The sequence below is a fragment of the Somniosus microcephalus genome, chromosome 4 (genome assembly GCF_052327205.1).
Source record: "Somniosus microcephalus isolate GS21.2 chromosome 4, FLI_Smic_1.0, whole genome shotgun sequence".
Classification (NCBI taxonomy): domain Eukaryota; kingdom Metazoa; phylum Chordata; class Chondrichthyes; order Squaliformes; family Somniosidae; genus Somniosus; species Somniosus microcephalus.
The window spans coordinates 117,244,900-117,315,839 of record NC_140990.1 but is presented as its reverse complement, the minus strand read 5'-3'; the positions used below and the strand labels follow the sequence as shown (position 1 = coordinate 117,315,839).

The 70,940-nt window shown below is 48.2% G+C and overlaps 1 protein-coding gene across 1 annotated transcript; it reads left to right on the top strand.

The window, feature by feature from the left end:
- Nucleotides 1-47,635: 47,635 nt before the first annotated feature.
- LOC147119695 (targeting protein for Xklp2-like) lies at nucleotides 47,636-67,124 on the top strand. The gene is made up of 6 exons (XM_085983769.1): nucleotides 47,636-48,273; nucleotides 50,427-50,550; nucleotides 58,426-58,565; nucleotides 61,795-61,946; nucleotides 65,378-65,555; nucleotides 66,417-67,124. Exons 1-6 carry the CDS (start codon nucleotides 48,141-48,143, stop codon nucleotides 66,467-66,469), a joined length of 780 nt encoding a protein of 259 aa, XP_085839895.1. The 5' UTR covers nucleotides 47,636-48,140; the 3' UTR covers nucleotides 66,470-67,124.
- The last annotated feature ends 3,816 nt before the right edge of the window (nucleotides 67,125-70,940 follow it).

Genomic DNA, 70,940 nt, shown 5'->3' with positions numbered 1-70,940 from the left:
AATATTGAACGTACCAAATGAAGTACAAAGACTGTTTAAAATTAATATTGTTTAAAAGTAATATTGTATGTACCCAACAAATGTCAAATCGATTGACACCTACAGAATGTTGGAAAACTGTACCTTTTTGCTATGTAAGCTTTGGCAATATGGTTCTCTGTAAACTTTCATGCCAATAAAGCATTTTAATTGGAATTGGAAATTGGAATTGGAATTGGACTGAGATTGGGGGTGTGAGAGAGAGAGATTGGGAGTGTGAGAGAGAGAGATTGGGAGTGTGAGAGAGTGAGACTGGGAATGTGAGAGAGAGATTGGGAGTGTGAGAGAGAGAGAGATTGGGAGTGTGAGGGAGAGAGACTGGGAGTGAGAGAGAATGATTGGGAGTGTGGGTGAGAGAGAGATTGGGTGTGTGAGAGGGAGAGAGATTGGGAGTGTGAGAGAGAGAGTTTGGGAGTGTGAGAGAGAGAGATTGGGAGTGTGAGAGAGGGAGAGATTGGGGGTGGGAGAGAGAGAGAGATTGGGAGTGTGAGAGAAAGAGACTGGGAGTGAGAGAGAGAGAGTTTGGGAGTGTGAGAGAGAGAGATTGGGAGTCTAAGAGAGAGAGATTGGGAGTGTGAGAGAGAGAGACTTTGGGAGAGTGAGAGAGAGAGAGATTGGGAGTGTGAGAGAGAGAGATTGGGAGTGTGAGAGAGAGAGAGATTGGGAGTATCAGAGAGAGAGATTGGGAGTGTGAGAGAGAGAGAGATTGGGAGTGTGAGGGAGAGAGACTGGGAGTGAGAGAGAGAGATTTGGAGTGTGAGAGAGAGAGATTGGGAGTGAGGGAGAGAGATTGGGAGTGTGAGAGAGAGAGACTGGGAGTGTGAGAGAGAGAGATTGGGAGTGTGAGAGAGAGAGATTGGGAGTGTGAGAGAGAGAGATTGGGAGTGTGAGAGAGAGAGAGTGATTGGGAGTGTCAGAGAGAGAGATTGGGAGTGTGACAGGGAGAACGATTGGGAGTGTCAGAGAGAGAGATTGGGAGTGTGAGAGAGAGAGAGATTGGGAGCGTGAGAGAGAGAGACTGGGCGTGTGAGAGAGAGATTGGGAGTGTGAGAGAGAGAGAGATTGGGAGTGTGAGGGAGAGAGACCTGGGAGTGAGAGAGAGAGATTGGGAGTGTGAGAGAGAGAGAGATTGGGTGGTGTGAGAGAGAGAGAGATTGTGAGTGTGAGAGAGAGAGACTGGGAGTGTGACAGAGAGATTGGGGAGTGTGAGAGAGAGAGAGATTGGGAGTGAGAGAGAGAGACTGGGAGTGATAGAGAGAGAGATTGGGGGTGTGAGAGAAAGAGATTGGGGAGTGTGAGAGAGAGTCAGACTGGGAGTGCGAGAGAGAGAGAGAGAATGGGAGTGTGAGTGAGTGAGATTGGGAGGGTGAGAGAGAGATATTGGGAGTGTGAGAGAGAGAGAGATTGGGAGTGTGAGAGAGAGAGAGAATAGTAGTGTGAGAGAGAGATTGGGAGTGTGAGAGAGAGAGTGGGAGTGTGAGAGAGAGAGAGAGATTGAGACTGTGAGAGAGAGAGAGATTGGGAGTGAGAGAGAGAGAGATTGGGAGAGTGGAGAGAAAGAGAGAGACTGGGAGTGAGAGGGAGAGGTTGGGAGTGTGAGAGAGACAGAGACTGGCAGTGTGAGAGAGAGAGAGATTGGGAGTGAGAGAGAGAGAGAAATTGGGAGTGTGAGAGAGAGAGAGATTGGGAGTGTGAGAGAGAGAGAGATTGGGAGTGTAAGAGAGAGAGATTGGGAGTGTGAGAGAGAGAGAGATTGGGAGTGTGAGAGAGAGAGATTGGGAGTGTGAGAGAGAGAGACATTGGGAGTGTGAGAGAGAGAGAGATTGCAATTGAGAGAGAGAGACTGAGATTGGGGGTGTGAGAGAGAGAGATTGGGAGTGTGAGAGAGAGAGATTGGGAGTGTGAGAGAGTGAGACTGGGAATGTGAGAGAGAGATTGGGAGTGTGAGAGAGAGAGAGATTGGGAGTGTGAGGGAGAGAGACTGGGAGTGAGAGAGAGTGATTGGGAGTGTGGGTGAGAGAGAGATTGGGTGTGTGAGAGGGAGAGAGATTGGGAGTGTGAGAGAGAGAGATTGGGAGTGTGAGAGAGAGAGATTGGGAGTGTGAGAGAGGGAGAGATTGGGAGTGTGAGAGAGAGAGAGATTGGGAGTGTGAGATAAAGAGACTGGGAGTGAGAGAGAGAGAGTTTGGGAGTGTGAGAGAGAGAGATTGGGAGTCTAAGAGAGAGAGATTGGGAGTGTGAGAGAGAGAGACTTTGGGAGTGTGAGAGAGAGAGAGATTGGGAGTGTGAGAGAGAGAGATTGGGAGTGTGAGAGAGAGAGAGATTGGGAGTATCAGAGAGAGAGATTGGGAGTGTGAGAGAGAGAGAGAACGGGATTGAGTGAGAGAGAGTGAGATTGGGGGTGTGAGATAGAGAGATTGGGAGTGTGAGAGAGAGAGATTGGGAGTGTGAAAGAGAGAGACTGGGAATGTGAGAGAGAGATTGGGAGTGTGAGAGAGAGAGAGATTGGGAGTGAGAGAGAGAGAGAGAGATTGGGGGTGTGAGAGAGAGAGATTGGGAGTGTGAGAGAGAGAGATTGGGAGTGTGAGAGAGAGAGATTGGGAGTGTGAGAGAGAGAGACTGGGCGTGTGAGAGAGAGATTGGGAGTGTGAGAGAGAGAGAGATTGGGAGTGTGAGGGAGAGAGACTGGGAGTGAGAGAGAGAGATTGGGAGTGTGAGAGAGAGAGAGGTTGGGTGTGTGAGAGAGAGAGAGATTGGGAGTGTGAGAGAGAAAGATTGGGAGTGTGAGAGAGAGAGATTGGGAGTGTGAGAGAGAGAGAGAGACTGGGAGTGTGAGAGAGAGAGAGAATACTAGTGTGAGAGAGAGAGAGTTTGGGAGTGTGAGAGAGAGAGCAGGAGTGTGAGAGAGAGAGAGATTGGGAGAGAGAGAGAGAGATTGGGAGTGAGAGAGAGAGAGATTGGGAGTGTCAGAGAGAGAGATTGGGAGTGTGAGAGAGAGATATTGGGAGTGAGAGAGAGAGAGAGATTGGGGGTGTGAGAGAGAGATTGGGAGTGTGAGAGAGAGAGATTGGGAGTGTGAGAGAGAGAGACTGGGCGTGTGAGAGAGAGATTGGGAGTGTGAGAGAGAGAGAGATTGGGACTGTGAGGGAGAGAGACTGGGAGTGAGAGAGAGAGATTGGGAGTGTGAGAGAGAGAGAGATTGGGTGTGTGAGAGAGAGAGAGATTGGGAGTGTGAGAGAGAGAGACTGGGAGTGTGACAGAGAGATTGGGGGTGTGAGAGAGAGAGAGGTTGGGTGTGTGAGAGAGAGAGAGATTGGGAGTGTGAGAGAGAAAGATTGGGAGTGTGAGAGAGAGAGATTGGGAGTGTGACAGAGAGATTGGGAGTGTGAGAGAGAGAGAGATTGGGAGTGAGAGAGAGAGACTGGGAGTGATAGTGAGAGAGATTGGGGGTGTGAGACAGAGGGATTGGGAGTGTGAGAGACATACTGGGAGTGTGAGACAGCGAGAGACTGGGAGTGAGAGCGAGAGAGATTGGGAGTGTGAGAGAGAGAGAGAGAATGGGAGTGTGAGAGAGAGAGATTGGGAGTGTGAGAGAGAGACATTGGGAGTGTGAGAGAGAGAGAGAGACTGGGAGTGTGAGAGAGAGAGAGAATACTAGTGTGAGAGAGAGAGAGATTGGGAGTGTGAGGGAGAGAGCAGGAGTGTGAGAGAGAGAGAGATTGGGAGAGAGAGAGAGAGATTGGGAGTGAGAGAGAGAGAGATTGGGAGTGTCAGAGAGAGAGATTGGGAGTGTGAGAGAGAGAGAGATTGGGAGTGAGAGAGAGAGAGAGATTGGGGGTGTGAGAGAGAGATTGGGAGTGTGAGAGAGAGAGATTGGGAGTGTGAGAGAGAGAGACTGGGCGTGTGAGAGAGAGATTGGGTGTGTGAGAGAGAGAGAGATTGGGAGTGTGAGGGAGAGAGACTGGGAGTGAGAGAGAGAGATTGGGAGTGTGAGAGAGAGAGAGATTGGGTGTGTGAGAGAGAGAGAGATTGGGAGTGTGAGAGAGAGAGACTGGGAGTGTGACAGAGAGATTGGGGGTGTGAGAGAGAGAGAGATTGGGAGTGAGAGAGAGAGAGACTGGGAGTGATAGAGAGAGAGATTGTGGGTGTGAGAGAAAGAGATTGGGAGTTTGAGAGAAAGAGAGAGATTGGGAGTGCGAGAGAGAGAGAGAATGGGAGTGTGAGAGAGAGAGATTGGGAGTGTGAGAGAGAGACATTGGGAGTGTGAGAGAGAGAGAGACTGGGAGTGAGAGAGAGAGAGAGAGACTGGGAGTGTGAGAGAGAGAAAGATTGGGAGTGTGAGAGAGAGAGTGGGAGTGTGAGAGAGAGAGAGTTTGGGAGTGTGAGAGAGAGAGAGATTGGGAGTGTGAGAGAGAGAGAGATTGGGAGTGAGAGAGAGAGATTGGGAGTGTGAGAGAGAGATTGGGAGTGTGAGAGAGAGAGAGGTTGGGAGTGTGAGAGAGAGAGAGATTGGGAGTCTGAGAGAGAGAGAGATTGGGAGTGAGAGAGAGAGAGTGATTGGGAGTGTGAGAGAGAGAGATTGGGAGTGTGAGAGAGAAAGAGTGATTGGGAGTGTCAGAGAGAGAGATTGGGAGTGTGAGAGGGAGAGAGATTCGGAGTGTCAGAGAGAGAGATTGGGAGTGTGAGAGTGAGAGAGATTGGGAATGAGAGAGAGAGAGAGAGATTGGGGGTGTGAGAGAGAGAAAGGGAATGTGAGAGAGAGAGATTGGGATTGTGAGAGAGAGAGGCTGGGCGTGTGAGAGAGAGATTAAGAGTGTGAGAGAGAGACATTGGGAGTGTGAGAGAGAGAGATACTGGGAGTGTGAGACAGAGAGAGACTGGGAGTGAGAGCGAGAGAGATTGGGAGTGTGAGAGAGAGAGAGAGATTGGGAGTCGAGAGAGAGAGAGAGAGAATGGGAGTGTGAGAGAGAGAGATTGGGAGTGTGAGAGAGAGACATTGGGAGTGTGAGAGTGAGAGAGAGACTGGGAGTGTGAGAGAGAGAGAGAATAGTAGTGTGAGAGAGAGAGATGTTCTGTCTTCCCCAACGTCTACCTGGCCCATCATCCAAACATCAACACAAGGGACCTCTATGACGAAATACATCTACTCAAACAGCGGATGTGGGTCTTTGCAAAAAACCTCATAAACACTGCCAAAAGACGCAGCCCTCCCACCCCCTCTACCATTGGGAGCCGTAACCCAAACAGGACCACCAATGTCCCCCACCCCCCTTTACAAAACCAACAACAGAACCGTGCTTTTATACCTGACCCAAGACCCCCCTCTAGACCACAGACTGTAGACCAAGAACTGAGAAAGATCATGACGATGCTGAACAGCCTGATAGAAAGCCGGAGAAATTATTAATATTGTTATTTATCATTATCATTATTGTTATCTTATCAGTATTATTACTACTATTAGATAGATATATGTGCATGCCTCATGAAATTTATACTAATTCATCATTTAGCATTATAGAAAATAGTGTTTCCACACTCATCCCACAAAATAGGTCCATTTTATTTCGTTTTATTGAACTATATAAATGCGTTCTTTCCACATAAGCTGCTGGAATATCCAGGGCCTCCGCTCCTCAACTTTTGGGATGAAGAGTACAGACCCTGAATTCCTAAAAGCTATAAAAGACATTGATATAATTGTGTTAACAGAAACATGGTGCCAAAAGGACATGCCGACCCACTGTCCCCCAATGTACCATGAAATTATTGTGCCTTCAGTAAAGAACATTAAGACACGCAAGGGCAGAACCTCCGGGGGAATCCTGGTGTGGTATAAAGGAGAACTGAACAAACACATCTCACCGATAAAACAGGGAAAATCACACGTATGGCTAAAATTAGATAAAAATATAGGAATAGCAAAAAACGATGTTTACTTATGTGCGATCTACATACCTCCAATAGAATCGCCATATTTTGAAGAGGAGATATTTGACACTCTCCACATGGAAATCAGCCATTTCCAGGCCCAAGGAAAGGTGCTACTATGTGGGGACCTAAATGCAAGGACAGGATGTGAACCTGACTTCATAGACCCACAGGGCAACAACCATGTGTTTGGCCAGACCCCTCTATATGTCACACCAGCCATCGCAAACCGAAACAACCTCGATTGTGAAATAAATAAAAGCGGTAGGGAGGTAGTGCAACTCTGCCGAGCCTTAGGCCTGTACATAGTTAACGGTAGGTTCAGAGGGGACTCCTTAGGGAGACTCACATATTCCTCAACTCTTGGGTCTAGTGTGGTGGATTATACAATCACTGACCTGGACCCCTGCGATATCAACGCATTCACTGTCAGGCAGCAATCCCCCCTCTCAGACCATAACCAAATAAATGTGTACCTTAAACTTTCTGCCCAAACTACAGACACAAAAAAGGAACCCAGTAAGCTACATAAAATAAACCAGACATACAGATGGGCCCCAGACAGTGGAGATAAATTCATCACAGCACTAAATTCACCTGATCTCACAAGTAAAATTTCAAAATTTAAAGAAAATCTATATGAGATCACCAGAGATGGGGTAAACATGGCCATAGAGGATATAAATATGATCTTTCATGAGGCAGCTGTAAAAGCCGACCTCGTGAAACAGAAGAGGAAGAGTCACAAAAGACAAAATAAAAATAAGAAATGGTTTGACCACGAATGCAAAAATGCCAGAAAAGACCTGAGAAAAATATCAAACCAAAAGCATCGCCAACCAAACAATCCGGACCTACGTACTAGATACAATGAAACCCTCAAAAGATATAAACACACCATTAGGAACAAAACACAAAACTATACCCACAAAATACTAGAAGAAATTGAAAACTCCACCAACCCAAAACAATTCTGGGAAATGTGGAATAACCTGAGTACAACACAATTGCAAGCATTACCAATCTAAGATGGCGACATCTGGAGAACACATTTTGAAAACCTCTACAAAGACATCCCAATAAACGAAACAAACCCAAGTCAACATCAGGTCACAGAAAAACTCCACACATTAGAAGCAACAATCAAAGACAACCAAAACCCTCTAGACTCCCCAATCACATGGAAAGAAATGGCCACAAAAACAAAATCTCTCCACCTAAAGAAAGCCTGTGGCCCAGACAACATCAAAAATGAAATGCTCAAGTTCAGCAATATGGAGATGCAGGGTGCGGTACTCAAATTATTCAACATCATATTACGTTCAGGCTGTTTTCCCGATATCTGGTGCCAAGGACTAATCTCCCCCATATATAAAAGCGGAAACAAATCAGACCCAAATAATTACCGCGGCATCTGTGTCAACAGTTGTCTAGGGAAGTTATTCTGCAGTATTCTAAATAGTAGATTACTTGATTTTCTTAACAAACATAATATCCTCAGAAAAAACCAAATAGGCTTTCTTCCAAAACACCGCACCGCCGACCATATCTATACCCTTCACACCCTCATTGAAAAACATATACACCAAACAAAAAATGGGAAAATATTCGCCTGTTTCATCGACTTCAAGAAAGCCTTTGACTCTATATGGCACGAAGGGCTCTATTATAAACTTCTTCAATGTGGAATAGGGGGCAAAGTCTATGACCTTATTAAATCAATGTATCTGAAAAACAAATGCGGGGTCAAAATTGGAGACAAACGCACCGATTTCTTCACCCAGAGAAGAGGCGTCCGGCAGGGCTGCAATTTGAGCCCGACCCTGTTCAACATATACATAAATGAATTAGCAGACATGCTGGAGCAAAGCGAGTCACCAGGTCTCCGTCTCCTGGATGGAGAAGTGAAATCCCTGTTCTATGCGGACGACCTGGTTCTGCTGTCTCCCACAGAACAGGGATTACAGCAACAACTAGACCTACTCGACAAATACTGCCAAAATTGGGCTCTAACAGTAAATCTAAAGAAAACCAACATCATGATTTTTCAAAAAAGGCCCAGATGTCAGGAAAACAAATACCAGTTTACCCTCAGTGATATCACTATAGGACACACTATGAGCTACACCTACCTTGGTCTAACTATTACAGCATCAGGGAGCTTCAGCATAGCAGTGAATGCACTAAAAGAAAAAGCCCGAAGAGCCCTATATGCAATAAAAAGAAAATTCTACAACATCCAAATCCCAATCAAAATCTGGCTCAAAATATTTGACAGCATAATCCTGCCCATTGCACTGTACGGTAGTGAAGTATGGGGCCCGCTAAATCACCAAAGCTACACTAAATGGGAAAAACATACAATAGAAGCCCTACATGCAGAATTCTGCCGAAGCATCCTTCGCACCCAAAGAAAAACGCCAACAAATGCATGCAGAGCCGAACTAGGCAGATACCCACTGATAATAAACATCCAAAAACGAGCACTAAACTTCCTAAATCACCTCAAATCTAGCTCCCCAGACACCCTTCATTTCAAAGCCTTTCAGACCCAAGAGCTAAACCCAGAAAAGAGTCCCCTGAGTCAGCTGCTACGGAAACTAAGTACTCAGCCGGACCCTGACCAGCCCCAGACCAACACAGCCGTCCAAACACCAATCCGAGTGAACCAAATCATTAAAAAATGCAAAGAAACCTACCTGGAACATTGGAACAAAATAACCGAAAGCCAAAGCAGATTAGAATGTTACCGGGCCCTAAAAAGAGAATATAAACTGGCAGACTACCTCACGACCATCAGAGACACAAAACAGAGACAGACCCTCACCAGGTACAGACTAAGCGACCACCAACTGGAAATTGAAAAAGGCAGATACAAGAAATCCTGGCAGCCTAGAGAGAATAGAATATGCGATCAATGTCTGGCTGGCGAGGTTGAAACAGAAATGCATTTCCTCCTAAAATGCGAAAAATTCAACACATCAAGAAACATATTATTCAACAAGCTAAGCCAAACAACCCCAGATTTCAAGGAATTGGATGATCTGTCAAAATTGAGATTAGTCCTAGGAGAAGGAGACAGACCATACCTTGGGGCCAAATATGTAACAACATGTCACAACCTGAGGACTGTTTAAAATTAAGACTGTTTAAAATTAAAATTGAACGTACCAAATGAAGTACAAAGACTGTTTAAAATTAATATTGTTTAAAAGTAATATTGTATGTACCCAACAAATGTCAAATCGATTGACACCTACAGAATGTTGGAAAACTGTACCTTTTTGCTATGTAAGCTTTGGCAATATGGTTCTCTGTAAACTTTCATGCCAATAAAGCATTTTAATTGGAATTGGAATTGGAATTGGATTGGGAGTGTGAGAGAGAGAGTGGGAGTGTGAGAGAGAGAGAGATTGGGAGTGAGAGAGAGAGAGATTGGTTGTGAGAGAGAGAGAGATTGGGAGTGTGAGAGAGAGAGATTGGGAGTGTGAGAGAGAGACTGGGAGTGAGAGAGAGAGAGATTGGTAGTGTAAGAGAGAGTGTTTGGGAGTGAGAGAGAGAGATTGGGAGTGTGAGAGAGAGATTGGGAGTGTGAGAGAGAGCGAGGTTGGGAATGTGAGAGAGAGAGAGATTGGGAGTGTGAGAGAGAGAGAGATTGGGAGTGAGAGAGAGAGAGATATTGGGAGTGTGAGAGAGAGAGACTGGGAGTGTGAGAGAGAGATTAGGAGTGTGAGAGAGAGAGAGATTGGGAGTGTGAGTGAGAGAGACTGGGAGTGAGAGAGAGAGATTGGGAGTGTGAGAGAGAGAGAGATTGGGAGTGAGAGAGAGAGATTGGGAATGTGAGAGAGAGAGACTGGGAGTGTGAGAGAGAGAGATTGGGAGTGTGAGAGAGAGAGATTGGGAGTGTGAGAGAGAGAGATTGGGAGTGTGAGAGAGAGAGAGTGATGGGAGTGTCAGAGAGAGAGATTGGGAGTGTGAGAGAGAGAGAGATTGGGAGTGTGAGAGAGAGATTGGGAGTGTGAGAGAGAGAGAGATTGGGAGTGTGAGGGAGAGAGACTGGGAGTGAGAGAGAGAGATTGGGAGTGTGAGAGAGAGAGATTGGGTGTGTGAGAGAGAGAGAGATTGGGTGTGTGAGAGAGAGAGAGATTGTGAGTGTGAGAGAGAGAGACTGGGAGTGTGACAGAGAAATTGGGAGTGTGAGAGAGAGAGAGATTGGGAGTGAGAGAGAGAGACTGGGAGTGATAGAGAGAGAGATTGGGGGTGTGAGAGAAAGAGATTGGGAGTGTGAGAGAGAGAGAGAGACTGGGAGTGCGAGAGAGAGAGAGAGAATGGGAGTGTGAGTGAGAGAGATTGGGAGTGTGAGAGAGAGACATTGGGAGTGTGAGAGAGAGAGAGACTGGGGGTGTGAGAGAGAGAGAGAATAGTAGTGTGAGAGAGAGAGAGATTGGGAGTGTGAGAGAGAGAGTGGGAGTGTGAGAGAGAGAGAGATTGGGACTGTGAGAGAGAGAGAGATTGGGAGTGAGAGAGAGAGAGATTGGGAGAGTGGAGAGAAAGAGAGAGACTGGGAGTGAGAGGGAGAGATTGGGAGTGTGAGAGAGACAGAGACTGGGAGTGTGAGAGAGAGAGAGATTGGGAGTGAGAGAGAGAGAGAAATTGGGAGTGTGAGAGAGAGAGAGATTGGGAGTGTGGAAAGAGAGAGAGATTGGGAGTGTAAGAGCGAGAGGTTGGGAGTGTGAGAGAGAGAGAGATTGGGAGTGTGAGAGAGAGAGATTGGGAGTGAGAGAGAGAGAGATTGGGAGTGAGAGAGAGAGATTGGGACACAAAACAGAGACAGACCCTCACCAGGTACAGACTAAGCGACCACCAACTGGAAATTGAAAAAGGCAGATACAAGAAATCCTGGCAGCCTAGAGAGAATAGAATATGCGATCAATGTCTGGCCGGCGAGGTTGAAACAGAGATGCATTTCCTCCTAAAATGCGAAAAATTCAACACATCAAGAAACATATTATTCAACAAGCTAAGCCAAACAACCCCAGATTTCAAGGAATTGGATGACCTGTCAAAATTGTGATTAGTCCGAGGAGAAGGAGACAGACCATACCTTGGGGCCAAATATGTAACAACATGTCACAACCTGAGGACTGTTTAAAATTAAGACTGTTTAAAATTAATATTGAACGTACCAAATGAAGTACAAAGACTGTTTAAAATTAATATTGTTTAAAAGTAATATTGTATGTACCCAACAAATGTCAAATCGATTGACACCTACAGAATGTTGGAAAACTGTACCTTTTTGCGATGCAAGCTTTGGCAATATGGTTCTCTGTAACCTTTCATGCCAATAAAGCATTTGAATTGGAATTGGAATTGGAATTGGAATTGGAGAGATTGGGAGTGTGAGAGAGAGAGATTGGGAGTGTGAGAGAGAGAGATTGGGAGTGAGAGAGAGAGATTGGGAGTGTGAGAGAGAGAGACTGGGAGTGAGAGAGAGAGAGAGATTGGGAGTATGAGAGAGAGAGAGATTGGGAGTGTGAGAGAGAGAGATTAGGAGTGAGAGAGAGAGAGTGATTGGGAGTGTGAGAGAGAGAGAGATTGGGAGTGAGAGAGAGAGATTGGGAGTGTGAGAGAAAGCGACTGGGAGTGAGAGAGAGAGAGAGATTGGGAGTGTGAGAGAGAGAGATTGGGAGTGTAAGAGAGTTAGAGATTGGGAGTGTGAGAGAGAGAGAGATTGGGAGTGTGAGAGAGAGAGATCGGGAGTGTGAGAGAGAGAGCAGGAGTGTGAGAGAGAGAGAGATTGGGAGAGAGAGAGAGATTGGGAGTGAGAGAGAGAGAGATTGGGAGTGTCAGAGAGAGAGATTGGGAGTGTGAGAGAGAGATATTGGGAGTGAGAGAGAGAGAGATTGGGGGTGTGAGAGAGAGATTGGGAGTGTGAGAGAGAGAGATTGGGAGTGTGAGAGAGAGAGACTGGGCGTGTGAGAGAGAGATTGTAAGTGTGAGAGAGAGAGAGATTGGGAGTGTGAGGGAGAGAGACTGGGAGTGAGAGAGAGAGATTGGGAGTGTGAGAGAGAGAGAGATTGGGTGTGTGAGAGAGAGAGAGATTGGGAGTGTGAGAGAGAGAGACTGGGAGTGTGACAGAGAGATTGGGGGTGTGAGAGAGAGAGAGGTTGGGTTTGTGAGAGAGAGAGAGATTGGGAGTGTGAGAGAGAAAGATTGGGAGTGTGAGAGAGAGAGATTGGGAGTGTGACAGAGAGATTGGGAGTGTGAGAGAGAGAGAGATTGGGAGTGAGATAGAGAGACTGGGAGTGATAGTGAGAGAGATTGGGGGTGTGAGAGAGAGGGATTGGGAGTGTGAGAGAGATACTGGGAGTGTGAGACAGCGAGAGACTGGGAGTGAGAGCGAGAGAGATTGGGAGAGTGAGAGAGAGAGAGAGAATGGGAGTGTGAGAGAGAGAGATTGGGAGTGTGAGAGAGAGAGCAGGAGTGTGAGAGAGAGAGAGATTGGGAGAGAGAGAGAGAGATTGGGAGTGAGAGAGAGAGAGATTGGGAGTGTCAGAGAGAGAGATTGGGAGTGTGAGAGAGAGAGAGATTGGGAGTGAGAGAGAGAGAGAGATTGGGGGTGTGAGAGAGAGATTGGGAGTGTGAGAGAGAGAGATTGGGAGTGTGAGAGAGAGAGACTGGGCGTGTGAGAGAGAGATTGGGAGTGTGAGAGAGAGAGAGATTGGGAGTGTGAGGGAGAGAGACTGGGAGTGAGAGAGAGAGATTGGGAGTGTGAGAGAGAGAGAGATTGGGTGTGTGAGAGAGAGAGAGATTGGGAGTGTGAGAGAGAGAGACTGGGAGTGTGACAGAGAGATTGGGGGTGTGAGAGAGAGAGAGATTGGGAGTGAGAGAGAGAGAGACTGGGAGTGATAGAGAGAGAGATTGTGGGTGTGAGAGAAAGAGATTGGGAGTTTGAGAGAAAGAGAGAGATTGGGAATGTGAGAGAGAGAGACTGGGAGTGTGAGAGAGAGAGATTGGGAGTGTGAGAGAGAGACATTGGGAGTGTGAGAGAGAGAGATTGGGAGTGTGAGAGAGAGAGAGTGATGGAAGTGTCAGAGAGAGAGATTGGGAGTGTGAGAGAGAGAGAGATTGGGAGTGTGAGAGAGAGATTGGGAGTGTGAGAGAGAGAGAGATTGGGAGTGTGAGGGAGAGAGACTGGGAGTGAGAGAGAGAGATTGGGAGTGTGAGAGAGAGAGATTGGGTGTGTGAGAGAGAGAGAGATTGGGTGTGTGAGAGAGAGAGAGATTGTGAGTGTGAGAGAGAGAGACTGGGAGTGTGACAGAGAAATTGGGAGTGTGAGAGAGAGAGAGATTGGGAGTGAGAGAGAGAGACTGGGAGTGATAGAGAGAGAGATTGGGGGTGTGAGAGAAAGAGATTGGGAGTGTGAGAGAGAGAGAGAGACTGGGAGTGCGAGAGAGAGAGAGAGAATGGGAGTGTGAGTGAGAGAGATTGGGAGTGTGAGAGAGAGATATTGGGAGTGTGAGAGAGAGAGAGACTGGGGGTGTGAGAGAGAGAGAGAATAGTAGTGTGAGAGAGAGAGAGATTGGGAGTGTGAGAGAGAGAGTGGGAGTGTGAGAGAGAGAGAGATTGGGACTGTGAGAGAGAGAGAGATTGGGAGTGAGAGAGAGAGAGATTGGGAGAGTGGAGAGAAAGAGAGAGACTGGGAGTGAGAGGGAGAGATTGGGAGTGTGAGAGAGACAGAGACTGGGAGTGTGAGAGAGAGAGAGATTGGGAGTGAGAGAGAGAGAGAAATTGGGAGTGTGAGAGAGAGAGAGATTGGGAGTGTGAAAGAGAGAGAGATTGGGAGTGTAAGAGCGAGAGGTTGGGAGTGTGAGAGAGAGAGAGATTGGGAGTGTGAGAGAGAGAGATTGGGAGTGAGAGAGAGAGAGATTGGGAGTGAGAGAGAGAGATTGGGACACAAAACAGAGACAGACCCTCACCAGGTACAGACTAAGCGACCACCAACTGGAAATTGAAAAAGGCAGATACAAGAAATCCTGGCAGCCTAGAGAGAATAGAATATGCGATCAATGTCTGGCCGGCGAGGTTGAAACAGAGATGCATTTCCTCCTAAAATGCGAAAAATTCAACACATCAAGAAACATATTATTCAACAAGCTAAGCCAAACAACCCCAGATTTCAAGGAATTGGATGACCTGTCAAAATTGTGATTAGTCCGAGGAGAAGGAGACAGACCATACCTTGGGGCCAAATATGTAACAACATGTCACAACCTGAGGACTGTTTAAAATTAAGACTGTTTAAAATTAATATTGAACGTACCAAATGAAGTACAAAGACTGTTTAAAATTAATATTGTTTAAAAGTAATATTGTATGTACCCAACAAATGTCAAATCGATTGACACCTACAGAATGTTGGAAAACTGTACCTTTTTGCGATGCAAGCTTTGGCAATATGGTTCTCTGTAACCTTTCATGCCAATAAAGCATTTGAATTGGAATTGGAATTGGAATTGGAATTGGAGAGATTGGGAGTGTGAGAGAGAGAGATTGGGAGTGTGAGAGAGAGAGATTGGGAGTGAGAGAGAGAGATTGGGAGTGTGAGAGAGAGAGACTGGGAGTGAGAGAGAGAGAGAGATTGGGAGTATGAGAGAGAGAGAGATTGGGAGTGTGAGAGAGAGAGATTAGGAGTGAGAGAGAGAGAGTGATTGGGAGTGTGAGAGAGAGAGAGATTGGGAGTGAGAGAGAGAGATTGGGAGTGTGAGAGAAAGCGACTGGGAGTGAGAGAGAGAGAGAGATTGGGAGTGTGAGAGAGAGAGATTGGGAGTGTAAGAGAGTTAGAGATTGGGAGTGTGAGAGAGAGAGAGATTGGGAGTGTGAGAGAGAGAGATCGGGAGTGTGAGAGAGAGAGCAGGAGTGTGAGAGAGAGAGAGATTGGGAGAGAGAGAGAGAGATTGGGAGTGAGAGAGAGAGAGATTGGGAGTGTCAGAGAGAGAGATTGGGAGTGTGAGAGAGAGATATTGGGAGTGAGAGAGAGAGAGATTGGGGGTGTGAGAGAGAGATTGGGAGTGTGAGAGAGAGAGATTGGGAGTGTGAGAGAGAGAGACTGGGCGTGTGAGAGAGAGATTGTAAGTGTGAGAGAGAGAGAGATTGGGAGTGTGAGGGAGAGAGACTGGGAGTGAGAGAGAGAGATTGGGAGTGTGAGAGAGAGAGAGATTGGGTGTGTGAGAGAGAGAGAGATTGGGAGTGTGAGAGAGAGAGACTGGGAGTGTGACAGAGAGATTGGGGGTGTGAGAGAGAGAGAGGTTGGGTGTGTGAGAGAGAGAGAGATTGGGAGTGTGAGAGAGAAAGATTGGGAGTGTGAGAGAGAGAGATTGGGAGTGTGACAGAGAGGTTGGGAGTGTGAGAGAGAGAGAGATTGGGAGTGAGATAGAGAGACTGGGAGTGATAGTGAGAGAGATTGGGGGTGTGAGAGAGAGGGATTGGGAGTGTGAGAGAGATACTGGGAGTGTGAGACAGCGAGAGACTGGGAGTGAGAGCGAGAGAGATTGGGAGAGTGAGAGAGAGAGAGAGAATGGGAGTGTGAGAGAGAGAGATTGGGAGTGTGAGAGAGAGACATTGGGAGTGTGAGAGAGAGAGAGAGACTGGGAGTGTGAGAGAGAGAGAGAATACTAGTGTGAGAGAGAGAGAGATTGGGAGTGTGAGAGAGAGAGCAGGAGTGTGAGAGAGAGAGAGATTGGGAGAGAGAGAGAGAGATTGGGAGTGAGAGAGAGAGAGATTGGGAGTGTCAGAGAGAGAGATTGGGAGTGTGAGAGAGAGAGAGATTGGGAGTGAGAGAGAGAGAGAGATTGGGGGTGTGAGAGAGAGATTGGGAGTGTGAGAGAGAGAGATTGGGAGTGTGAGAGAGAGAGACTGGGCGTGTGAGAGAGAGATTGGGAGTGTGAGAGAGAGAGAGATTGGGAGTGTGAGGGAGAGAGACTGGGAGTGAGAGAGAGAGATTGGGAGTGTGAGAGAGAGAGAGATTGGGTGTGTGAGAGAGAGAGAGATTGGGAGTGTGAGAGAGAGAGACTGGGAGTGTGACAGAGAGATTGGGGGTGTGAGAGAGAGAGAGATTGGGAGTGAGAGAGAGAGAGACTGGGAGTGATAGAGAGAGAGATTGTGGGTGTGAGAGAAAGAGATTGGGAGTTTGAGAGAAAGAGAGAGATTGGGAGTGCGAGAGAGAGAGAGAATGGGAGTGTGAGAGAGAGAGATTGGGAGTGTGAGAGAGAGACATTGGGAGTGTGAGAGAGAGAGAGACTGGGAGTGAGAGAGAGAGAGAGAGACTGGGAGTGTGAGAGAGAGAAAGATTGGGAGTGTGAGAGAGAGAGTGGGAGTGTGAGAGAGAGAGAGTTTGGGAGTGTGAGAGAGAGAGAGATTGGGATTGTGAGAGAGAGAGGCTGGGCGTGTGAGAGAGAGATTGGGAGTGTGAGAGAGAGACATTGGGAGTGTGAGAGAGAGAGATACTGGGAGTGTGAGACAGAGAGAGACTGGGAGTGAGAGCGAGAGAGATTGGGAGTGTGAGAGAGAGAGAGAGATTGGGAGTCGAGAGAGAGAGAGAGAGAATGGGAGTGTGAGAGAGAGAGATTGGGAGTGTGAGAGAGAGACATTGGGAGTGTGAGAGTGAGAGAGAGACTGGGAGTGTGAGAGAGAGAGAGAATAGTAGTGTGAGAGAGAGAGAGATTGGGAGTGTGAGAGAGAGAGTGGGAGTGTGAGAGAGAGAGAGATTGGGAGTGAGAGAGAGAGAGATTGGTTGTGAGAGAGAGAGAGATTGGGAGTGTGAGAGAGAGAGATTGGGAGTGTGAGAGAGAGACTGGGAGTGAGAGAGAGAGAGATTGGTAGTGTAAGAGAGAGTGTTTGGGAGTGAGAGAGAGAGATTGGGAGTGTGAGAGAGAGATTGGGAGTGTGAGAGAGAGAGAGGTTGGGAATGTGAGAGAGAGAGAGATTGGGAGTGTGAGAGAGAGAGAGATTGGGAGTGAGAGAGAGAGAGATATTGGGAGTGTGAGAGAGAGAGACTGGGAGTGTGAGAGAGAGATTAGGAGTGTGAGAGAGAGAGAGATTGGGAGTGTGAGGGAGAGAGACTGGGAGTGAGAGAGAGAGCTTGGGAGTGTGAGAGAGAGAGAGATTGGGAGTGAGAGAGAGAGATTGGGAGTGTGAGAGAGAGAGACTGGGAGTGTGTGAGAGAGAGATTGGGAGTGTGAGAGAGAGAGATTGGGAGTGTGAGAGAGAGAGATTGGGAGTGTGAGAGAGAGAGAGTGATGGGAGTGTCAGAGAGAGAGATTGGGAGTGTGAGAGAGAGAGAGATTGGGAGTGTGAGAGAGAGATTGGGAGTGTGAGAGAGAGAGAGATTGGGAGTGTGAGGGAGAGAGACTGGGAGTGAGAGAGAGAGATTGGGAGTGTGAGAGAGAGAGATTGGGTGTGTGAGAGAGAGAGAGATTGGGTGTGTGAGAGAGAGAGAGATTGTGAGTGTGAGAGAGAGAGACTGGGAGTGTGACAGAGAAATTGGGAGTGTGAGAGAGAGAGAGATTGGGAGTGAGAGAGAGAGACTGGGAGTGATAGAGAGAGAGATTGGGGGTGTGAGAGAAAGAGATTGGGAGTGTGAGAGAGAGAGAGAGACTGGGAGTGCGAGAGAGAGAGAGAGAATGGGAGAGTGAGTGAGAGAGATTGGGAGTGTGAGAGTGAGACATTGGGAGTGTGAGAGAGAGAGAGACTGGGGGTGTGAGAGAGAGAGAGAATAGTAGTGTGAGAGAGAGAGAGATTGGGAGTGTGAGAGAGAGAGTGGGAGTGTGAGAGAGAGAGAGATTGGGACTGTGAGAGAGAGAGAGATTGGGAGTGAGAGAGAGAGAGATTGGGAGAGTGGAGAGAAAGAGAGAGACTGGGAGTGAGAGGGAGAGATTGGGAGTGTGAGAGAGACAGAGACTGGGAGTGTGAGAGAGAGAGAGATTGGGAGTGAGAGAGAGAGAGAAATTGGGAGTGTGAGAGAGAGAGAGATTGGGAGTGTGACAGAGAGAGAGATTGGGAGTGTAAGAGCGAGAGGTTGGGAGTGTGAGAGAGAGAGAGATTGGGAGTGTGAGAGAGAGAGATTGGGAGTGAGAGAGAGAGAGATTGGGAGTGAGAGAGAGAGATTGGGACACAAAACAGAGACAGACCCTCACCAGGTACAGACTAAGCGACCACCAACTGGAAATTGAAAAAGGCAGATACAAGAAATCCTGGCAGCCTAGAGAGAATAGAATATGCGATCAATGTCTGGCCGGCGAGGTTGAAACAGAGATGCATTTCCTCCTAAAATGCGAAAAATTCAACACATCAAGAAACATATTATTCAACAAGCTAAGCCAAACAACCCCAGATTTCAAGGAATTGGATGACCTGTCAAAATTGTGATTAGTCCGAGGAGAAGGAGACAGACCATACCTTGCGGCCAAATATGTAACAACATGTCACAACCTGAGGACTGTTTAAAATTAAGACTGTTTAAAATTAATATTGAACGTACCAAATGAAGTACAAAGACTGTTTAAAATTAATATTGTTTAAAAGTAATATTGTATGTACCCAACAAATGTCAAATCGATTGACACCTACAGAATGTTGGAAAACTGTACCTTTTTGCGATGCAAGCTTTGGCAATATGGTTCTCTGTAACCTTTCATGCCAATAAAGCATTTGAATTGGAATTGGAATTGGAATTGGAATTGGAGAGATTGGGAGTGTGAGAGAGAGAGATTGGGAGTGTGAGAGAGAGAGATTGGGAGTGAGAGAGAGAGATTGGGAGTGTGAGAGAGAGAGACTGGGAGTGAGAGAGAGAGAGAGATTGGGAGTATGAGAGAGAGAGAGATTGGGAGTGTGAGAGAGAGAGATTAGGAGTGAGAGAGAGAGAGTGATTGGGAGTGTGAGAGAGAGAGAGATTGGGAGTGAGAGAGAGAGATTGGGAGTGTGAGAGAAAGCGACTGGGAGTGAGAGAGAGAGAGAGATTGGGAGTGTGAGAGAGAGAGATTGGGAGTGTAAGAGAGTTAGAGATTGGGAGTGTGAGAGAGAGAGAGATTGGGAGTGTGAGAGAGAGAGATCGGGAGTGTGAGAGAGAGAGAGATTGGGAGTGTCAGAGAGAGAGATTGGGAGTGTGAGAGAGAGAGAGATTGGGATTGAGAGAGAGAGAGTGAAATTGGGGGTGTGAGAGAGAGATTGGGAGTGTGAGAGAGAGAGATTGGGAGTGTGAGAGAGAGAGAGACTGGGAGTGTGAGGGAGAGAGAGAATAGTAGTGTGAGAGAGAGAGAGATTGGAAGTGTCAGAGAGAGAGATTGGGAGTGTGAGAGAGAGAGAGATTGGGATTGAGAGAGAGAGAGTGAAATTGGGGTGTGAGAGAGAGATTGGGAGAGTGAGAGAGAGAGATTGGAAGTGTGAGAGAGAGAGATTGGGAGTGTGAGAGAGAGAGATTGGGAGTGTGAGAGAGAGAGAGTGATTGGGAGTGTCAGAGAGAGAGATTGGGAGTGTGAGAGGGAGAGAGATTGGGAGTGTCAGAGAGAGAGATTGGGAGTGTGAGAGAGAGAGAGATTGGGAGTGAGAGAGAGAGAGAGATTGGGGGTGTGAGAGAGAGACTGGGAGTGTGAGAGAGAGACATTGGGAGTGTGAGAGAGAGAGAGACTGGGAGTGTGAGGGAGAGAGAGAATAGTAGTGTGAGAGAGAGAGAGATTGGAAGTGTGAGAGAGAGAGTGGGAGTGTGAGAGAGAGAGAGATTGGGAGTGAGAGAGAGAGAGATTGGGAGTGAGAGAGAGAGAGATTGGGAGTTTGAGAGAGAGAGATTGGGAGTGTGAGAGAGAGAGAGATTGGGAGTGAGAGAGAGAGAGAGATTGGGAGTGTAAGAGAGAGAGAGATTGGGAGTGAGAGAGAGAGATTGGGAGTGTGAGAGAAAGAGACTGGGAGTGAGAGAGAGAGATTGGGAGTGTGAGAGAGAGAGATTGGGAGTGTAAGAGAGTTAGAGATTGGGAGTGTGAGAGAGAGAGAGATTGGGAGTGTGAGGGAGAGAGATTGGGAGTGGGAGAGAGAGAGATTGGGAGTGTGAGAGAGAGAGAGAGATTGGGAGTGTCAGAGAGAGAGTTTGGGAGTGTGAGAGAGAGAGAGTTTGGGAGTGTCAGAGAGAGAGAGATTGGGAGTGTGAGAGTGAGAGAGATTGGGATTGAGAGAGAGAGAGTGAAATTGCGGGTGTGAGAGAGAGAGATTGGGAGTGTGAGAGAGAGAGAGATTGGGAGTGTGAGGGAGAGAGACTGGGAGTGAGAGAGAGAGATTGGAGTGTGAGAGAGAGAGAGATTGGGAGTGAGAGAGAGAGATTGGGAGTGTGAGAGAAAGAGACTGGGAGTGAGAGAGAGAGATTGGGAGTGTGAGAGAGAGAGAGATTGGGAGTGTGAGGGAGAGAGAGATTGCAATTGAGAGAGTGAGAGTGAGATTGGGGGAGTGAGAGAGAGAGATTGGGAGTGTGAGAGATAGAGATTGGGAGTGTGAGAGAGAGAGACTGGAAATGTGAGAGAGAGATTGGGAGTGTGAGAGAGAGAGAGATTGGGAGTGTGAGGGAGAGAGACTGGGAGTGAGAGAGAGAGATTGGGAGTGTGGGTGAGAGAGAGATTGTGTGTGAGAGGGAGAGAGATTGGGAGTGAGAGAGAGAGAGATTGGGAGTGTGAGAGAGAGAGATTGGGAGTGTGAGAGAGGGAGAGATTGGGAGTGTGAGAGAGAGAGAGATTGGGCGTGTGAGAGAAAGAGACTGGGAGTGAGAGAGAGAGAGTTTGGGAGTGTGAGAGAGAGAGATTGGGAGTGTAAGAGAGAGAGATTGGGAGTGTGAGAGAGAGAGACTTTGGGATTGTGAGAGAGAGAGAGATTGGGAGTGTGAGAGAAAGAGATTGGGAGTGTGAGAGACAGAGAGATTGGGACTATCAGAGAGAGAGATTGGGAGTGTGAGAGAGAGAGAGATTGGGATTGAGAGAGAGAGAGTGGGAGTGTGCACCCAAAGAAAAACGCCAACAAATGCATGCAGAGCCGAACTAGGCAGATACCCACTGATAATAAACATCCAAAAACGAGCACTAAACTTCCTAACTCACCTCAAATCTAGCTCCCCAGACACCCTTCATTTCAAAGCCTTTCAGACACAAGAGCTAAACCCAGAAAAGAGTCCCCTGAGTCAGCTGCTACTGAAACTAAGTACTCAGCCGGAACCTGACCAGCCCCAGACCAACACAGCCGTCCAAACACCAATCCGAGTGAACCAAATCATTAAACAATGCAAAGAAACCTACCTGGAACATTGGAACAAAATAACTGAAAGCCAAAGCAGATTAGAATGTTACCGGGCCCTAAAAAGAGATTATAAACTGGCAGACTACCTCACGACCATCAGAGACACAAAACAGAGACAGACCCTCACCAGGTACAGACTAAGCGACCACCAACTGGAAATTGAAAAAGGCAGATACAAGAAATCCTGGCAGCCTAGAGAGAATAGAATATGCGATCAATGTCTGGCCGGCGAGGTTGAAACAGAAATGCATTTCCTCCTAAAATGCGAAAAATTCAACACATCAAGAAACATATTATTCAACAAGCTAAGCCAAACAACCCCAGATTTCAAGGAATTGGATGACCTGTCAAAATTGAGATTCGTCCTCGGAGAAGGAGACAGACCATACCTTGGGGCCAAATATGTAACAACATGTCACAACCTGAGGACTGTTTAAAAGTAAGACTGTTTAAAATTAATATTGTTAAAAGTAATATTGTATGTACCCAACAAATGTCAAATCGATTGACACCTCCAGAATGTTGGAAAACTGTACCTTTTTGCTATGTAAGCTTTGGCAATATGGTTCTCTGTAAACTTTCATGCCAATAAAGCATTTGAATTGGAATTGAATTGGATTGGAGTGAGATTGGGGGTGTGAGAGAGAGAGATTGGGAGTGTGAGAGAGAGAGATTGGGAGTGTGAGAGAGAGATTGGGAGTGTGAGAGAGAGAGAGATTGGGAGTGTGAGGGAGAGAGACTGGGAGTGAGAGAGAGAGATTGGGAGTGTGAGAGAGAGAGAGATTGGGAGTGAGAGAGAGAGATTGGGAGTGTGAGAGAAAGAGACTGGGAGTGAGAGAGAGAGATTGGGAGTGTGAGAGAGAGAGATTGGGAGTGTAAGAGAGTTAGAGATTGGGAGTGTGAGAGAGAGAGAGATTGGGAGTTTGAGGGAGAGAGAGATTGCAATTGAGAGAGTGAGAGTGAGATTGGGGGAGTGAGAGAGAGAGATTGGGAGTGTGAGAGAGAGAGATTGGGAGTGTGAGAGAGAGAGACTGGAAATGTGAGAGAGAGATTGGGAGTGTGAGAGAGAGAGAGATTGGGAGTGTGAGGGAGAGAGACTGGGAGTGAGAGAGAGAGATTGGGAGTGTGGGTGAGAGAGAGATTGTGTGTGAGAGGGAGAGAGATTGGGAGTGAGAGAGAGAGAGATTGGGAGTGTGAGAGAGAGAGATTGGGAGTGTGAGAGAGGGAGAGATTGGGAGTGTGAGAGAGAGAGAGATTGGGCGTGTGAGAGAAACAGACTGGGAGTGAGAGAGAGAGAGTTTGGGAGTGTGAGAGCAGAGATTGGGAGTGTAAGAGAGAGTGATTGGGAGTGTGAGAGAGAGAGACTTTGGGAGTGTGAGAGAGAGAGAGATTGGGAGTGTGAGAGAAAGAGATTGGGAGTGTGAGAGACAGAGAGATTGGGACTATCAGAGAGAGAGATTGGGAGTGTGAGAGAGAGAGAGATTGGGATTGAGAGAGAGAGTGAAATTGGGGGAGTGAGAGAGAGAGATTGGGAGTGTGAGAGAGAGAGATTGGGAGTGTGAGAGAGAGAGACTGGGAATGTGAGAGAGAGATTGGGAGTGTGAGAGAGAGAGAGAGATTGGGAGTGTGAGGGAGAGAGACTGGGAGTGAGAGAGAGAGATTGGGAGTGTGAGTGAGAGAGAGATTGGGTGTGTGAGAGGGATAGAGATTGGGAGTGTGAGAGAGAGAGATTAGGAGCGAGAGAGAAAGAGATTGGGAGTGTGAGAGAGCGAGTCTGGGAGTGAGAGAAAGAGATAGGGAGTGTGAGAGAGAGAGAGACTGGGAGTGAGAGAGAGAGAGATTGGGAGTGTAAGAGAGAGAGATTGGGAGTGAGAGAGAGAGATTGGGAGTGAGAGAGAGAGAGACTGGGAGGGAGAGAGAGAGAGAGATTGGGAGTATGAGTGAGAGAGAGAGATTGGGAGAGTGAGAGAGAGAGAGATTGGGAGTGTGAGAGAGAGAAATTGGGAGTGTGAGAGAGAGAGAGATTGGGAGTATGAGAGAGAAAGAGATTGGGAGTGTGAGAGAGAGATTGGGAGTGTGAGAGAGAGAGAGATTGGGAGTGTGAGAGAGAGAGAGATTGGGAGTGTGAGAGAGAGAGAGAGATTGGGAGTGTGAGAGAGAGAGAGATTGGGATGTGAGAGAGAGAGAGATTGGGAGTGTGAGAGAGAGAGAGATTGGGAGTGTGAGAGAGAGAGAGATTGCAAGTGTGAGAGAGAGAGAGATTTGGAGTGTGAGAGAGATTGGGACAGTGAGAGAGAGATTGGGAATGTGAGAGAGAGAGAGACTGGGAGTGTGAGAGAGAGAGATTGGGAGTGTGAGAGAGAGAGAGATTGGGAGTGTGAGAGAGAGAGAGATTGGGAGTGTGAGAGAGAGAGTGATTGGGAGTGTGAGAGAGAGAGATTGGGAGTGTGAGAGAGAGAGATTGGGAGTGAGAGAGAGAGAGATTGGGAGTGTGAGAGAGAGAGAGTGATTGGGGGTGTCAGAGAGAGAGAGAGAGAGCCAAAGCAGATTAGAATGTTACCGGGCCCTAAAAAGAGAATATAAACTGGCAGACTACCTCACGACCATCAGAGACACAAAACAGAGACAGACCCTCACCAGGTACATACTAAGCGACCACCAACTGGAAATTGAAAAAGGCAGATACAAGAAATCCTGGCAGCCTAGAGAGAATAGAATATGCGATCAATGTCTGGCTGGCGAGGTTGAAACAGAAATGCATTTCCTCCTAAAATGCGAAAAATTCAACACATCAAGAAACATATTATTCAACAAGCTAAGCCAAACAACCCCAGATTTCAAGGAATTGGATGATCTGTCAAAATTGAGATTAGTCCTAGGAGAAGGAGACAGACCATACCTTGGGGCTAAATATGTAACAACATGTCACAACCTGAGGACTGTTTAAAAGTAAGACTGTTTAAAATTAATATTGAACGTACCAAATGAAGTAGAAAGACTGTTTAAAATTAATATTGTTTAAACGTAATATTGTATATACCCAACAAATGTCAAATCGATTGACACTTACAGAATGTTGGAAAACTGTACCTTTTTGCTATGTAAGCTTTGGCAATATGGTTCTCTGTAAACTTTCATGCCAATAAAGCATTTGAACTGAACTGAACTGAACTGAGATTGGGAGTGTGAGAGGGAGAGAGATTGGGAGTGTCAGAGAGAGAGATTGGGAGTGTGAGAGAGAGAGATTGGGAGTGTGAGAGAGAGAGACTGGGCGTGTGAGAGAGAGATTGGGAGTGTGAGAGAGAGTGAGATTGGGAGTGTGAGGGAGAGAGACTGGGCGTGAGAGAGAGAGGTTGGGAGTGTGAGAGAGAGAGAGATTGGGTTTGTGAGAGAGAGAGAGATTGGGAGTGTGAGAGAGAGAGATTGGGAGTGTGACAGAGAGATTGGGAGTGTGAGAAAGAGAGATTGGGAGTGAGAGAGAGAGAGAGACTGGGAGTGATAGAGAGAGAGATTGGGGGTGTGAGAGAGAGAGATTGGGAGTGCGAGAGAGAGACTGGGCGTGTGAGAGAGGGATTGGGAGTGTGTGAGAGAGAGAGATTGGGAGTGAGAGAGAGAGAGATTGGGAGTGTGAGAGAGAGAGAGATTGGGAGTGTGAGAGAGGGAGAGATTGGGAGTATGAGAGAGAAAGAGATTGGGAGTGTGAGAGAGAGATTGGGAGTGTGAGAGAGAGAGAGATTGGGAGTGTGAGAGAGAGAGAGATTGGGAGTGTGAGAGAGAGAGAGAGATTGGGAGTGTGAGAGAGAGAGAGATTGGGAGTGTGAGAGAGAGAGAGATTGGGAGTGTGAGAGAGAGAGAGATTGGGAGTGTGAGAGAGAGAGAGATTGCAAGTGTGAGAGAGAGAGAGATTGGGAGTGTGAGAGACAGAGAGATTTGGAGTGTGAGAGAGATTGGGAGTTTGAGAGAGAGATTGGGAGTGTGAGAGAGAGAGAGACTGGGAGTGTGAGAGAGAGAGATTGGGAGTGTGAGAGAGAGAGAGATTGGGAGTGTGAGAGAGAGAGAGATTGGGAGTGTGAGAGAGAGTGAGATTGGGAGTGTGAGGGAGAGAGACTGGGAGTGAGAGAGAGAGGTTGGGAGTGTGAGAGAGAGAGAGATTGGGTGTGTGAGAGAGAGAGAGATTGGGAGTGTGAGAGAGAGAGATTGGGAGTGTGACAGAGAGATTGGGAGTGTGAGAAAGAGAGATTGGGAGTGAGAGAGAGAGAGACTTGGAGTGATAGAGAGAGAGATTGGGGGTGTGAGAGAGAGAGATTGGGAGTGAGAGAGAGAGACTGGGCGTGTGAGAGAGGGATTGGGAGTGTGTGAGAGAGAGAGATTGGGAGTGAGAGAGACAGAGATTGGGAGCGTGAGAGAGAGAGAGATTGGGAGTGTGAGAGAGAGAGAGATTGGGAGTATGAGAGAGAAAGAGATTGGGAGTGTGAGAGAGAGATTGGGAGTGTTAGAGAGAGAGAGATTGGGAGTGTGAGAGAGAGAGAGATTGGGAGTGTGAGAGAGAGAGAGAGATTGGGAGTGTGAGAGAGAGAGAGATTGGGAGTGTGAGAGAGAGAGAGATTGGGAGTGAGAGAGAGAGAGATTGGGAGTGTGAGAGAGAGAGAGATTGCAAGTGTGAGAGAGAGAGAGATTGGGAGTGTTCGAGACAGAGAGATTTGGAGTGTGAGAGAGATTGGGAGTGTGAGAGAGAGATTGGGAGGGTGAGAGAGAGAGAGACTGGGAGTGTGAGAGAGAGAGATTGGGAGTGTGAGAGAGAGAGTGATTGGGAGTGTGAGAGAGAGAGAGATTGGGAGTGTGAGAGAGAGAGAGATTGGGAGTGTGAGCCCTATATGCAATAAAAAGAAAATTCTACAACATCCAAATCCCAATCAAAATCTGGCTCAAAATATTTGACAGCATAATCCTGCCCATTGCACCGTACGGTAGTGAAGTATGGGGCCCGCTAAATCACCAAAGCTACACTAAATGGGAAAAACACACAATAGAAGCCCTACATGCAGAATTCTGCCGAAGCATCCTTCGCACCCAAAGAAAAACGCCAACAAATGCATGCAGAGCCGAACTAGGCAGATACCCACTGATAATAAACATCCAAAAACGAGCACTAAACTTCCTAAATCACCTCAAATCTAGCTCCCCAGACACCCTTCATTTCAAAGCCTTTCAGACCCAAGAACTAAACCCAGAAAAGAGTCCCCTGAGTCAGCTGCTACTGAAACTAAGTACTCAGCCGGACCCTGACCAGCCCCAGACCAACACAGCCGTCCAAACACCAATCCGAGTGAACCAAATCATTAAAAAATGCAAAGAAACCTACCTGGAACATTGGAACAAAATAACCGAAAGCCAAAGCAGATTAGAATGTTACCGGGCCCTAAAAAGAGAATATAAACTGGCAGACTACCTCAGGACCATCAGAGACACAAAACAGAGACAGACCCTCACCAGGTACAGACTAAGCGACCACCAACTGGAAATTGAAAAAGGCAGATACAAGAATTCCTGGCAGCCTAGAGAGAATAGAATATGCGATCAATGTCTGGCCGGCGAGGTTGAAACAGAGATGCATTTCCTCCTAAAATGCGAAAAATTCAACACATCAAGAAACATATTATTCAACAAGCTAAGCCAAACAACCCCAGATTTCAAGGAATTGGATGACCTGTCAAAATTGAGATTAGTCCCAGGAGAAGGAGACAGACCATACCTTGGGGCCAAATATGTAACAACATGTCACAACCTGAGGACTGTTTAAAATTAAGACTGTTTAAAATTAATATTGAACGTACCAAATGAAGTACAAAGACTGTTTAAAATTAATATTGTTTAAAAGTAATATTGTATGTACCCAACAAATGTCAAATCGATTGACACCTACAGAATGTTGCAAAACTGTACCTTTTTGCTATGTAAGCTTTGGCAATATGGTTCTCTGTAAACTTTCATGCCAATAAAGCATTTGAATTGAATTGAATTGAGATTGGGAGTGTGAGAGAGAGAGATTGGGAGTGAGAGAGAGAGAGATTGGGAGTGTGAGAGAGAGAGAGTGATTGGGAGTGTCAGAGAGAGAGATTGGGAGTGTGAGAGGGAGCGAGATTGGGAGTGTCAGAGAGAGAGATTGGGAGTGTGAGAGAGAGATAGATTGGGAGTGTGAGAGAGAGAGACTGGGCGTGAGAGCGAGAGAGATTGGGAGTGTGACAGAGAGAGACTGGGCGTGTGAGAGACAGATTGGGAGTGTGAGAGAGAGTGAGATTGGGAGAGTGAGGGAGAGAGACTGGGAGTGAGAGAGAGAGGTTGGGAGTGTGAGAGAGAGAGAGATTGGGTGTGTGAGAGAGAGAGAGATTGGGAGTGTGAGAGAGAGAGATTGGGAGTGTGAGAGAGAGAGATTGGGAGTGTGACAGAGAGATTGGGAGTGTGAGAGAGAGAGATTGGGAGTGAGAGAGAGAGAGACTGGGAGTGATAGAGAGAGAGATTGGTGTTTGAGAGAGAGATTGGGAGTGAGAGAGAGAGACTGGGCGTGTGAGAGAGGGATTGGGAGTGTGTGAGAGAGAGAGATTGGGAGTGAGAGAGAGAGAGATTGGGAGTGAGAGAGAGAGAGACTGGGAGTGAGAGCGAGAGAGATTGGGAGTGTGAGAGAGAGAGAGATTGGGAGTGTGAGGCAGAGAGAGAGAATGGGAGTGTGAGAGAGAGAGATTGGGAGTGTGAGAGAGAGACATTGGGAGTGTTACAGAGAGAGAGACTGGGAGTGTGAGAAAGAGAGAGAATAGTTGTGTGAGAGAGCGAGAGATTGGGAGTGTGAGAGAGAGAGTGGGAGTGTGAGAGAGAGAGATTGGGAGTGTGAGAGAGAGAGTGATTGGGAGTGAGAGAGAGAGAGATTGGGAGTGTGAGAGAGAGTGAGACTGGGAGTGAGAGGGAGAGATTGGGAGTGTGAGAGAGACAGAGATTGGGAGTGAGAGAGAGAGAGATTGGGAGTGAGAGAGAGAGAGACACTGGGAGTGTGAGAGGGAGAGAGATTGGGAGTGTGAGAGAGAGAGATTGGGAGTGAGAGAGAGAGAGAGATTGGGAGTGAGAGAGAGAGATTGGGAGTGAGAGAGAGAGATTGGGAGTGTGAGAGAAAGAGACTGGGAGTGAGAGAGAGAGAGATTGGGAGTGTGAGAGAGAGATTGGGAGTGTCAGAGAGAGAGATTGGGAGTGTGAGAGAGAGAGAGATTGAGGTTGAGAGAGAGAGAGTGAGATTGGGGGTGTGAGAGAGAGAGACTGGAAGTGTGAGAGAGAGAGACTGGGAGTGTGAGAGAGAGATTGGGAGTGTGAGGGAGAGAGATTGCGAGTGTGAGAGAGAGACTGGGAGTGTGAGAGAGAGATTGGGAGTGTGAAAGTGAGAGAGATTGGGAGTGTGAGGGAGAGAGACTGGGAGTGAGAGAGAGGGATTGGGAGTGTGAGAGAGAGAGAGAGATTGGGTGTGTGAGAGGGAGAGAGATTGGGAGTCTGAGAGAGAGAGAGATTGGGAGTGAGAGAGAACATAAGAACATAAGAACATAAGAAATAGGAGCAGGAGTAGGCCAATCGGCCCCTCGAGCCTGCTCCACCATTCAATAATATCATGGCTGATCTGATCCTAACCTCAAATCTTCTATCACTCTGCATCCACCCGAACCCATGTGATCTCCCGGGAGAGGCGAAAAACCAGATAAAGACCCAATGGCCAATTTGGGAAAAAAAAAATCTGGGAAATTCCTCTCCGACCCATCTAGGCAATCGAAATTCTTCCAGGAGATCACTCTGTCCCTATATTTTCTACAGTACTTACCTTCTGTAAAGGCGATCTCCACCCCAGCCAGGAACAGGAATAAAACCATCTCCTGAAATCTAACACAGAATTAGAACACTGTAGGAGCAGAACAAGGCTACACGGCCCCTGGGCCCACTCCACTACCCACAGGGCCATGACCATTCCGAACCTAGACTCATGTCCAATTTCCTGCCCGCTCCCCGTAACCCTTAATTCCCTTTACTTCTAGGAAACTATCTATTTCTGTTTTAAATTTATTTAATGATGTAGCTTCCACAGCTTTCTGGGGCAGCAAATTCCACAAACCTACCACCCTCTGAGTGAAGAAGTTTCTCCTCATCTCAGTTTTGAATGAGCAGCCCCTTATTTTAAGATTATGCCACCTAGTTCTAGTTTCACCCATCATTGGGAACATCCTCACCGCATCCACCCGATCAAGCCCCTTCACAATCTTATATGTTTCAATAAGATCGCCTCTCATTCTTCTGAACTCCAATGAGTAGAGTCCCAATCTACTCAACCTCTCCTCATATGACCACCCCCTCATCCCCGGGATTAACCGAGTGAACCTTCTTTGTACTGACTCGAGAGCAAGTATGTCTTTTCTTAAGTCTGGACACCAAAACTGTATGCAGTATTCCAGGTGCGGTCTCACCAATACCTTGTACAACTGCAGCAATACCTCCCTGTTTTTATATTCCATCCCCCTAGCAATAAAAGCCAACATTCCATTGGCCTTCTTAATCACTTGCTGCACCTGCATACTAACTTTTTGAGTTTCGTGCACCAGGACCCCCAGATCCCTTTGTACTACAGTACTTTCCAGTTTCTTGCCATTAAGATAATAACTTGCTCTATGATTTTTCCTGCCAAAGTGCATAACCTCACACTTTCCAGTATTGTATTCCATCTGCCAAATCTCTGCCCACTTACTTAGCCTGTCTATGTCCCTTTGCAGGTTTTTTATGTCCTCCTCACTCACTACTTTCCGTCCCATCTTTGTATCATCTGCAAACTTTTATATGTTACACTCGGTCCCCTCCTCCAAATCGTTAATATAGATTGTAAAGAGTTGGGGACCCAGCACTGACAGCTGCGGAACACCACTAGTTACTGGTTGCCAATCTGAGAACGAACCATTTATCCCAACTCTCTGCTTTCTGTTAGAGAGCCAATCCTCCACCCACGCCAGAATATTACCCCCAATCCCATGATTTTTTATCTTGAGCAATAATCGTTTGTGTGGCACCTTGTCAAATGCCTTTTGGAAGTCTAAATACAGTACGTCCACTGGTTCCCCTTTATCCACCCTGTATGTTACTTCCTCAAAAAACTCAAGCAAATTTGTCAAACATGACTTCCCCTTCATGAAACCATGCTGAGTTTGTCCTATTAAATTATGTTTATCCAAATGTCCCGTTACTGTTACCTTAATAATGGACTCTAACATTTTACCAACCACAGATGTTAGGCTAACAGGTCTATAGTTTCCAGCCTTCTGCCTACTACCCTTTTTAAATAAGGGTGTTACATTAGCAGTTTTCCAATCTGCCGGGACCTTTGCTGAGTCCAGTGAGTTTTGGAAAATTATTACCAATGCATCCACAATCCCTACTGCTACTTCCCTCAAGACCCTAGGATGCAAGCCATCAGGTCCAGGGGATTTATCCGCCTTGAGTCCCATTATTTTACCAAGTACCACTTCCTTAGTGATTTTAATCGTATTTAGTTCCTCCCCCCCTAGAGCCCCCTGTTTGTCCAGTGTTGGGATATTCTTCGTGTCCTCTACTGTAAAGACTGATACAAAATAATTGTTCAGTGTTTTTGCCATCTCCATGTTTCCCACCATTAATTTCCCGGTCTCATCCTCTAAGGGACCAACATTTACTTTAGCCACCCTTTTTCTTTTTATATAACTATAGAAACTTTTACTGTCTGTTTTTATATTTTTTGCTAATTTACTTTCATAATCTATCTTCCCTTTCTTAATCAATCTTTTAGTTATTTTTTGCTGTCTTTTAAAGACTTCCCAATCTTCCATCCTCCCACTAGATTTGGCTACCTTATATGCCCTTCTTTTTAGTCAGATACTATCCTTAATTACTTTACTTAGCCACGGATGGCTATCTTTTCTTTTACACCCTTTTTTCCTCAGTGGAATATATTTTTTTTGGAAGTTGTAAAATAACTCCTTAAATGTACACCACTGGTCATGTACCGTCTTACCCTTTAATCTATTTTCCCAGTCCACTCTAATTAATTCTGCTCTCATACCTTCATAGTCTCCTTTATTCAAGCTCAGCACGCTTGTTTGAGATCCAACCTTCTCACCCTCTAATTGAATATGGAACTCAACCATGTTATGGTCACTCATTCCAAGGGGATCCTTTACTAGGACATTTTTAATTAATCCTGTCTCATTACACAGGACCAAATCTAAGGTTGCTTGCCCCCTGGTCGGTTCAGTTACATACTGCTCAAGAAACCCATCCCTAATACACTCAATGAACTCTTCCTCAAGGCTGCTGTGGCCAATTTGATTTGTCCAGTTAATATGATAATTAAAATCCCCCATAATTATAGCTGGTCCCTTATTACAAGCCTCAACTATTTCCTGATTAATACTCCGTCCAACAGAGTTGCAACTGTTCGGAGGCCTATAGACTACACCCACTCGTGTTTTTTTCCCCTTATTATTCCTTATCTCCACCCAAACTGTTTCACTATCCTGCTCCTTTGACCCAATATCATTTCTCTGTATTATAGTGATTCCTTCCTTTATTAACATAGCCACCCCACCTCCTCTCCCTTCCTGCCTGTCCTTCCTGATTGTTAAATAACCTGGTATGTTTAATTCCCAGTCATGGCCACCCTGCAGCCATATTTCTGTAATGGCCACAAGATCATACCGATATGTCATTATTTGTGCCGTTAACTCATTCATTTTGTTACGAATGCTACGTGCATTCAGATAAAGAACTTTCAAATATGTTTTGTAACACTTAGTTCCTGTTTTTTCCCTTTTTAATACTTTACTTTTTACTCCATACCTTCTGTCCCTTCCTGACACATTCTGTTTTTTAATTCCCCCACTGCTACCTAAGTCTATGACCTTCTCTGTTGTCATTTCTATTATTTGCTCTCTAGAAACCTCCCCCCCACTAATTAGTTTAAAGCCCTCTCTACAGCCCTAGTTATATGATTCGCCAGGACTCTAGTCCCAGCACTGGCCAAGTGGAGTCCGTGCCAACAGAACAGCTCCCTCCTGTCCCAGTACTGGTGCCAGTGTCCCAAGAAGCAAAACCCATTTCTCCCACACCAGTCTTTGAGCCACGCATTTAACTCTTTAATTTTATTTATCCTAGCCAAATTCGCTCGTGGCTCAGGTAATAACGCAGAGATTATTACCCTTGAGGTTCTGTTTTTTAATTTGACCCCTAGCTGCTCATACTCCTTTAACAGAACCGTCTTCCTTGTCCTATCTACGTCGTTTGTACCAACATGGACCACGACAACTGGATCCTCCCCCTCCCACTCCAAGTTTCTTTCCAACCCAGAAGAGATGTCCTTAACCCTGGCACCAGGCAGGCAACACAGCCTTCGGGACTCCCGCTCTTGACTGCAGAGAACCCTATCTATCCCCCTAATGATACTATCCCCTACCACTACAACATTTCTTTTTACTCCCTCCACTTGAATGGCCCCCTGTACCACAGTGCTGTGGCCAGGTTGCTCATCCTCCCTGCAGTCCCCACTCCCGCCCTCACAGGGAGTAAGAACCTCGATCCTGCTGGACAAGAACAAGGGCTGCGTCTCCTTCAACACTACATCCTGGATCCCTGTACCTTCCTCACTCGTAGTCACACCGTCCTGTCCCTGACCACGGACTACATCTGCAGTAATTAACTTCAAAGGTGTGACCATCTCCTGAAACATAGAGTCCAGGAACTTCTCCCCCTCCCTGATGTGTCGCAGTGTCTGAAGCTCGGTCTCAAGCTCCATAACATGGAACTTGAGTTCCTCTAGCAGCAAACACTTGTCACAGATGTAATCACCGTGAGCCTTAATGGGGTTCACCGGTTCCCACATCTCGCAACAGTAACACATCACCTGCTCCATTCTATATAATTAATTTAATTTCTTATTATTAGTTATGAAGACCCTGCCCGGATATATATGATAATATCACACCACTATTCAATAGGACTTACCAACTTAAAGGTATAAAAGAGAAGAGAAGGAAGAAAACCAACCAACCAGCTGATCACCAACCTTCTCCTTGAATACTGTCTGTGGAGCCTGTTTGGTTGACTCGTCTCGCTGCTCCGCCTCCGCAGTGCTGTCTAAGCCTGGGAGTGGGGAATAAAACAGAGCAAAAAACACACCCTCACCTCCCACTTATCCGAACTCTCCCACTTAGCAAAACTCCAACAGCACTCAATGCACAAAGCACTCTGTGCACTGCACTAGCCCCTCCCCTTTTATACCCGGATTCTACTTCCTGTTTAAACTGCCCAAGAGTTTAAAAAACCCTTAAAAAATTAAACTTACTTCAAAAAATTGACTTCTTAACACACTAAAATTCACAAAATACACTTAAATGATTTTTTTTGATTGGGAGTGTGAGAGAGAGAGAGACTGGGAGTGAGAGAGAGAGAGAGATTGGGAGTGTGAGAGGGAGAGAGAATGGGAGTGTGAGAGAGAGAGAGAATGGGAGTGTGAGAGAGAGAGAGAGAATGGGAGTGTGAGAGAGAGATTGGGAGTGTGAGATAGAGAGACTGGGAGGGAGAGAGAGAGAGATTGGGAGAGTGTGAGAGAAAGAGACTGGGAGTGTGAGAGAGAGAGAGACTTGGAGTGTGAGAGAGAGAGAGATTGGGAGTGTGAGAGAGAGAGAGATTGGGAGTGTGAGAGAGAGAGATTGGGAGTGTGACAGAGAGATTGGGACTGTGAGAGAGAGAGAGAGATTGGGAGTGAGAGAGAGAGAGACTGGGAGTGATAGAGAGAGAGAGTGTTGGGAGTGTCAGAGAGAGAGATTGGGAGTGTGAGAGAGAGAGACTGGGCGTGTGAGAGAGAGCTTGGGAGTGTGAGAGAGAGAGATTGGGAGTGAGAGAGAGAGAGACTGGGAGTGAGAGCGAGAGAGATTGGGAGTGTGAGAGAGAGAGAGAGATTGGGAGTGTGAGGGAGAGAGAGAGAATGGGAGTGTGAGAGAGAGAGATTGGGAGTGTGAGAGAGAGACATTGGGAGTGTGAGAGAGAGAGAGACTGGGAGTGTGAGAGAGAGAGAGAATAGTAGTGTGAGAGAGAGAGAGATTGGGAGTGTGAGAGAGAGAGTGGGAGTGTGAGAGAGAGGGAGATTGGGAGTTTGAGAGTGAGAGAGATTGGGAGTGAGAGAGAGAGAGATTGGGAGTGTGAGAGAGAGTGAGACTGGGAGTGAGAGGGAGAGATTAGGAGTGTGAGAGAGACAGAGATTGGGAGTGAGAGAGAGAGAGATTGGGAGTGAGAGAGAGAGAGACACTGGGAGTGTGAGAGAGAGAGAGATTGGGAGTGTGAGAGAGAGAGATTGGGAGTGAGAGAGAGAGAGATTGGGAGTGTGAGAGAGAGAGAGATTGGGAGTGTGAGAGAGAGAGAGATTGGGAGTGAGAGAGAGAGATTGGGAGTGTGAGAGAAAGAGACTGGGAGTGAGAGAGAGAGAGATTGGGAGTGTGAGAGAGAGAGATTGGGAGTGTGAGAGAGAGAGATTGGGAGTGTGAGGGAGAGAGAGAGATTGGGAGTGTCAGAGAGAGAGATTGGGAGTGTGAGAGAGAGAGAGATTGGGAGTGTCAGAGAGAGAGATTGGGAGTGTGAGAGAGAGAGAGATTGGGATTGAGAGAGAGAGAGTGAGATTGGGGGTGTGAGAGAGAGAGATTGGAAGTGTGAGAGAGAGAGACTGGGAGTGTGAGAGAGAGATTGGGAGTGTGAGAGAGAGAGACTGGGTGTGTGAGCGAGAGATTCGGAGAGTGATAGAGAGAGAGATTGGGAGTGTGAGGGAGAGAGACTGGGAGTGAGAGAGAGAGATTGGGAGTGTGAGAGAGAGAGAGATTGGGTGTGTGAGAGGGAGAGAGATTGGGAGTGTGAGAGAGAGAGAGATTGGGAGTGAGAGAGCGACTGGGAGTGAGAGAGAGAGATTGAGGGTGTGAGAGAGTGAGATTGGGAGTGTGAGAGAGAGAGAGATTGGGAGTGTGAGAGAGAGAGAGATTGGGAGTGAGAGAGAGAGAGAGATTGGGAGTGAGAGAGAGATATTGGGAGTGTGTGAGAGAGAGACTGGGAGTGAGAGAGAGAGAGATTGGGAGTGTGAGAGAGAGAGATTGGGAGTGTGAGTGAGTTAGAGATTGGGAGTGTGAGAGAGAGAGAGATTGGGAGTGTGAGAGAGTGAGATTGGGAGTGTGAGAGAGAGAGATTGGGAGTGTGATAGAGAGATTGGGAGTGTGAGAGAGAGAGAGATTGGGAGTGAGAGAGAGAGAGGCTGGGAGTGAGAGAGAGAGAGATTGGGGGTGTGAGATCCCTGGGAATCTACAATGTAAAGCGGGAAGCGAGGATCTCTTTTGGGCGATTAGAGATAAGGAATAGGCTTGCATCTGCAAGGAAGCTACAGTGGCCACCTACCTCTGCGAGATGCCCTCTGCTCTGCCTCTGGCCCCAATGCCTGCCAAGCCCCCCCTGATCACGTCCAGCACTGCCTCCTCAAAGGGAGTGATCTCTGGATTCTTGCTTCCCCTCTCCCAGTCGGCTCCTGCTGTTGCTTGCCATGTGCTTGTTTTTCCTGGAACAGAAAAAGAGTGGCGATTGTGATGGACTGTATTGGCAGGCGTGTTTTTGTGTGTGTGTGTGTGTGTCTGTGTGTGTGTGTGTGTGTGTGTGTGTGTGTGTGTGTGTGTGAGATGCCTCACATGGTTGAGGAGCTGTGAGATGTGTCTGAGGTGTGTGTACTCTTCTGATGGGTACATTAAAACCAATAAACTGTAACTAATAAAACTTTAAAAGAACCTTAACAAATTAAATTAAAATTTAATTGGCCGAGGTGATGATGCACTCCAGTCCCCGTGGCAACCACCGGTCGTGGAAGGCCTCAAGCATGCCGGTGGACACCACGTGATCCATCTCCAAGGCCACCCGGGCGCGAACATGGCCACGGAAGAGAGAGGCAGGCAGTCGGGCCCCCTCGACCGCCCACTGTCTGGGCCAGTTGGTTGCATTATCTCCCCGGACAATGAAATTTTAATTTAATTTGTTAAGGTTCTAGGTAATAGAAAAAGGTTATAGCCTAAAAATTAAAGCCAAGCCTTTCAAGGTGGGAAGTTAGGAAACATTTCTACATGCAAAGGTTGTAGGAATTAGGAACTCCCTTCCACAATCAGCAATTGTTACTAGGTTATTTGTTAAGTTTAAACTGAGATTGATATATTTTTGTTAACCAGAACTATTAAGGGATATGGTGTAAAGGCATGTCTATAGCGTTAGGTCACAGGTCAGCCATGATCTCATTGAATGGAGGAACAGGCTCGTGGGGCTAAGCAGCCTGCTCCGGCTCCTATGTTCCCTCCATCTTAACGTCAGGAATGGGCCTGTTCGCTAATAGTTGTAATACTCAGCTCCATTCACAACTCCTCAGATAGTGAAGCAAACATATATATGAGTGAGAGGGGAGCAGAGGGTTATGCAGATAGATTTAGATGAGGAATGGTGGGAGGAGGCTCTCGTGGAGCACAAACAATGAAATGGACTGGTTGGATCGAATGGCCTGCTTCTGTGCCTTATAATTGTGAAAATTGACAGACAGGATGTACTAGAAGGGCTGGTTATGCTTAGAGTGGATAAGTCGCCTGGTCCAGATGGCTTGCATCTCAGAATGCTTAGGGAATTGGGGGAGGGGAGAACGGTAGAGCTTGCTATAATTTTCCAATCTTCCCTGGATGTGGGGGAGGTGCCTGAGGATTGGAACCTGGCAAATGTGACACCATTCTTCAAGAAATGGTGCAAGAACAATCCTAGTAACTGCAGGCCAGTCAGTTTAACATCAGTAGTGGGTAAAGTTTTAGAAACAATAATCAAGGAAAATATTAACGGGCACTTGGAGAGGTTTAAGCTACTTAAGGAGAGTCAACACGGGTTTGTAAAAGGAAGATCGTGTTTGACTACACTAATTGAATTTTTTGATGAAGTAACAGGGAGGATCGTTGAAGGGAATGCAGTGGATGTTGTCTGCATGGATTTTCGGAAGGCGTTTGACAAAGTACCAAATAGAAGGCTGGTTAACAAAATTGAGGCTCATGGAATAGGTAGGTCAGTGGCAGCTTGCATAAGGAATTGGCTTAAGGACAGAAAATAGCTAGTTGTGGTAAATAGCTGTCTTTCAGACTGGAGGAGGGTAGACAGTGGTGTTCCCCAAGGGTCAGAACTGGGACCACTGCTTTCTTGATATAAATAAATGATCTCGATATTGGAATACAGAGTAGAATTTCTAAATTTGCTGATGACACCAAACTTGGGGGTGTGGCAAACAGTGAGGATGATAACAATCGACTGCATCAGGACATCGAAAGGCTAGCAGAATGGGCAGACACGTGGCAGATGGAATTTAATACAGAGAAGTGTGAGGTGATGCATTTTGGCAGAATGAACAGGGAGAGGCAATATACACTTAATGGCACAGCTTTAAAGATTGTGCAGGGACAGAGGGACCTGGGAGTTAATGTGCATAGGCCCCTGAAGGTGGCAGGACATATTGAGAGAGTGGTTAACAAAGCATATGGGATCTTGGGCTTAATAAATAGAGGTATTGAGTAGAAAAGTAGAGAAGTTATGCTGAATCTTTATAAAACGCTGGTTAGGCCACAACTGGAGTATTGTGTCCAGTTCTGGTCACCACAATTTCGGGAGGACATGAATGCACTTGAGAGGGTGCAGAGGAGATTTACCAGAATGGTTCCTGGGATGGGGATGTTAGCTACAAGGACAGGTCGGAAAAGCGGGATTTGTTTTCATTAGAGCAAAGGAGGTTGAGGGGTGATTTGATAGAGGTGTACAAGATTATGATGGGTTTGGATAGGCTGTTCCCACTAGCTGATGGTACAAAGACTAGGGGACACGGATTTAAGGTTTTGGCAAGAGTTACAGTCGGGATGTGAGGAAAAACTTTTTTATGCAGCGAGTGATGAGATCCTGGAACTCGCTGCCAACGGAAGTGGTGGAAGCGGAGACACCCAATGTTTTCAAGGGGGGACTGGATAGGCACTTGAGGGAAATAAACTTGCAGGGCTACGGTGATCGAGCGGGGGAATGGGACTGACTGGACTGCTCTACAGAGAGCCGTCATGGACTCGATGGGCCGAATGGCCTCTTTCTGTGCCATTATGTCTCTATGGCCCTATGACATTGTCCCTTTAAAGAGACACAGAGACACTGCCCCTTTAAACAGACACAGAGACACTGCCCCTTTAAACAGACACAGAGACACTGCCCCTTTAAACAGACACAGAGACACTGCCCCTTTAAACAGACACAGAGATACTGCCCCTTTAAACAGACACAGAGACACTGCCCCTTTAAACAGACACAGAGACACTGACCCTTTAAACAGACACAAAGACACTGCCCCTTTAAACAGACACAGAGACACTGCCCCTTTAAACAGACACAGAGAAACTTTCCCTTTAAACAGACACAGAGACACTGCCCCTTTAAACAGACACAGAGACACTCTCCCTTTAAACAGGCACAGAGACACTGCCCCTTTAAACAGGCAGAGAATTATATCGCCGAACCTTTATCGTTGCTGGGTTAAAATCCTGGAACTCCCTCCCTAACAGCACTGTGGGCTTCCGCGACCGGTGGGCGCCACGGGGACTGGAGTGCATAATTGATTTGGACAACCAAATTTTTATTTGATTTGTTAAGGTTTATTTAAAGTTTTATTAGTTACAGTTTATTTTGCTTGGTCCAATCAAAAGAGGAACAGCACTGTGGGAGTACCTTCACCACACAGACTGCAGCAGTTCAAGTAGGCGGCTCACGACCACCTTCTCAATAGCAACTAGGGATGGGCAATAAATGCTGGCCTTGTCGGTGACGCCCACATCCCATGAACAAATTAAACAAAATATAAGTGTTGCCCTAAAACGGACAAACCAAATTTTAATTTGATTTGTTAAGTTTTAGTTGAAATTTGTTCATTTACAGTCCAATTTGGGTTTTCTTTGGTCCAAACTAAAAGAGTGCCCTAAAACGGGCACTTGTTCCTCTTTTTAAAGAACCAAGTAATATCAACAATAAAACTGTAAATAAACCGTTAAAAAAAAACTTCAAATAAACCCTTGGAAATCAAATTAAAATTTGGTTCTCCAGCCCAATTATGCACTCCAGTCCGCGCGGCGCCGACCGGTCACGGAAGTGATCGAGCGCGCCGGCGGACACCACGTGCTCCATCTCCAGGGCCACCCGGGCACGAACATAGCCACGGAAGAGAGGGAGGCAATCGGGCCGGACGACCCCCTCGACCGCCCGCTGCCTGGACCAATTAATGACTTTCTTAGCCAGGCCCAGGAGCAGACCCACGAGGAGGTCCTCCAACCTGCCCACTCCCCTCCGCACCGGTGAGCGTAGATCAAGAGCGTGGGACTGAAGTGCAGCCAAAATTTGAGGAGCAGCCCCTTCAAATAATGAAAGAGGGGATGCATCCTCTCACACTCAATGTATACATGGATCACGGACTCCTCCAGACCGCAGAATAAACAGGCGGTCTGGGAGTCCGTGTACCTACTTAAGAACCTATTGCACGGGACTGCCCTGTGCAACACCCACCAGGCCAAGTCCCCAATAGAACAAGGGAGGACTCCCGCATAGAGAGCCCCCCATTGGGGACCTCCGCCTCCATCGGAAGGTAAAACGGCATGCCACGGCGTGTCCGGACGGCAGGCGAAGATGGCAAAGTGGAAGGTGTGCAGGAGCAGCCCGTACAGGAAACCCCTCCGTGCGGAATGAAAAGGCACGGATGGTATTTCCTCGAGACGGCACAAGTTGTGAGGCGCCGGCTCCCGAGGGGGGGTTCGTGGCTGGGCGCCGACAAGGAATTCCGTCCGAACGGGGGAAAGCTCAGACGGGATCGCCCCACACACGCCTGAGCCGCCTCGATACGCCTAGTGGTGCTGGGGTGCACTTTCGGCTTTATCGACTCGATGGCATCGGCCGCGAGCTGGACGTTGACCCAAGGCATGCGCCTCGCCAACTCCTCCTGCGCCATCCAGCCTGCTCCTCCGCCATCGAGCAGGTCCCCAACTCGAGTCACCTTGCCAGCCATAGCTCTGCACTCCGCCAGCCACCCGAACCTGCGGACGTGGAGGTGCGGATTCCTGAACAGTGGCTCAAGAAGGACAGCCACCATTCCTGTCGGGGGAGAGCCGCGCCTGGAAGCGACCTGATTCCAAACCCATAGCAGTTCCTGGTAGAAGACAGGCAGCTCTCGCAGGCTGGCATGCGTGCCACACACATTCACAAACAGGAGCTGCGTGTCATAATTGAGGCCGCGCAGCTGGCGGAAGAAATACGTCGCCAGCGCACACCAGCTTGGAGGAATCTCAACGTACAGGTATCTCTGCAGCGTCTGAAGATGGAAAGTCGCAGCCTGGGTGCGAAGGCACACCAGCACCTGACCGCCCTCCCTAAGCGGGAGACTCAGAGCTGCGGCAGAGACCCAGTGCATCCTGTTGTTCCAGAAAAAGTCGACGAGCTTCTTCTGTATCTTGGCGACAAATGCAGGGGGAGGGATCAGAGTAACCAACCGGTACCACAACATGGCAGCCACCAGTTGGTATATGACCAACGCCCGACCCCTGTAGGACAAGACTCGGAGCAATCCTGTCCAGCGTCCTAAGCGAGTGGCGACTTTGGCCTCCAACTCGTGCCAGTTTGCCGGCCAGGCATCCTCGGCCAGGCAGAGGTAGACTCCCAAGTAGAGGAGGTGCATAGTGCTCCAGGCGAAGGGCCTGAACTCCTCCGGCAGGGAGACCACCTGCCACTGACCCACCAGGAGTCCAGAACATTTCCCCCAGTTAATCCTGGTGGAGGATGCGTCCGAATAAATCTGCTGGCATTCCCGCATCCTCCGCAATTCAACGGGATCCATGACCATGAGGAGCACGTCATCGGCGTAAGCCGAAAGGACCATCTCCACGCCCGGCCCTTGCAGAGCCTGTCCCGTCAAACTCTTCCGCAAGAGGCGCAGGAAAGGCTCTACGCAAATGGCATATAGCTGGCCGGACATGGGGCATCCCTGACGCACCCCCCTTCTGAAGCGAAGGGGCGCCGTCAAGGACCCATTAACTTTAATCAGACACTCCGCGGCAGCGTACAGAAGATGGATCCGGGCGACAAAATTTATCCCGAACCCGAATGCGCGCAGAGTCCCGAAAAGATACTCGGGATCCACCCTGTCGAACGCCTTCTCCTGATCCAGGGAAAGGAAGGCGACCGACAGACCAGCCCTCTGGGAATGGTGGACCAGGTCCCGGTCCAGATGGATGTTATCATGGATAGACCGGCCCGGGACCGTGTAGGACTGGTCGGGGTTGATCATGTGGGCCAGCACGGCGCCAAGGCGAGCAGACATGGCCCAGGCAAAAATTTTGTAATCCGTGCTGAGGAGGGAGACCGGGCGCCAGTTCTTAAGGAGGCGGAGATGCCCCTCTTTGGCAGCAGGACAATCACCGCCCTGCACCAAGAGAGGGGCATCTCCCCGGTCGCCAAACATTCCCCCAGGACCCACACGTAGTCGCTCCCCAGGACGTCCAAGAACGCCCTGTGGAACTCCACAGTCAGCCCGTCCAGCCCCGGGGACTTCCCCCTAGAGAGCTGGTGGAGGGCGCCGGTCAGCTCCTCCAGACTCAGTGGAGCGTCCAATTTTTCGGCGCCCACCAGGCCGACCTTCGGCAGGTCCTCCCACAAAACTCTGCACGCACCCTCGCTGGACGGATCCGGAGAGAACAGAGCCCCATAATAGGCGCGGGTCTCCGCGCGGATTCCCTCCGGATCCGAGACCAGAGATCCGTCGTCGGCCAGCAGCTCCAAGAGCTGCTTACGGAACCCCCGTCTTTTTTCCAGCGAGTAGAAGAAGGGGGAGCCACGGTCCAGGTCCCACAGGAACTGGATCCGCGACCGCACGAACGTGCCTCGGGACCCGACGAGCTGCAAGTCCTTCAGCGCGCCCTTCTTCTCTTCGTACACCAACTGCAGGGCCAGGTCCTCGCCGACTTGACCGAGATGGGACTCCAGGTCGTGCACCTCCTTCTCCAACCGCCCGACCCGGGCCTCCCGCCTCTTGGTCGACCCCCTCGCATACTCCTGACAGAAGAGACGGACGTGAGCCTTGCCCACGGCCCACCATAGCCTCAAGGAAGGGAAGCCCCCCTGCCTCCTTCTCCAGCCGGCCCAGAATCGACTAAACAAATCCCGGAACCGTACGTCCTCCAGCAGCAAGTTGTTAAAGTGCCAGTACGCGGACCCCCCCACGCGCGCAGTGGAACGAGCTCCGCCCACACCAGGTGGTGGTCCGTGCACGGCACCGGCCGCATGGAAGCCGCCGGAACGCAGGAGACGTATGCCCGGGATATGTAGAGGCGGTCGATTCTGGACGCTCCTCTGCGAGGCCTCACGTAAGTGAAGGCGCTGGAGTCGGGATGGAGATTACGCCAGACGTCCACCAAGTCGAGGGACCCGACCAGGTCCCTCAACTTCTCTATCGCCGCCGGGCTTCGCAGGCCACCGGTGCGGTCCCTTGCCTCGAGGGTGCAATTAAAATCCCCCCCGAGGACGACGCACTCGCCCGCGTCGATGGAGCCCAGAAGAGTGGACACGTCTTCAAAGAAGCGCGCTTGCTGCGCACCGGCCCCAGGGGCGTACACGTTCACTAAATGGAGAGGCACGCCCCCCAGGCGAACAGTGACCTGGAGCAAGCGGCCCGGCATGAGCTCCTTGATCCCCAAGATCTCCAGCTGAAAATGCGGGGCCAGCAAGATAGCCACCGCGCTGGAAACACTGGAGAGGTGACTCATGCTGACCCCTCCTTGCCACTCCAGGAGCCACGTGGCCTCGTCTCCCGGAACGGTGTGGGTTTCTTGCAGAAAGCACACCGCATACTTCCCGTCCCGAAGGACCGAAAAGTTATTAAATCTGTGGCTAGCTTCCCAATGGGCACTTGTTGCGATGATTGTTGTTTGATCCTCTTTTTGTGAAAACACAATTTAGACAAATAAAAACTGTAAATAAACCATCAAAACTTCAAATAAACCCTAAGAATCAAATCAAAATTTGGTTATCCAACCCAATGATGCACCCCAGTCCCCGCGGTGCCCACCGGTCACAGAAATGATCGAGCGCGCCGGCGGACACCGCGTGCTCCATCTCCAGGGCCACCCGGGCGCGAACATGGCCACGGAAGAGAGGGAGGCAATCCGGCCGGCCGACCCCCTCGATCGCCCGCTGCCTGGACCAATTAATGGCCTTCTTAATCAGGCCCAGGAGCAGGCCCACGAGGAGGTCCTCCAACCTGCCCACTCCCCTCCGCACCGGGTGACCGTAGATCAAGAGCGTGGGACTGAAGTGCAACCAAAACTTGAGGAGCAGCCCCTTCAAATAATGGAAGAAGGGCTGCAACCTCTCACATTCGATATAAATATGAAATACAGACTCCTCCAGACCGCAGAACAAACATGCGGTCTGGGAGTCCGTGAACCTACTTAAGTACCTATTGCACGAGACTGCCCTGTGCAACACCCTCCAGGCCAAGTCCCCAATAGAACAAGGGAGGACTCCCACATAGAGAGCCCCCCATTGGGGACCTCCGCCTCCATCGGAAGGTAAAAGGGCACGCCACGGCATGTCCGGATGGCAGGCGAAGATGGCAAAGTGGAAGGTGTGCAGGAGCAGCCCATACAGGAAACCCCTCCGTGCGGAATGAAAAGGCACGGAGGGTATTTCCTCGAGACGGCTCAAGTTGTGAGGCGCCGGCTCCCGAGGGGGGGTTCGGGGCTGGGTGCCGACAAGGAATTCCGTCCGAACGGGGGAAAGCTCAGGCGGGATCGCCCCACACGCCTGAGCCGCCTCGATACGCCTAGTGGTGCCGGGGCGCACTTCGCCTTTATCGAATCGATGGCATCGGCCGCGAACCGGACGTTGGCCCAAGACATGCGCCTCGCCAACTCCTCCGGCGCCATCCAGCCCGCTCCTCCGCCATTGAGCAGGTCCCCGACTTGAGACACCTTGCCAGTCACAGCTCTGCGCTCCGCCAGCCACCCAAACCTGCGGACGTGGAGGTGCGGATTCCTGAACAGTGGCTCCCGAAGGACAGCCACCATTCCTGTCGGGGGAGAGCTGCGCCTGGAAGCGACCTGGTTCCAAACCCATAGCAGTTCCTGGTAAAAGACAGGCAGCTCTCGCAGGCTGGCACGCGCGTCACCCACTTTCACAAACAGGAGCTGCGTGTCGTAATTGAGGCCGCGCAGCTGGCGGAAAAAATACGTCGCCAGCGCACACCATCTTGGAGGATTCTCAACGTACAGGTATCTCTGCAGCATCTGAAGATGGAAAGTCGCAGCCTGGGTGCGAAGGCACACCAGCGCCTGACCACCCTCCCTAAGCGGGAGACACAAAACCGCGGCAGCGACCCAGTGCATCCTGTTGTTCCAGAAGAAATCGACGAGCTTCTTCTGTATCTTGGCGACAAACGCAGGGGGAGGGATCAGAGTAACCAACCGGTACCACAACATGGCGGACACCAGTTGGTTTATGACCAACGCCCGACCCCTGTTGGACAAAACTCGGAGCAATCCTGTCCAGCGTCATAAGCGAGTGACGACTTTGGCCTCCAACTCGTGCCAGTTCGCCGGCCAGGCGTCCTCGGCCGGGCAGGGGTAGACTCCCAAGTAGAGGAGGTGCGTAGTGCTCCAGGCGAAGGGCCTGAACTCCTCCGGCAGGGAGCCCACCTGCCACTGATCCACCAGGAGTCCAGAACATTTCCCCCAGTTGATCCTGGCGGAGGATGCGTCCGAGTAAATCTGCTGGCATTCCTGCATCCTCCGCAAGTCAACGGGATCCGTGACCATGAGGAGCACGTCATCGGCGTAAGCCGAAAGGACCACCTCCACGCCTGGCCCTTGCAGAGCCAGTCCCGTCAACCTCTTCTGCAAGAGGCGCAGGAAAGGCTCTACGCAAATGGCATATAACTGGCCGGACATGGGGCAGCCCTGACGCACCCCCCTCCCGAAGCGAAGGGGCGCCATCAAGGACCCTTTAACTTTAATCAGACACTCCGTGGCAGCGTACAGAAGTCAGATCCGGGCGACAAAATGCGTCCCGAACCCGAATGCGCGCAGAGTCCCGAAAAGATACTCGTGATCCACCCTGTCGAACGCCTTCTCCTGATGCAGGGAAAGGAAGGCGACCGACAGACCAGCCCTCTGGGAATGGTGGACCAGGTCCTGAACCAGATGGATGTTATCATGGATAGACCGGCCCGGGACCATGTAGGACTGGTCGGGGTGGATCATATGGCCCAGCACGGCGCCAAGGCGAGCAGACATGGCCCTGGCAAAAATTTTGTAATCCGTGCTGAGGAAGGAGACCGGGCGCAGTTCTTAAGGAGGCGGAGATCGCCCCTCTTTGGCAGCAGGACAATCACCGCCCTGCGCCAAGAGAGGGGCATCTCCCCGGTCGCCAAACATTCCCCCAGGACCCGCGCGTAGTCGCTCCCCAGGACGTCCCAGAATGCCCTGTGGAACTCCACGATCAGACCGTCCAGCCCCGGGGACTTCCCCCTAGAGAGCTGGCGGAGGGCGCCGGTCAGCTCCTCCAGACTCAGAGGAGCGTCCAATTTTTCGGCGCCCTCCAGGCCGACCTTCGGCAGGTCCTACCACAAAACTCTGCGCGCATCCTCGCTGGACAGATCCGGAGAGAACAGAGCCCCGTAATAGGCGCGGTTCTCCGCGCGGATTCCCTCCGGATCCGAGACCAGAGATCCGTCGTCGGCCAGCAGCTCCAAGAGCTGCTTACGGACCCCCCATCTTTTTTCCAGCGAGTAGAAGAAGGGGGAGCCGCGGTCCAGGTCCCGCAGGAACTGGATCCGCGACCTCACGAATGCGCCTCGGGACCCGACGAGCTGCAGGTCCTTCAGCACGCCCTTCTTCTCTTCGTACACCAACTGCAGGGCCGGGTCCTCGCCGACTTGACCAAGACGGGACTCCAGGTCGAGCACCTCCTCCTCCAAACGCCCGACCCGGGCCTCCCGCCTCTTGGTCGACCCCCTCGCATACTCCTGACAGAAGAGACGGACGTGAGCCTTGCCCACGTCCCACCATAGCCTCAAGGAGGGGAAGCCCCCTTCTTCCTTCTCCAGCCGGCCCAGAACCGACTAAACGAATCCCGGAACCACACGTCCTCCAGCAGCAGGTTGTTAAAGTGCCAGTACGCCGACCCCCCCCGCGCGCGCAGCGGAACGAGCTCCACCCACCCCAGGTGGTGGTCCGTGCATGGCACCGGCCGCATGGAAGCCGCCGGAACGCAGGAGACGTATGCCCGGGAAATGTAGAGGCAGTCGATTCTGGACGCTCCTCTCCCAGGCCTCACGCAAGTGAAGGCGCTAGAGTTGGGATGGAGATTACGCCAGACGTCCACCAAGTCGAGGGACCCGACCAGGTCCCTCAACTTCTCCATCGCCGCCGGGCTTCGCAGGCCACCGGTGCGATCCCTTGCCTCGAGGGTGCAATTAAAATCCCCCCCGAGGACGACGCACTCACCCGCGTCGATGGAGCCCAGAAGAGTGGACACTTCTTCAAAGAAGCGCGCTTGCTGCGCACCGGCCCCAGGGGCGTACACGTTCACTAAATGGAGCGGCACGCCCCCCAGGTGAACAGTGACCTGGAGCATGCGGACCGGCACGAGCTCCTTGACCCCCAAGATCTCCGGCTGAAAATGCGGGGCCAGCAAGATAGCCACCCCGCTGGAAACACTGGAGAGGTGACTCATGCTGACCCCTCCTTGCCACTCCAGGAGCCACGTGGCCTCGTCTCCCGGAACGGTGTGGGTTTCTTGCAGGAAGCACACCGCATACTTCCCGTCCCGAAGGACCGAAAAGTCATTAAATCTGTGGCTAGCTTCCCAACGGGCACTTGTTGCGATGATTGTTGTTTGATAACTGTGGGGGGGGGGGCAACCCAGTCTCACCCTTATTGGTCCATCAAAAAGACCCAATGACTGAGGATCGGTTTCGATTCGCAGCGCCTTTTCCACTCAATCCCATGCGACCTGACAAGATGCTGTCTCTCAATCAGCACGGACACCCATTGGACGAGAAAAATGCTGACGTCACTGGTCACAAGAATTTGATTAAAGCTGAGGTTTGATTGGTCAACGCACGGTTAGAGTCCCGTATAAAGCAGAGCTGTGGGCTGAAGAGAGGTAAACACAGAGGTGAGAGACACACTCAGCGAGGTTTGACCTGATATTCTCTGGAAGTAGTTTCTGGAGTTACAGCAGAGCAAGTTTTAGTGAGCGGGCAATTGTTTCTCTCCCTGCTCTTTGTTTTCCTTCTGTGTTTAGTTGGGAACCAAAAAGTTTCGAGTTGGAACAGTTTCTGTGCTGCTGATGTTTGAGACAGTTGCTGTAATCTCTTATTTAATTATTTATAAGCCGCTGGTTAACCGGCGTGTTTGGTTTTCCAGGTCTTGGGGCGGACTCCTGGTCTCGGCTGCTTGAATCCTTCTGATTTAGGCTAAGCCTCTTTTGTAAGCTACTTGGCCGGGAGTACAGCGCTGCAATCAGAAGAACCTAAATAGGCCACTTGGCCCCTCGAGCCTGCTCCGCCATCATTTCTGAACCTCCTTCACTCTTTCCTCTATTTGCTGCCACATTACCGTGTCTTTATGATATGTTAATGGCCATTCCTAACTGAGCTGATTGTCTCCTTCTGATGCAGATCAGATTAAATGTCATTCAGTGTAAAACTAGCAGATATGGAGAGTGGTGCCAAAATCAATTTACCTTGTATACCTTGGAGATGTGGCGTTCCAAAGGCTGTGATGAGCCCTCTGATTGAACGGGAAGAACTCTGCGATTCCGGTAAGTTGCTTTTTCTTTCTTCTCACTCGGTCTCTGAAATCCAGATGTTTGGGAGATCCCTGGTTTAGCGGCCGAGTCTGGAGAAGGTTCAATCGGTGTCCTGGATGTTTAATGTCTCCTGACTATTGGAATGATCTCTTTTTTCTAATGGTGTTAAGAATCTTAAACTTTCATTCATGTAGCGTCTTTCATGACCTCGATGTCCAAAAGCACCTTGTGCCCAATAAGACATTAAGTGTAGTCACTTAAGTTGTGATGTGAGCGTGGAGATTAATCTCAGTCCAGATCTAATGGCTTGCCCCACATCTTTCCACTGTCTCTAATCTTACTCTGGGTTTTTAGAGAGGAACTAGATGTGAGTAGAATTTTTACCTTGCCAGTTGGGTGTTGGAGGGGCCCTTGCTCTCAAGAGCTGTGACGGGGCACTAGTTCACTTGCTGGGCCTTAACGGTTTGTTAAATTTGGAAAATACTTTGCAAACTTGTGAGAAATATATCAAGGTATTGTAACATTTAATTTGTAATCAAATTGGTCAAAGGAATTAGAAAACAAATTAAACCCGGTCCATCTGCAACTCGGTCATGATGGGCGGAGTTTAATGCCCACTTTACTGATCAACTTGTGTCGAGCTGTGGTTCTGTTGGTACCACCCACACCGGAAGGTTATGGGTTAATTCCCGTTCCAGACACTTGAGCATAAAAAAAAACTAGGCTGAGACTCCAGCGCAGGACTGAGTGCTGCATTGGCTGGAGGGTGAGATGTTGAACCGAGGCCCTGTCTGCTCTCGGAGATTTAAAAGATTCTAACAGTGGTTGAAGCGCAGGGAGTTCTCCCTGATGTCCTGGCCAATATTTATCCTCAATCAGTATCACTAAAGCAGGTTATTTGGGCACTATCATTGTGGGAGCTTGCTGTGTGCAAATTGGCTGCTGCGTTTCCCACACTACGACAGTGACTCCACTTCAAAAGTACTGCTTTGGCTGTAAAGCGCTTTGAGACGTTTGGCGGTCGAAGAGGCGCTATACTGATGCAAGTCTTTATTTCAGAAGAAAATCTGAACTTTGACCAGAACCGATGCTATAGGACAACAGGAAGAGGAGGCGGCAATTTAGCCCCTCGAGCAATATTCTGCCGTTCAATGAGATCATGGCTGATCTGTGACCTAACTCATTCCCTCCTTTGCCCCTAATACCTTTGGTTAACACATCTGAGTTAAATTTAACATTTGAGCTATCAATTGTTTGCGGATGAGTTCCCAAATTCTACCGCCCTGTGTACTGTCATCTCTCCGAATAATGTTTCACTTTTTGCACCGAATCTGGTACTGCCGGTTTAGACACTTTCGATGTGAAGTTTACTTGTCAAACTTTGCCCCGCCTCTGTCTCGGTGACCTACCCGTCCGACCCGGCTAGCCACGTGGGCCACTCGAGTGATCTTTCCAATCCAGGCTCTCGGGAGTCTGGGCTCACAACCCGCCAGGCTGGGTTCAAATTACTGCCGTGAACAGACCGAGTCCCGGATAGTGTTCAAATTCTCACTGGGACCTAACCCACTGCCTGCCGCAGTCTCTCGGCTGGAAGTTCCCGGAGGATTATAACCGGCTGGGTTAGAATGACATGTCGTCATCCTTTGCTGAAGTGGCTTGGGAGAGAATGAAGAACTGTTCTGACTCGGGTTATTGCCTCTCTAACGCTGGGCTGGGATCCCTTTTCAAGGCTTGTGATGCAAGATGTGTCTTTCGTAGAATCCTCTTAAAGCGCAACTTCTGCTTTTGTGACGACAACCTGCGATGCCCCGTGAGCGCCCGCCGTTTAAATCGAATAACGAGTTAGGAATGGATCTGTTTGGTGCTTGTGTATATGCTCCTAAAATCAAGCGAACCCGAGCGAGTGATTTTCAAGGCTTGGGGGCCGAAGATTTACCCCGTTCCTTTATTAACCGCTCACCCTCTGAACACGGAAGGGCTGCGAATTCCTACTCCGGGGAGTGTCTCTTGTGGGATCGAGGGCTCAATTCCAGACTCGGATCCTGGAGTTTGTGAAAATGGCTGTAGACTGGCTTAGAATACCGGCTTGGCCTCAGTATCACAGTTTAAGAGCTCTGACCGCCCCCACCTCCTAAACTCCTGCCTCTCTCCTCCTGTCTCTGCAGAGGGCGAAGCGTCGAGCGCTGGAATCCCCACCCGTCCCCCGAACACGGTAAATTCGCTGGCGGCCAGGAGACGGTCCACCGACGGCCGACTGTCCGCTGCTGAGGGTCCGGCCCAGCCTCTGGGGTAAGTAATGCCGAGTCTCCCTCAACCTCCAGTGGCGGAGTCCTTTAGATTGGCCGTGTCACCATTCAGTCTCCCCGTTGGCCGTGAAGACCAGGCTCAAATGTGAGGAATGAGTTCGGGTTTCCAGGAATTATCCAGCATCTCTGAAGACCCTGCCTGATACGATTCGGCTTGTCTGTGCTCCCTCTCCACCGACCGGTGACTACCGAAGGATTGGTGATTAGCTTCGTTGAATTGGGGTTCGAACTAGTTTCAACATAGATTTTAGGGGGATTGTTGCTGCCAGAAATGTAACACAGCATTAATTTAAAAAGCAGACCCTCCAAGGTAGTAATCTCTGGATTATTCCCAGTGCCACGTCCTAGTGAGCAGAAATGGGAGGTGAATGAATGGCTAGAGACATGGTGCAGGAGGGAGGGCTTCAGATCCCTGGGACATTGGGAGCAGTTCTGTAGCGGGAGGGGCCTGTTCAAGAAGGCCGGCTTGCACCAGAACAAAGCTGGGACCAATACTTCTGGGCAAGTTACTCAATGTTGGGAAGGGTTAAACTAATTTGGCAGTATGGTTGGGCACCAATATGTAGTATTTAGAGTAGAAATAAGATGTACACTACTGAGTTCCAGTTAGAAATACAGAATTGGGTGGGATCATAGAAAATAAAGTCCAAGTTCGATTTGGAGTGCATGTGTGCACAGGTTGGTGAGCTGCAGGCGCAAAAAACCGCGAATATGATGTGGTACTAACGAGAACTGGCTCAATGTGAGGATTGGATGCTTCATATGGTGGTTCCAAAGTCTTCAGGGGAGGGGACCAAGCACGAGGGGGTAGCGGTTTTGATTGAGGGAAATATTCTAAATGTCCTTGAGGATCAAAGGCAGAATCTTTGATTTGTAGTTGAGAAAGTGTGGAGATATTGGGCTACTTGGGGTATTTTATAGGCCATTAAATAGTGAAGGAGATACATGGGCAGATTTTTTCAAAAACTAGAGATGCATGAACGATAGTAGTGATAATGGGAAACATTAACTCCCTCTATGGAATGGGACTGTGATTTTTCAAGGAGGGAATTCGGGTGTGCTCAAGAGAAATTTATTGATCAGTAGGTTTATTAGCCAAAGAGGAAGAGGCATTGCTGGATGTCGTCCTGGAACTAACTCGATCAATTGGTGAATGTAACATTTGGAGAGCATCTCGAATATTTATCATAGTATGGTAAGATTTAGTCTAGTTATGGAGGGCTATTTTCAGTGAATTGATTAGGATCTGGCCCGGGTAAATTGGAGTTGCAAGACTTGATGTCAGACATGACAAACCATGAGGATGAAACCAATCGACTGCAACAAGAGATAGAAAGGCTAGCAGAATAGGCAGGCAAGTGGCAGATGGAATTTAAGTGAGGTGATGCATTTTGGCAGAAGGAACAGGGAGCGGCAATATACACTTAAGGGCGCAAGAGTGCAGGGACAGTGACCTGGGAGTTAATGTGCATAGGTCCCTGAAGGTGGCAGGACATATGAGATCTTGGGCTTAATAGAGGTATTCAGTACAGAAGTGAAGAAGTTATGCTCAACCTTTATAAAGCGCTAGTTAGGCCACAACAGGTGTATTGCATCCAGTTCTGGTCATATTTTAGGAAGGATATGCAAGTATTTGAGAGGAAGGAAGGACAGGCAGGAAGGAAGGAGGTGGAGTGGCTGTTAATAAAGGAAATAATCACTGTAATAGAGAAATGATATTGGGTCAAAAGATCAGGATAATGAAACAGTTTGGGTGGAGGTAAGGAATAATAAGGGGGGAAAAACACTAGTGGGTGTAGTCTATAGGCCTCCGAACAATGGCAACTCTGTTGGATGGAGTATCAATCAGGAAATAGTTGAGGGTTGTAATAAGGGAACATCTATAATTATGGGGGATTTTAACTATCATATTAATTGGACAAATCAAATTGGGCAGGGCTGCCTTGAGGATGAGTTCATTGAGTGTATTAGGGATGGGTTTCTTGAGCAGTATGTAACTGAACCGACCAGGGGGCAAGCAACCTTAGATCTGGTCCTGTGTAACGAGACAGGATTAATTAAAAATGTCCTAGTAAAGGATCCCCTTGGAATGAGTGACCATAACATGGTTGAATTCCATATTCAATTAGAGGGTGAGAAGGTTGGATCTCAAACAAGCGTGCTAAGCTTGAATAAAGGAGATTACGAAGGTATGAGAGCGGAATTGAGTAGAGTGGATTGGGAAAATAGATTAAAGGGTAAGACGATACATGATCAGTAGTGTACATTTAAGGAGTTATTCTACAACTTCCAAAAAATATATATTCCACTGAGAAGAAAAGGGTGTAAAAGAAAAGACAGCCATCCGTGGCTAAGTAAAGAAATTAAGGATAGTATTTGACAAAAAACAAGGGCATATAATGTAGCCAAATCTAGTGGGAGGATTGGGAAAACTTTAAAAGACAGCAAAAAATAACAAAGATTGATTAAGAAAGGGAAGATAGATTATGAAAGTAAATTAGCAAAAAATATAAAAACAGATAGGAAGAGTTTTTATAGTTATATAAAAAGAAAAAGGGTGGCTAAAGTAAATGTTCATCCCTTAGAGGATGAGACCAAGAAATTAATGGTGGGAAATATGGAGATGGCAAAAACACTGAATGAATATTTTGTATCAGTCTTTACAGTTGAATACACTAAATATCCCAACACTGGACAAACAGGGGGGCTAAAGGGGGGGAGGAGCTAAACACGATCAAAATCACTAAGGAAGTGGTACTCGGTAAAATAATGGGACTCAAGGCGGATAAATCACCTGGACCTGATGGCTTACATCCTAGGGTCTTGAGGGAAGTGGCGGTAGGGATTGTGGATGCATTGGTAATTTTCCAAAACTCCTTGGACTCGGCAAAGGTCCCGGCGACTGGAAAACTGTAAATGTAACACCCTTATTTAAAAAGGGCAGTAGACAGAAGGCTGGAAACTATAGACCGGTTAGCCTAGCATCTGTGGTAGGTAAAATTTTGCAGTCCATTATTAAGGAGACAGTAACAGGACATTTGGATAATTTAATAGGACAAAGTCAGCATGGTTTTATGAAGGGGCAGTCATGTTTGACAAATTTGCTGGACTTTGAGGAAGTAACGTATAGGGTGGATAAAGGGCAACCAGTGGACATAGTGTATTTAGACTTCCAAAAGGCATTTGACAAGGTGCCACACAAGATTATTGCTTAAGATAAAAAATCACGGGATTGGGGGTAATATTCTGGCATGGATAGAGGATTGGCTATCTAACAGAAGGCAGAGAGTTGGGATAAATGGTTCATTCTCAGACAGGCAATCAGTAACTAGTGGTGTTCCACAGGGGTCAGTGCTGGGTCCCCAACTCTTTACAATCTATTAACGATTTGGAGGAGGGGACGATTTGGAGGAGGGGACCGAGTGTAACAACAAAGTTTGCAGATGATACTAAGATGGGAGGGAAAGTAGTGAGTGAGGAGGACACAAAAAACCTGCAAGGGGACATCGACAAGCTAAGTGGGCAGAGATTTGGCAGATGGAATACAATACTGGAAAGAGTGAGGTTATGCACTTTGGCAGGAAAAATCGTATAGCAAGTTATTATCTTAATGGCAAGAAACTGGAAAGTACTGAAGTACAAAGGGATCTGGGGGTCCTAGTGCAGGAAAGATTAGTATGCAGGTGCAGCAAGTGATTAAGGTGGCCAATGGAATGTTGGCTTTCATTGCTAGGGGGATAGAATATAAAAATAGGGAGGTATTGCTTGAGTTGTACAAGGTATTGGTGAGACTGCACCTGGAATACTGCGTACAGTTTTGGTGTCCATACTTAAAGGACATTCTTGCTCTCGAGTCAGTACAAAGAAGGTTCACTCGGTTAATCCCGGGGATGGACATATGAGGAGAGGTTGAGTAGATTGGGACTCTACTCATTGGAGTTCAGAAGAATGAGGCGATCTTATTGAAACATATAAGATTGTGAAGGGGTTGGATCGGGTGGATGCAAGGAAGATGTTCCCGATGATGGGTGAAACTAGAACTAGGGGGCATAGTCTTAGAATAAGGGGCTGCCCTTTCAAAACAGAGATGAGGAGGACTACTTCACTCAGAGGGTGGTAGGTCCATGGAATATGCTGCCCCAAAAAGCTGTAGAAGCTACATCATTACATAAATTAAAAACAGACAGTTTCCCAGAAGTAAAGAGAATTAAGGGTTATGGGGAGCAGGCAGGAATTTGGACATGAGTCTAGGTTCGGATCGGTCATGGCCCTGTGGGTAGTGGAGCAGGCCCAGGGGCCATGTAGCCTGATCCTGCTCCTATTTCGTGTCTCATTCTGTTCGATTCAGTAGATGGTTCTGTGATAGTGGATTGGTGGTTAGGATCAGATCAGCCATGATCTTATTGAATGGCGGAGCAGGCTCGTGGGGCTGATTGGCCTACTCCTGCTCCTATTTCTTATGTTATGTACGGACGAGATTTACCAGAATGGTTCCAGGGATGAGTAATTGCAGTTACGTGGATAGCGAAGCTGGAGCGGTTCTCCTTGGAGCCGAGGAGGCTAATCGGCTGTTTAATAGTGTTTAAAATCAAAGGGTTTAGAAAACTTCTTACAATGGCTGAAGGGTAGCTCACGAGGGCACAGATTTAAGGTGATTGGCAAAAGAACCAAAGGCGACATGAGAAACTTTACGAGTGGTTAGTCTTTGGAATGCACTGCCTGCTGGGATGGTGGATGCCGACTGAACAGTAGCCTTAAGGGAACTGGATAAATGCTTGCAGGGGATAAAAGTGCATGGATTGCACGCCGAAAGAACAGGCGCAGGCGCAGACTCTCACTACTCTCTGGATATCGTGACTGTCGGCCTTGCTCTGGCGGCTCCTCACTTCACAGTTCACTGGCTGCAAGTGCAAGTGGAACAGTCAGCTCGAATGCTGTTTGAAGACTCGCCTTGTTAATTCAGCCTGGTTACATCCCGGGAGCCAGGGCTGCGGTTCATTGAGCCTCTTTAAACTGTGGCCAGAAATCGGCTGGCTTCTTCCACCTGCCCAATTTGGTCTCCTTTTGAGAACTGGCTGGTCTTGGTCGTAATTTCTCCCACCGCCAGTTGCTCATATCTAGACTTCACCAGTAATTTGTCCGGTAAATTTAAGCTCGAGTTCCTTTCCAGAACAGTGGCCGATTCACCAGGTAGTTAACTCCCACAGTCAGGACTAACTGAATGTGGTATTAATAACCAACAGGTTTCACTTGGTTCCATATAACGCTTCCTTATTTCAGCCTGAAGATGGTCTCCCTCTGATAAAGATAATTGGATGTTAAATGAATCGCCTTCTCTTCCGGCAGGCTTGCTGCAGCCCAACAATCGGGAGGTGCTCGAGGTCACGTGGTGATCCCCGGAGACCCAAGCTGACTCTGCCTCGAACTCCCACAGTTCTCAATTAAGTTGCAAACACGTCGGTCCGAACTGGGCTTGTTCCTTCAGTGTCCAGCTTCCCCAATGACTTGACTTTTTAGGGCGGTGCCTTTTAACCGAGAATCCGAATCAGTGGGATAAATGCATAGCTCCTGTTGCAACTGTTCTTTCTCACGGTCGCGGGTCTGATGGGGGCCAGGGAAAGATTGCCTTGTATCCCTTGCTAATAGTTGGGCTAGAGCCCTGCATACAGCTTTGGGGTCGCCATTAAAGGAAATGTGATTGCACTAAAAGTACAAGGGGATTTACCAGGATGTTGACAGGACTGGAGAACTTTAGCAATGAGGAATGATTGGATGGGCTGGGGTGGTTTTAATTGAGGTGAATAAACTGGGGTCTAGATAGTGGATAGGACGGACCTATTTTAGTTGGAGGTCAATAACTAGAACAGATTGAAAGTCGTCTTTAGAGGTGTTTAGAAATGTTCACCGAGGGTGGTGGGGTGGGGGTCTGGAACTCGCTGCCTGAGAGGGTGGTAGAGGCAGAGACCCTCATCGCATTACATAGTACTTGGATATGCACAAAGTGTAGTAACCTGTAACGATACGAACCAAAAGATGGAAAGTGGGATTAGACTAGATGGCTATTTCGACATTACATGATGGGACGAATGGTATCCTTCTGTACCGTAAACTTCCGATTGTGATTTCCATCAATCCCGATTCACCACATTGAGCCTCCATCTGCTGTTGTCACCCGTGCTAACTGCTTTCCTGTCAAATCAAACCTCGAGTTTCGGATTCATCAGGATTAGTTAAGTGAAGTCATGCCGTCCAAATGTCAGTGTCCGGATATTGCCTTTTGAGACCTGTGAATTCTAAATTCACGCTGCTTCTTGCAGTGATTCCCTGGGTTAAACGCACCACTTAATAATTAAAACCGATCGAAGCTTAATTCCTTAGTCTGGACCTGATTTCTACCGCTTCAGCGGAGTGTTGGACCATCAGGTGTCCCCACTATCCATTTAGAATAAGAGGTGGGGATGGGGAATGTCTCCAGTGTCGTGTCACCTCTGGTCTTGTAAATCTGATTCTGAGGCGTTGGCTCCCTGTCTGTTGTCCGTGCGTGAGGCTCCAACCCGCGCAGTTCAATTATCTAACCAGGAACTAGCGACCCTCCAGTGACTCTGGGGCCGAGGGGAAGTAGGACTGGGAATAGAAGTGACCATTGCAGACCTGGTGATTTTTGAAGTTCAGAGCCAGATTAGCTATCGCAGCCCCGCTAATGGGTGACCTGTGCTAAGGAAGTCTACAGGACTCCGAGCTGGTCTCGCTCACCCCGAAGGTTTGAGCCTTCACTCGATGCTGGAGGACATTTTCCATCCGAATAACCCTGAACTTCAACAGCCCGAGACCTGGCTAGAGGATGATCACCAGCTGACTCGTGACTTGAAGTGAAGCCCCCTATAGTTCACGTCCTGGCACCTGTTCCAATTCCTGCTCACCTTGTAAATTACTGGGGTTGGGGTGCAAATTGAACCTGGTTTTCTTAGGAATTAGCCACTTTTGTGGGAGTGAGGCAGGGAGGAGACAGCTGCTGCTCAGTTGGGAGCACCCTCGCCTGAGTGAGAAGGTTGTGCTTTCAAGTCTCACTGCAAAAACCTGTACAATAATCTAGGCTGACACTCCAGTGCAGTACTGAGGGAGTGCTGCACTGTTGCTGGTGCTCACCTTTCAGATGAGACATTAAACCCAGGCCCTGTCTGTTCTCAGATGGACGTAAAATCTCCCATGGCACTAAAACAGCAGGAGTTATCCGTGGTGTGCTGGCCAATATTCCATCAATCAACGTCAGTGAAACAGATATCTAAAAATACTGCAGATGCTGGAAATCTGAAATAAAAACCATGTTGGAGGTCAGGTAGCATCTGAGAAACAGATTTAACGTTTCATGTCGATGACCTTCTGTCAGTACTGGAAAAAAGCAGGAAATGGAACAGATTTTTAAGCAACTGCAGGGGCTGGGAAAGTGGGGAGGGGATGAAAGATCAAAGGGGAAGGTCTGTGATGGGATACAAGGCAGGAGAGGTTCAGATAGTCAAGGCAAAAGGAGGTGGTAATGGGACAAGTTAAACAAAGTATCAGATTAAACATTATCTAGTCTATTTGTGGGAGCTTGTGTTCAGATTGTCTGGCACGTTTCCTACATTACGACAGTGACTACACTTCAAGTTCTAAAGCATTTTGGGTCGTGAGCTATATAAAACAGGTCTTCAAAGAGAAAGAAAGCAAGTTTATTTTGAGAGCTTGAATTGTTGGTGCGAATCAAGTTCATGAAGAATAGACTGTCTAATTTGTAGTGTTGGCCAGACTGCGTGAACTAACTGCCAAATCCGCTTTTCTGGGTGAACTAACCACATCTGTGCTTCCCTTAACCCCCTAGGCGGTCCAGGAGCCATGTATACTGGAGGCCAATGAGCTCGGAGGAGCGGGAAATGTCGACAATCACTCGATTACAAAGGGAGACGGCAGAGCACAGGCGGCTCAACGAAGCAATGATTCATCTCGCGATTGCTGGCACAAGTAAACTGGTTGACTGCGCGTGGCTGATTTAGAAGAGATTCCAGGTGTACCTTTTGTAGGAGGTGTCTTTTGCCAGTGTTGGAGAGATGAAATGCAAGGTTCATTAATGCTATTTCGTGAGGATGGCTTTAGATAGTCCACAGGCTATTTGTAACCCACTGAACTATGGGGAGAAAGTTGGTGTGTATTGGTGCGTAGGTTATATTGCCTTCTAAGTAATTCAGATTCTGTTTCTACAACTGGAGCTCTACCTGCGATCATCTACAGAGTTGAGTTCAATTTGATTCCCAACATTGTCCATTCTAAAAGCTCACTTTTCATGATTGCCACTGTCAGCAGTTTCATCTGAAAGTCTGTTCTGCAAGGGAAAGAAACCCGGACCATTAGCCAATTCCATCAGTTATTGATCAGAGGCTGATGGTCAGTATTTAACACAGCGGCAGAGGCTAATAATTGGGTCCGTTTGAAGATCGGCTTCTTTAATCTAAGTTTGGAGTCACCAGTCGTCTGTATCTGTATTGTCTCTTCCACTCGGAAGTTTCTTCCCAGCAGGATGGCGTGGCACCACATCCCTACTGAGCATCGCGGGGATGGATAGCGCTGAATGCTTTCACTGGCACTGAGTGACTTCAGAGTGGCCTCAATTCCTTCTGGGGCCCTCGATCATTCTTCCTGTGCCGATACATAAGGCAGTAGCCAAACGACACCGCTCCATTTTTGTCTTGGGCTTTTAACTCCAGCTCATCCTTTCAAGTTCAGTTCAGCTGCATCCCTGTTGGGTCGCGTCCAGCGCCACATTCGTTTAGGGTCTTTGTCAGGAATACAGAATATGATTAATCCAGGTCCATCTTCTGGCTGGTGGCATGCAGTACACTTGGACCACCGGATCACGGTAAATCTATTAGGATAAATGATCGTCCACGAGAAAACATTGGGTTGGGGCTCCCACTATCAATGGCCTCCAGGATCTTGCCCAAGTGGTTATGTTTGTGAGATGGTTCTATGCAGGAGCGGGCACATCACTGAGCCTGATCATTGCCATATTCCAATGTAGAGCTGCTGACCTGTCGAGTGGTGTCGCTCGTGTTTCCCTCTTCTGAGATGGATGATGGCCAGTGAATTGCTGTCGTTGATGCTCTGCCAGAGTCCAGCAACTCTGCCCCAAGGCGTGAGACTGTCCTGGGCCTTAATCAGCACCGCAATAGGTGGCCCGTTTCTCAAGTTCTGGGAGAACTTGAATATTGACCTTGTGCCCTTCTGAGCTGCGTCACTTCAAACGCCCTCCTGTTAATTCTGAAATGGTTCCCCTTGCTCTGCTGATGTATCCAGTTTTATAGAATGTTTCTTGCTGTTCGCCTCCACTTGCACTACAGCAACCTCTTCAGCTCCTGCTGTGGACTTTCCGTTAATAAGGGTTCAGAAAGTGAAAATCCTGCAACTTTTTAATTTTGGGGGTGACTGGAGAAGTGATATCCCAAGTGGAAAACGGGGAGATCCATGAGACACCCAGATTTCCAATATGCATCGAAGATTCCACATGACAAACTATAGGTTGACTAAAAGGTTCAGAGATTACACTATAGGCTGTGGTGCAAACAGGCTATTCGGCCCAACCAGTCCATGCTGGCATTTTTGCTCCACTCGAGCCTCCCCCTGTCTTTCGTCATCTAACTCTATCTGTAGCCCTCTATTCCCTTCTCCCTTGAGTACATCCATACTATTTGCTTCAACCACTCCGTGGTAGTGAGTTCCACATTCTCAGCACTGTAGAAGTTTCTCTCGAATTCGCTATTTGATTTCTTGGTGACTATCTATCTGATATTGATGGCCTCTAGTTAGTTATGCTCTATCCCCACAAGTGGAAACACTATCTACACTAGCAAACCTTTCATAATTTTAAAGACCTCTTGGGTCACTACTCAGCTGTCTCTTTATCAAGAGAAAGGAGACCCAGCCTGTCCATCCTTTCCTCAAGCCAGCTAGTTATCCATTTTGCTACTTGTCCCCTGACTCTGCATTCTCTGACCTTGTTCTGCATTCTCTGACTTTGTTCATCAGTCTCTTATGTAGTACCTTATTTGAAGGCCTTTTGCAAATCTAGATAATTTACACCTACTACATCACCCTTGTCTGCTCTCCCTGCTGCCTCTTCAAAAAAAATTGAGGTTGAACAAACAAGCTTTCCCTTTTGAAATCAATGACTTTTCCTTTTTTGGCGTTTCTAGATTTTCTGTTCTCTCCTTTAGTAGGTATTGCATTTATATTTCCTACCACCATTTAAGCTGACTGGTCTATAGTTCCCTGGACATGTTCTATCTCAAATATAGGTATATTAGCTAACCACCAGTCCTCTGGCACCACCATTTTTAACGAATTACTAAATATATGTAGTATGAGCCTATCTCTTCCCTAGATTATTTTAAAATGTGCAGATGTAACCCATCTGAACCAGGTTTTTTCTTAGTTTGATTAGTTTATTTAATATCTCAATGCACATCTCTAATTTTGCCTTCCAGCGTCATGTCCACCTGTTCTATCTCCCTGGTAAATATAGAAGCCAAGTAATTATTTATTTTCTGCCATCTCTCTATCGCTGCCTGTGGTATTATCCTGTCCATCTTAGTGGCCCTATTCCCATTCTGACCTCCCTTTTTTAGCTTGTCTAAAATATTTTACTACGTGTTCCTTGATTTAATTTCATAGTCCCTCTTTGCCTTCCTAAATGTTGACTTCTCTCCTAATCTCGTCGTATTCTCCCTTATGCTCTCCCCTTGCTGTCCACGTAATGTATGCCTCTTTCCTTACCCTCATTTTTCGCTTGTGGCTTTAATCATCCATGATATCTCATTAGTGTTCAGTTTGTTTTTAGCAGAATCTCGAGAATGCGAGCTTGGGTGAAGGATACAGTGGGCACTTGCTAGTCAGGCTGAGGGTCAAAGGTGAGCATCGGGTCTTGTGGGCAGACTGGGGAAGGCCTGATGCCTTTCCCATCTTGAGTTAATCTACAGGAAGACATTGGATTCATCAATTCAATGTAAAAATGGCAAATTTGTAGCTAAACCTGGGACCGGGTAAAGAGGTGGTTGTGTGGGGGGGAAAAACCGGAGGGAATTTGGATGGAGCAGTGTCTGTTACGTACCTATCGGTAGTGTGGAAATAGCAAATGCGTGTTGGGTCTTTAAGCGGACTGAGCTATCCGATGCCGCCTTCAATCTTGTGATCTCCTCAGGTCAGAACATGAGGAATTCCATCCCGCTCACCAGGCCGATCAATATACAGCTCCACACAAACAGGCCAGCCGAAGGTCACCGGGAGTCCGGATCAGACCCAGAGTACAAACTGTCGCACTTCATCAAGGATCTCCGCAAGTACCCGCCCTCGGTGAGTGAACACCGAGAACCACGGTAACATTTCCCCATCCATTTAACGCTGAGAGGAATCCCAAGATACCTTGAGCCGTTTCTCATTAAAAGCCCTGATGCCTACATACAGGAGCAGGCTATTTAGCCCCTCGAACCTGTTCTGCTATGAGATCATGGCTGATCTGTGACCTAACTGCATATACTCGCTTTTGCCCCATATCCCTTAGTAGCTTTGGCTAACGACCTATCCAGCTTAGATTTAAAATTAACAATTGATCCCAGCATTAATTGCCGTTTACAGAAGTTCCAAACTTCTAACACTATTTTATGTCGAAGCGTTTACTAACTTCACCCCTGAAAGGTGTGGTTCCAATAGGCTATGTCCCCTAGTCCTAGACTCCAACCAGGAGTAATAGTTTCTCTCTTTACCTTCAGTTCGCTTTAACTTCGACCAAATCCACTTAACTTTAAATGCCAGCTAATACCACTGCTGTTTGTATAATTTCTCCTCGTAAGTTAACCCTTGGCAGTCAGGTATTCTGGTAAACCTGCACTCCCGCCAAGCCAATATACGTACCCGTACGTACCAGATTTAGGAACAGCTTCTTTCCCAGGGCTGTCATCCTACTGAACTCCACAAATAAACTCTAAAGCCTGCACATCTGCCAATGCACTTTATTATGGTTATGCTTATGTTAATGTATTACAAGCCAAATGTATGTTGAATTTTTAAATGTCTTAATCTAAATGTACACTCTCGGGAACCGCAAGCCTATATTTCGTTGTACTGCACTTGTGCACTAACAATGACAATAAAAGTTGATTTGATATCCTTAAGGTGTGGTGCCCAGAACTGTGCTCAGTTCTCCAGGTGTAGTCGAACCAGGGCTTTGTCTAACAGTAGCATAACTTCTACCTCTTCCCCCTTGGTTAATCCTCGAGATATAAGACCAGCATTCATTAGCTATTTTTGATTTTCTGTAGCTGTCCGTGAAATTTTAACGATCTATGTACATGGCGGGAGGCCTTTTTTTAGACCTCTACTGTTACTAGCTTTTCACCATTTCGAAAGTACTCTGATCTATCCTGCATTCAAAAGTGGATGAACTCACACTTGCTTTGAAATCCATTTGCCACAGTTTTGCCCATGCGCCTTTCTATCCCATTTAGTTAATGAATAGTTGAGGCCCAACACATTCCTGTGGGACACCACTAGTTACATCCTGCCAATTATCCCTACTGTCTCCTGCCACTCATCCAATTTCCTAACCAGGTTAATGATTTGCCTTTAATTCCATGAGCTAACAGTCTTGAGGAATTTATCAAATGCCTTTTGGAATTCCATAGACCCTCGTCCGACTCCACCTCCGTCAGGCATGACCTGCCTTTCACAGATCCATATAGGCTTTCTGATCAGCTGCCACTTTTCAAATGTTTAGTCTCTGCATCCTTGGACTCTAGTAATTTCACAACAGGTGTTAGGCTAACTGCTCTAATTCCTGGTTTCACACTCCTTGAATAGCGAGTATCATGCAGCTTTCCCACTAAAGGAATAGTTGTTGACTCGAGAACCATTTGGAACATCATAGTTGGCGCATCTGGCATGTTCTTATCTGCTCCCTTTAAATCCCTGGGATGGGAGCCATTGGGACACTTAGTGCCATTACTGTTTGCTTTCATTGAGTCCACATTTCGTTGATGTCTGGCATTATTCAACATGGCCACCATTTCCGTATTTTCACTTATCGATTTTCAAGGGGGCGCATGTCACTCTCGACCACCCGCTTTTTCCTAATATAAATGTAAATAATTGATTGGTGCCATACTGTGAGCAGATGAAGCCCATGCTGTAATTGAGTATAAGGAAATGGCAGACTTGCGAAATAATAAGAGGAAACTGTAGAATTAATTGGCTTTAAATCTAAGAATGGTAATGGGGGCTGAAGATTGACAAATCTCTACGACATTAGTGGTAGATTGACTGAGCACTTGGACAACGGAGCCAGCATAGCGTTGTGAAGGGTAATTGATTTGCCTATTTTTCTTGGTCACGTTGTAAATGTATTTAAATGGAAATTAATTTAAAGGAGTTGGTGCATCGTGGTAAGGAAATGAGTCCACAATCCTTGGTAAACAAGAATTGAAATGCAGTAGAGAAGTTCTCGAACAGATTCTCAAATCAAAAGTAGCAACAGCAAGGTCGGTTTAAGAGCGCATACAAACCAAACACTGGGTTTTACTAGAAGCAAAGAATTGAAGAACAGAAGTTCTGGTTAATTTGTATAGGACTTCCTGTACTGTACACGTGATCTCTATTGAAAAATGAGGCACTAGAGAAGGCTCATCGGTGCAATTTCTTGCACCATCAGGAAAGACTAACTGGCTGGGACTGAGGTGACCTGATGGAAGTCTCCAGTTATTCGGGGCTTTGGGGGAAACAACTAGACAGATGTGTCTGCTTGCAGAGAACCCAAAACTAGATCATAAGATCGTCCCTAAGATTTCAAGAACTACTTGATAGAATGTGGAACTGGATACCACGAGGGTAGTTGAGGCAAATAGTATAGATGCATTTAAGGAGCAGCTACATTAACGAGGGAGAAAGGAATACAAGGTTGTACCCATGGAGTTGATGAACTAGGGTTGGAAGGAAGCTCTTGTGGAGCTTACAGCAGTAGGACCGAGCGGCCTGTTCCTGTGTTGGGGATTCTATGTAATTCTACGGATGTTATTTATATGGACTTCAGAAGGCGTTGGTTTACGGTTTCACGAAATAGACTGTTGGCATAAATGAAAGCACATGGAAAAGGAGGCAGCCATTTGACATTGGTTAGCAGGCAGGAGACAGTAGGGCTACTGGACATGTACTCCAATTGGCAGGTTGTGACTGGCGGTTCCCCTAGGGAATCCGTACTAGGGCGTCAGCTTTTTCAATGAGTTGGATGAAGGAATAGAGATCCGTATATCCAAGTTTGATGACGAGAGCAATTTAATGGTGCAGTTAGTAGTGTAGGTGGGAGCAGCAATTTTCAAAAGGCCGCTGATCGAGCAAAACTGTGGCCAGCTGGAGTTTAATGTAGGGAAGTGAGGTCATCCACTTTAGACCCTGAGGAACTTGGATCCGAGTATTTTTATAAATGGTCAGCTAGGAACTGAAGGAGTAGAGATTGAGGCACATGAGCAGATCATTAAACTAGTGGACAGGTACAAAATAACTTTACAAGGCTATGGGATGTTGGGCTTCCTCGAGTGAAGGCCATCAGTGGAAGTACTTGGTTGTACAGAGCTCTGTTTGGACCACCTCTGGAGAACTTGGTTCAGTTCTGGGCAACGCGCCTCGGGAAGGATGTATTGGGCTTGGAGAAGGTGCAAGACATTGTATGCATTGATATCAATCCTGGGATTGGCAGAGTAGATTGAGATTCTGCACTAACGCTACTGTCATTCCAGACACACACAACCAGAGGATGCACCGTGCCAAGACCGTTCAACTTGTCTTGCCCCAGGAAAAGGGAGTGCAACGATGCGGCTCTCGGGCAGTATATCTCGATGGCAGAGTACATTGACGTGTTTGAACATCGCACACAAGCGAGAGGCGATAAGCGGGCCAGGCGCCAGGAGACACCAGGTACTATAGTCGGCTCTTCTCCCGACCATTCTCGGAGGCCCTCTCTCTTCGCCGGCGCCGCCGCCACACTGCCTTCTCCGCGCTCTCTGCCCATAGTCTTCAATTCAGAAACCTTGAAATGAGAACCGATTTAAACGTTGATTCTTCCCGCCCCCCCCCCCCCCCCCCCAAACATTGTCCTGTTCGAGCATCTCTGGACACGCCCAGCTCTTACTGCCCGACCCGAACAACGCGGTGCCCGAGCTAGTATCGGAATCTGCCGCTCTGACCAGGGCCTCCGGCGGGGCTGTGCCTGTTGAGAAATGGCTTGAGGCCCAATTCTCTAATATTTTTAGAGCCGGGAGAGGCCTCGCCAACGCCGGGCTGGATATGAATCTGACCCCAGAGGTAAACTGACAGCGTCTGAGCTGTGAGACTCTGCCAACTAATGGCTCCCGGCTCTGGACATTGAGACCCAGGAATCGTCCGTTTGTTTCCCAACAGGACCCTGGGGATTGGAGTCTCGTTCCCTGACGGGTTATTGGAGGGAGGTCGGGGATGAACGGGCCCGCACTCTTTCTCATCGTCAATCTGCTCTAATTGTGCTATTAACGTACAAAGAACTGGGTAAAGGGAAGCTTGTTTAAACTGGACTGAAATAACTGGGTGGGCGTGGGTAACCATCAAACCCTGGATTTATATCCCTTCTCCCAGCGGGTTGCGACATGAACGGGAAGATCTCGGGTCCTGCTGAGTGACTCGGTCTATCGCGGGCTGTCCGGGACACAAACTATTAGAGCGGGGCCGGGGTGAGTCCAGCTAGTCAGAAGTCACTGTCTTGAGACTGAATTCCGCGTTTCTCTTTCCCTCTGCACTTTACAGATGAACAAGGCGGGTTGAGGCTAAAGGGAGACTGTGAAAACCGGGATCAGTGAGCAGTCGAGCCGGAATTTCCTGATCAGTGTGTCCATTTGTCGTTGCTCAGTCCGGTCTTATCCAAGGGCCTCCTTTGTGAAAACTCTTCCATGTTTATGTTTTACTACTGCCGCCGGTATAATCCTCATCATTCGGTCAGTGAATGATTCCGGTCCGGTTTAGTGTCTCGTCAAAACCCAACCAGGCAGCGGAACTGTTTTCTAAGCTGAAATTTTGAAAACGGGCCAGCGCCCGAGAGGTAACATTTTAAGACCGGGGTTTATTTCACTGCTCCAAGGTCACGCGGGGTCTCAGCGGGTCAGTGAAATTTTATTCATTCTTCAGACCGATCCGCCCTCCGCTGGCGCTCACCCGGCCGATTCGATCAGTCGCTGACCTTATTGGATCAGAAATGTTTAACTTTGTTTGAATAGTGATGCACGAGTCTCTAATCTCCAAGATTTGCTCTTCCTGACCCCCCAGAGGGGAATCTTCCCCAATCCAAATCTCCTTTCCCTGTATCTGGTTTCGAAGATGCTGATGGCCGTTACTGCGGGACTGTGGTCCCAGGGGAGCCGGGCAGTAAGTGGCCAGGGATTGTCAAACTCGGTACATGTATGGATGTGGTTTTAATGTTTAATGCTTGTCTGTACTTAATAAAGACCTTCCACGTAAGGTTCTGGTCTCCGGTGTTTGGATCTTGAACAGCCGAGCTTATTCCGGGTGAAGTGAAATTCGGTGTCGCAGGAATAGCAAATGAGACTGGGCCGGAGCTGGTTAAAGTCCAGGTTAGATCGTGTTGTATTGCGAATATCCTGTGGTGCATTAACAGATTTCGGAATGTCCAGTTTTGGAATAATGTGATTTTTTTTTTTTTTCCTCCCTCTGTCCCTCTTTCCTGCGGACCTTGCCTCATTAGGCCGCTCCTCCTGTTCACGGACTCGCCCCGCTGGCAATGGAGGCCCAGCCGATTCACCGGGTTTAATGGGCTAACTCAGGACTCGGGTCCCCAGTCCCAGCACGGTCAGTGTTCCATATTCAATCAGTCTGAACCGCTGCTGCCACCTGCCTTTAACCTTTAATAACAAAGCATTACCTCGAGTGCTTGACCTCTCCCCGCCCCCCGCTCCTTCTTATCGACATGTTGCAGGATTTCACAGGGCTGGCAGCGTACGTATGGAGTCATAAGCGCCCCACAAGTTCCAGCTTTCCACATGCAATGGTGCCCATCTGCTAGAAATTCACTTCTGCTGGCACAGGGTTGGGCATTTATTGAGGTGTATAAAATTGAGGGGCCTAAAAGTGGATAGAAGAAGGGTCAAAAACCAGGGGAGACAGATTTAAAGTAATTGGAGGAAGGTGTAGAGGGGATTTGAGGGGAAATGTCTTCGCCCAGAGGGTCGTGGGGGTCTGGAACTCACTGCCTGAAAGGGCGGTAGAGGCAGGAACCCTAGCCACATTTAATAAGTACTTGGATGTGCACTTGGGATGCTGGAACCTGCAGGGCTACGGACCAAGAGCTGGGAAGTGGGATTAGGCTGGATAGCTTTGTTGGCCGGCACGGACACGATGGGCTGAAATGGCCTCCTTCCGTGCTGTAACTTTCTGATTCGCCCAACAACTGCCCAGCCCATACCCACCAAACTCTTGCGCCTTCTTGCAACTGCATAAGGCTTTAAATAATTGTTAAATACAAATTTTATAACTATTTACATTGGCTTACATTTAAAATTAGGTCAATTTTTTTTCCTGGTTAAAGTTTTTTTTGTTTACATGGTAATAAATTTTGAACCTGATTTACTTTTACTTCAGTGTTTAATTATTTTTGAGGATTTCTATTCTGCTTGTGGAGGGTTTCCTACGTAAATGGAATCCCATGAGCACAATGGGAATCCCCCTTTGTCATTGGTTGGCCTGGCCCAGGTGATCCCAGAGACGCTTGCGAACCTCCTGCGCCCCCTGGTGTGCGTGGGCCTTTATGCAGGTGGACCCCTGCCGGCCCAGCACCGCCAGATGTGCCGGTATCGCATTTACCCTGACGATACGCAGTAGTACCCCTCGAACCTTCCTGACTGAGCTGTCACGCTGCTTGTCTGACATCAAGCATATGCTCAAACATTTTTCCTGTAATACTGGCCAGACTGAATCCCCAATCTGCGGTTGCCAACTCACTCCATCACTCCCCCTGACGGCTTTGAATGAGGCGGAACCAGACCATTCGCAATCTCGGCGCCTTATTTGACTTTCATTTTATATAGCGCCTTCCGCTACCTCGGGACAGTCTAAAAGCGCTTTTGAGCTGTTGTATTGTAGAAAATGCGGCAGTCAATTTGCGCACCGCAATGTGATAATTTACAAGATAATCCGTAAGTGATCTTGACTGAGATAAATATTGACCAGGACACCGCGGATTACTCCCTCGTTCTTCAAAATGGTACATGGGATCATTTACGTCCATCTGAGAGCGGGCCTGGCCTCAGTTTAACATATAAAGGCAAATTGTTTTGACTTTAATGGCATTTGGGTCTCTTTTTATTTAAGGAGGGATATATTTGCATTGGAGGCAGTTCAGAGAAGGTTTTTTAGGTTAATTCCTGAGTTGAAGGGGTTGTCTTGAGAAATTTGAGCAGTTTGGGCCTATAATCGTTGGAGTTTACAAGAAAGATGTGATTGTGGCAGAGCCACCAAGGGTCTCAGAACAATTAGTAATAATCCCTTCATCTAGTGTAGTGCAGCAGTGGACTGCACCTTTAAACTGCCTGATAACTACTGTATTGTGTTTTCCTGCACTCCACGTGAAGATGTCATGACGCCAATCACGTGACCACCAGTGCTGTGAAGAACGTCATGACGTCAGCTTCCAGAATCTTCCAGTAGTCGTCGAGTACCCAGCAAGCTGACTAGACCTGTGTACCGTTTCTCTTGTAGTTTCCCTGTTAACTTCGTTGTTCATTAAAACCTGTTGATTTGATTCATCGAGTCGAATACCTTTATTCAGATAGGAACCTCTGTTCCTACATTGGTGACCCCGATCTCGGTGGATAACTTTATTTGAGGATGAACACGAACGCCGTCGCCCTTAAACTGCCGCAGTTCTGGGAACAGCATCCAACAGCATGGTTTTTCCAGGCAGAAGCAGTGCGCTCTCCGAGACGTCACAGCAGACGTGACCCGTTATTATGTGGTTGCCGCTCTCGATAGTGCCACGGCCTCGCGGGTCATCAGCATCCTTGGAAGCCAACCGGAGGAGGGCAAGTACGAAGCGCTTTAAGCCCGTTTGCTACAGGTATTTGATCTTTAGTCGGAGCGGGCACGCAAGCTTATTTCCATGCCCGGCCTCGGGGACTCAACCGTCAGAGCTGATGAGCCAAATGCTCACGCTGTTGGGCGCGGAACCCCAATGTTTTTTATTCCGTGAGCTTTTCCTCTGCCAGCTTCCCGAACTGGTTCAGGTGGCCTTGGCCAACACTGCCATCACAGACGGTGCTGAACTCGCTGCACAGGCAGACAAGATATTTACTGTTACTCAGCAATGTTGTGGAGCCACGAGGCGCCTGTCCCCCCGCCGCCCCCCCCACGCGAGCGAAGCCCAGCCCTCCCCCAGCAGGATGCTGCGCGTACCACGCCCGTTTTGGCGCCAAAGCTCGCTGCTGCCGGCCTCCTTGCAGTTTCCCTCAAGGAAAAAAAAACACTCCAACAAGCCCGCGTCCTCCCGGACGGACGACAAGGACTAAAAAGCATAGCAAGTTAGCTATGGCGCCGGGCTCAGCGGGCAAACTCATTTATGTTACAGATTCCGTTATGGGCCAACGATTCCTGTGCAACACTGGTTCACAGTGCAGCACCCTCCCAGCCTCAAAGCTGGACCTACTATCCGGCGGCCAGGGGCCTTCCCTCATGGCAATAAATGGCGCTGCCATGCGTACATTCGGGAAACGGATGGTAAACTTAACCTTCGCCGGTCAGCGTTTTGTCTGTGACTTTATTACAGCTAATGTCTCGCAGGCCATCCTGGGGGCTGATTTTTTTTATTCTGCGCCAATGGTCTGCTGGTCGACGTCCAACACTGCTGACTCATTAATGCGTCCACTTTCCACGCAGTGCACTGCCACCGCAGCACCGCCGTGGCCTGTGCGGTTCTGTCGCAAGACGGGTTTACGCGCCTGTTGGCGAATTCCTGGAGCTCACCAGGCCCACTTTTTTTTGGCTGCAAGCACACGGCACGGGGTGGAGCACCATATTTCCATGACCGGAGCACCCGTTTATGCTCAGGCACGGCGATTAGAAGCTGCAAAGGCTGAGTTCCAGACCATGGAGCGCCTGGGAATCATCCAGCGTTCGGACAGTCCTTGGTCCTCCCCACTGCATATTGTACCCAAACCAGGCGGCGGATGGCGACCTTGCGGGGATTACAGACTCTTAAACGACGCCACGCCACAACACCGGACAAGTACCCTATTCCCCACATCCAAGATTTTTCGGCACATCTGG

Coding starts and splice junctions, on each gene's coding strand:
- LOC147119695 (XM_085983769.1), top strand. CDS start 48,141: ATGTCATTCAGTGTAAAACTAGCAGATATGGAGAGTGGTGCCAAAATC. Junction 58,566..61,794: donor TCTCGCGATTGCTGGCACAA/GTAAACTGGTTG, acceptor TGATCTCCTCAG/GTCAGAACATGAGGAATTCC. Junction 65,556..66,416: donor CAGGCGCCAGGAGACACCAG/GTACTATAGTCG, acceptor TGCACTTTACAG/ATGAACAAGGCGGGTTGAGG.